The 72,089-nt window shown below is 40.2% G+C and overlaps 1 protein-coding gene across 1 annotated transcript; it reads left to right on the top strand.

Moving 5' to 3' along the window:
- The first annotated feature begins 15,949 nt into the window (after window positions 1–15,949).
- On the top strand, window positions 15,950–57,655 carry ELOVL5 (ELOVL fatty acid elongase 5). The gene is made up of 8 exons (XM_067294181.1): window positions 15,950–16,061; window positions 39,667–39,732; window positions 41,750–41,937; window positions 49,893–49,970; window positions 50,644–50,815; window positions 52,325–52,449; window positions 54,301–54,435; window positions 55,742–57,655. The coding sequence occupies exons 2-8, from the start codon at window positions 39,675–39,677 to the stop codon at window positions 55,871–55,873; spliced, it is 888 nt and encodes a 295-aa protein (XP_067150282.1). The 5' UTR covers window positions 15,950–16,061; window positions 39,667–39,674; the 3' UTR covers window positions 55,874–57,655.
- The last annotated feature ends 14,434 nt before the right edge of the window (window positions 57,656–72,089 follow it).

The following is a 72,089-nucleotide window of genomic DNA, read 5'->3' on the forward strand; positions in this document are numbered from 1 at the left end:
TTGGGGAAAAAATACAAAATGACAAAATTAGAAAAAGTGCCTATTTTTGAGAGACTGCAAGAAATTAATGCAGGAAAAGAAGTCAATATTTGTGAAAGTCGGCTTGAAATGAGAGGTGAAATAGGTCTAATCTTGGTACTTTCTAGAAAAGGAGAACAGCAGGGACAAATTGCAGTAAGCATCCCTAGCTTTCTCCTGCTGCCAGCTCTCACTCCTGTCCTCTTTCTTGCACCCACACAGATGTTCACACAACTGTACTGACCATGCCTGTACAGTTAATTCAGCAATGCCAGGAAATGTTGCTGGGCACTGGAACTTGGGCATCTATGCTTAAATAATTTGGACAATGCCTGTGTCACTTTTGGCCATCTCCCAGAACAGTTCCTGGGCATGATTTGGAGGTTAGCACAACAAGGCACCGCTCTCAACAGAGAGCTTGTGTGCAGACACACTGTTTTGGGTGGTCAGAGAACAGCTTGGGATGAGTTCAATTCTTTAATCTAGATGTGGTCTTTCTGCAAATCTTTCTTTTTTCGGATGGGTTAGATTCCAGTCAATGCTCACCCTGTGAATGGCAATAAGACACCTGGAATAGGTGGCTGCAGAAAATGACAGGTGATGTGCAGGAGGTGCCATTGACAGCACTGTGGACATAGGCTGGACTAAGCTGACTGTGGCACCATAGCTTGAAAAGAGATGTAACAGGCATTGCTCTTGGGGGATGAGTGTCATCTACAAGCATCTCTGAAGAAGAGTCCATCTTCATGGGGAAAAAGGCCCTAATGGGAAGTGAAACAGAAGAGTGGAGGGAACAGATAGGCCAAGACACTGCAGGGAGTCACACCACAGCTATAAACCTACCATCACTTATTATAGCCCTTCCACAGTGTTTCGTTATCAGGATGTCTATTTAAGTTGATGGTAGTTTTCAAGGGAAGGGATCGTACTTATCCATGGCCTGCATGATGTATTCTGGGATTTAAAAGGGATGAAAATTACACACATACAGTACAACAAGCAAAAATTGACTTTAAAGAGCTAAACTTCATTTACCTAGAAGCCTTTACCCCCTGTTTAATCCCAAATGGGATCTGGACAACAGATGAATGTCTTCTTTACTGTGGGCTACATGGCATGTTGTTGTATGTGCATTATTAAGTATAAGATGTTGTGCTTCAACATTTAACTAAGGAAGCATATTTTACAAAGTTACATTATGCATGTAATTCATTTTGGGAGCATATACTTAACCTACAAATTTATGATAAAATCCACACTACATTTTACCAAGTATTATGGTGTAGTAAGAAACACTGATTAATGTACACACCAAACACAGGAACAAGCCTGCAGTGCTAATATACACACAGCAGAGTTCAAAGGCTTTCAGCATCTGTGTGGCCCATCCTGTCATCTCTAGGGACAGATATCCTTTAAAGCTCCAGTCCTGGGAACGTTAAGCCTCCTTGCCAGAGCGATCAGTGCAGACAGAATCAAATGGCTGCAGCTTTTGACTCAGGCTGAGAGAGATTAGGGTTGAGGAAAGGGCAGAGGAAAGGCATACACTCTATCTTGAAATAAATGCACTATCTATGTCTAACAAAGCTGTCTGCCCGAAGCAGCAGGGGTGGTGGCTAACGATCCTGCTTGCAGGTCACGGCCCGCAGGAGCTCCCTAGAGATGAAGCAGGACCTCAGTGCACCAAGCTCAGTACAAACACGATGGAGGAAGAAATGTGTAAAATCAGCCCTTCCTTACTATTCAAGCACACTTAGTGCCAACACACAATACTGACCATGCTTAAATGTCAGAAACTGGCCATACTATTATTCACTAAAACCCCCTTTCCTAATTTCCTTTAAGGAAGACAACCCTCCATTATCAAATGTGCGAGTTATGCTCAGTTAGTCTGTAATTCTGATCTCCTTAATGGACTTCATGCTGTTGCTATTATTAGACAAGTCTTTATTATGTGGGTGGAAGCAGAAAACCTGCCAAGAGTTAAAAAACAAGTAAGAAACTATTTGAAGAGTGGGGATTTCTGATGAGAGCCTTTGATGATGCATTCACAGCTACTACACTCATGAGAACTGGGCCAGAAGCCTAAACTCTGAGCTTTTCTTTAAGGTCAGTGCTCTCGCTACAGAGTTGGAGCAAAAATGTGATGTTTATAAAAAGAGACACAATCAATGATCCATACAAGCGATGTAACAAGGCAACTACCTTGTCAAAATGATAAGAGGAGGAGGGAGCAGTTATAGCAAAAAGCAAATAGGTCTTGGTGATGCTTTTCTTCTTATAAAAGTAGGTTGAAGAAACCAAGATGTATCAAAGTTGACAGTTTATTGAATTTGGCAGCAGTTCAAAGCTAGAATCTCTTGTTCATGCTGTGCTGAACTCGCACCTGCTATGTGTAAAAGGTAAAGGATCAGGAGCCCGGACTCCTCGCACAGAACAAAGGGATGAGCCCATTATTCTTCCCCAGCTTCAGAGAATGCTCTACACAGCCTCCAACATAGAAAATAAACATATTCAGTAACTGTGTGTGGGAAACTGCATTAATGAGCTGGCTACAGGAAGCACACGAAACAGAGAATTCCATTCAAACTAAATGGGTAAAATCCTGTCACTTAAAGCTGGCAGGTCTTAAGGAATTATTAAATTAAAAGAATTAAAGGAATTATTTAAAAGATACACTCCATTGAAGCTCTAATGCTTCTCCTGGTGTATAATAAAAAGACAACAAATAATGTTTACAAAGATCATCTATGCATGTTAAGTCTATACAAAAAGCTCCATTCAAGTGAAAGGTGAGAAGGGTGTGAGGATACTGCCTGTGCCGGAGCCAAAGCTTCAAAGGTTTTTTGCTGAGCAACAACTGTATCTGGAATTTAGAACATTTCAGCAATAAGTAGGAGCTCAGATAATTTTTAACTTGTCTAATTATAGCCTGGTGGTAGTGATACTATAATTATGAGTACAGAGGCAGTCTCATATACATGCCTAGAAGAGTTTCTGGTGCCAAGGAGAGCTGTTAGCAAATACAAATGCTGCCCATATAGACAGAGCTGATTTAGTTCTCATCAAAATATATGTAAGGGCTCAGACACCTACGTGAGTCACTGCAGCCAAACAAGCTCAAGTGCATGAGCAGTAACTGCAAGCTCTTAGTCCACAGCAAAAGCAAAGTGTCCTAGCTTACATCTCAGTAAAGGAGACTTACACTAATATACTTATTTCTCATTTCCAACAGGAAGTAAGAGCATAAACAATTTATTTCTGTGGCTGAAGTAATCCCTGGTAACTCGTTAAACTGCAATAACTTGGCATTTCTGAGTTCCAGCTGTCTCCTCCTGCCATGGAGAAGCCCTCCTGGAGATGAAAAGGTCTAGGGGACATCCGAGAGCAGTGGTTCCTGCACTGAGACTGGAGGCCGCAGTGAACAAGCCACAGCAACTACTCAGAAATTTTTGCCCTTACCATGTTTTAATGAAATGTGTGATGACAAGGGTGCCTTACGGCATGACCTTTACAAGGCCATGAGGATTGGCACTTCAAAAAGTCTGGGATCACTGACCAAGAATGAAGCAAACCTAAAGATACTTAATATCTTCCTTCTTTCAATAAAGATCCTTAAACATTAGAGCAATAAATTCCTGTGAATCTTCATTTTTGTCACATTACAGGAGTTAATTTCACTAAATACAAGTCATTTGCCTTGTATTACTGCAAAATTAAAAAAAATTGGCAATTTCAATATATTTTTGGTTCTTCAATCAACTTTTCAAAGCACAGAAAATCACTTTTGGTTTCTGTTTCAAACAGAAGAGTAATCTGAGGTGGGATATATGCTGCTATAGCTTTAAATTTTAAGAAAAATTCAATGCATACTGTTACTCAAATAATAAAATAAGCACAGCTACCAGCCCAATCATATTAAATCTCTTTCTCTTGAATTAGAAAAAGACAATTACAAGAAACTCATAGAAAACAATATTTCTCTAAAAAGAAATAGATAAAATCTTGATATCTAAACTTAGCAATTAATAAGAATACAGCTATCAGGCATTGATATAGGCAAATCAGAAAAAGAGACCAAATTCAGTGTAAACGTTAAAATCAGAACCTGTTATCACAGAAATCACTGAAAAGATTAAACTTAAGTGCAAGAGACAAAACTATAACAGGACACAAAAAGAGGAACTTGAGTCACTTAAAATGGAGTTATACAAGAGAAATAAGGACAGACAAAAAACAAGGACTGTGTTTTATAATTCTGATATTCTTATAAAAGTGGCTACTCAAACATGTAGATCTACTAACCTTCCACTCTGGGAAGTAGTTAGCACAGGCTACATCACATAACTGGCACACTGTAATTAGGTAGGACAGATATTGATGTGATAAGCTAGTCTGCAGTTTCTCATAATAGTGTAATCAGGTCACTCACCTAGCTCCCGCAAACTTAAAAAACTGTAAACACAAGAAACCTTATTGACAGTGAGACTGTTTAAGTAGTAAAATTTATATTTGTGTCAAAGGAATGGAAACCAAGATTGTAGTGCCCTCTTTTAAGGGGGCTATAGCAGCAAAATGGACAGGTTCTAACAGGCTAGTGCTTGGAAATTTTATAAATGTAACAAAATACATGAGCAGGAAGTTGAAATTAAGATTATAGGTCAAATTCTGTACCAGCAGCACAGGAGAAATGTTAGTTGTCATCAAAATAGAAGTGTAAGGCTTAATGAAAAAAACAAGAGAACTGAGAGACTGGACTGTAAACTCAGATGTATTTGTTTATAAAAAGACTAGAGAGTGTTCAGAGAAACATCACTTGGGCAGTATGAAATAAAGTATTTTTGAAAGCAACAATAAATATATTAAAATACTGCTTTCATGGTGAAGTAGTAAGCAGCAAGTTGTTATTATTGTTTGTTGCTATTATTGGTATTTTTTTGGTTAAAAGACAGCCAGAAGTGGCAATGGATCCAGGAAGAAATTAGTGAGACTGACTGGGGTATTGGTTTTAGTATAATTTATTTGTACAAGTGTACAGCAGACCTGTTTCTTTGAACAACAGCAAGATGGTTCCCCCAGTGAAAATAGCCTTTATTCTAAGAGATAGCTTTCCTTCTTTCCAAGGATCCCACTATGAACTCCTTCTGTGACTTTAACACAAGGTCTTGGTTGGTAGTCTCAGTCTCAGCTTGTAAACTTGGGACATGGCAAATCACACTGCTGGAGATGTTCACTTTGGTTGCTAACCTTGCCCAGCAGGAATAGTTTAGTATCTTCAGCTATATTCAGGAAAAACTCACTGTGCCTAAAGGTGAGGGAACAGATTTGGTGAACCCTCAAAGACCTTTGCAGACCTACAGTCTTGTGATGAGTCCATGAGGCCTCTCTATATCCAGTCTTCCCTTAGAGTTCCTTGCATCATTATCAAAATAGCTTCAGTGGGCCCAACATTTCTGTACGTTTCTCTTAACATTGGTGTTATGTTTATTATGTTCGTTTTCATAAGCTTCACTAAAGATTAGGGGTGCACTCTACACACACAATAGAAAACAGCCCCTGCCCAGAGGACTTTACAGTCTAAATGGTCAAAACAAGCAAAGAGTGAGAGAGAAGAGATACATATCCACAGTTATTTATTTAGATGTCTACATACATCCTTTTTTTTTCATACTTGAAAAAGACACAGTACTGATTCCTAGGTGAATAAAAAGCAAATCACCCTTCCTTCTCAAGGAAAACCAAACTACTTTTCACATAATGAATATATACTGAATATACTGAAATCATAATATGAATAAAAGTTACACTTTGCAAAACATAGCAGTTGCAATATACAGTTCAATCACAATATCAGTGTGATCCCCATTACCAGTGTCTATAATATGCTCACCATCAGGACACTGGATGTCCCTAGTCACTGGGAAGGAATACATGGGTCGAAGCCAGCTCAAGCCTGTTGCTCTCTTTGAAATTCTTCTTAATTGTTCCATTTTTATACTCGATGTTGGGCTGAGCCATGAATACACTCCCCCGTGCTGGTCTGGCTACCTCAGGGAGACATTCACACCCTTTTGATGAACTCAGGGAGAAACATTTACACCACCAGTTGATCCACTCAACTGACATAGCTGTTTGTCTGAAACAAAGGCCACCCTTGGGTCCCCTTTGCGGTGAGATGAAGTCAGCTTTCTGTGCAACAGCTGTGCTCAGCCACACCCTACCAGTCCCTGAGCTTCATGGGCACGTGGCCCTTGTCCACCTCCTCAGAGCCTTCTTCCATTGTAGGGGCTTACTGGTCAGTCACTTGAACCCACCTAGGGTCTCATCACAGTCCTACTGATGCCAGCAGTGGAGCTGGAAAAACCATCATCAGCCAATACTTTGGGTGGTTCAGTTTTCGGTTGCACATCTTCAGAGAGTCCCCTGAAGCCCAAGATGATCAGTAAGCAGGTGAAGAACCCTGAACTACTGGTTATTTGGTACAATCTTAAACATGGCACTTTTTTGTAATAACCTTCCTTCTTCTCAGGTCCTGTGAGTGGAAGTCCTGACAAGGCATGCAGAGACCACAGGGTAGAGGCAGGTTCTGTCTTCTTGTGTGAAGAGCTGAAATGATGCTTGGAAGTGGGAATGGATATCTGAACAACTTATGCTGGTAAAAAGGTTACTGTCACCTCAGTAAGTAGACTGAGCAAGCAAGGGAGACAGCACTTTGGATTTGGAGGGAGCTGATCTCCTGAGAAGATAATACGTAGGGGAGGACTCAGTTTTGTGGACTGAGGCTTTACTGTATCACAGCCAGGAAGGGAGGCTTTGGGATGGTCTGCACAGTGATCCCAGGATAAAACAGAATATAAAAATTGCATGCAATAGTTTTAATCCAGGACAAATGTTCAGGTATAATGGTTTTCTCACAGGCAGAAAAGATCTTCTGTAAACAGGTAAGACTGAGGAAAGAACTGAGCTATAGCTGTACCTGAGTGCTCTGCAGGCAAATAGCCCCCTCAAAAATATGACTGCAATAATGACTTTAAAACTATATTGACTATTCAGATAAAAAGTGGTACCAAAAGTTTAGCAACAAAGCAATTGGAATGGATTTAATACTTGAAAAATTTCAACAAGGAAGGGCAAACATTCAGCTTTATGTACATGTTTTTAGATAAATCAGAGTATTTACAAAAGTACTTTCCCCTGTCTCTTCTGCATTAAGTTGGCATGATTTACTGTTTTGCTCTAAGCAGTGAGACAATGTTTCTCTCAACAATAGGATTATCTCAAACAGTTTATGCTGGCTGTGATTAAAGAGAAGTGGGCAGGGATCATGGCTTATGAAGAGGGATCTCTCCCTTTCTCAGAGGTGTAGCCTCTAGCATTTTTCAGTTGAGGTTAAATGGGAGCACAGTGCTCTGAGAACGGGCACCACAGCTGACTGCCAATAGTCACAGTAAAATAAATGTCCAAACTGCAAAATATCTTGATTAAATATCCAGGAGCTAAATACTGAATGTTTGGAAAGCTTTAGCATATTGTCTTATCCAAATCAGGGAAAACAGCATTCCTCAGGGCTTGGGGTCAAATAGGTGAGTTGTACAGTAAGTGTACTAAAAACTGTACCAAACTTCATTTCAATAGTGCGGACACCCTGATTCTCCTTTTTCTTTTTATGTAACATCTGTCCCTCACTCTTGCATTCCTTCTTATAAAGGGCTACATTAGCCTACAGCCATCTATAAGGAAACCTAACAAAAATAAATTACATACATATTTTTTTTCCAAAATGAATGCTGCCATTAACTGCTCCTCCAAACCAGAATATCTAATACTCTTAATAGAAATATAGCTTGTATTCCTACCAACTCCATTATACTGCGTAACAAAACAGATCTGAATCCCAGTCTCACTAGCTTTGAGTTGACACAGCAATAAAAAAAGATAAAGCAGAAAACTGGTGACAGGCTGCAGTGCACAATGACAGGTCTAAGATGTCATTTGGAAGAATGAACATTATTTTGAAGGATCAGATGTTGTAATCCATATATTAAGGCACAAAAAGGCACCACAAAAAATGCAGTCAATAAGTAGGCATCCAATTACTAATGCAAAATAATGCAGTTTATACTTTGATTTCAATTCTAATTCACTCTATTGTGATTATCATTAGCTCTTATCACTCTGCTGCAGTAAAAGCTGCTTCCTAGTTCACGTGACAGTACATATTCTCCCTTGAGGAGCCTCAAATCTTAGTTTCGGATGTGCACCAGTCACGAAGAGAGTACACAGAAGGAGGCAGGGAAGGACACAGCAGGACCAGGCTCCCAGGACTTTCTGCAGTCGTAGCACAGGCAGCGAGAGAGGAGTCTCAGGGAGAGATCCAGCCCGGGCCCTCTGCCTCTGGACTGAGATGCACTTTGAATCCTGCTCCCTCCCTTGCACAGTGCAACAATCAAACAAAAAACTCATTATGGGCTAAGGTGCATCATGCCTTACAAGAGGCCGGATTTGCCCCAGAGAGAGAGGTACAGTTTGAGCACAGGCTTGTAGGTTGGATGCTTCTGATTGTCACTTTTCCTTTAGATACTGACAAGGAAGAGAGACCAAACACAGAATCACAGGATAGTTGGGGTTGAAAGGGACCACTGGAGACCCTCTGGTCCAATCTCCTGCTCAAGCAGGATCACCTACAACAGGTTACCCAGGACCATGTCCAGTCAGACTTTGAATTTCTCCAAGGATGGAGACTCCACAACATCTCTGGGCAACCTGCTGCAGTGCTCAGTCACCTTCACAGTGAAGTGTCTTCTTGTGTTTAAGTGGAATTTCCTATATTTCAGTTTATGCCTGTTGCCTCTCATCCTGTCACTGGGCACCACTGAGAAGAGCCTGGCCCTGTCCTCTTGACACCCCCCCACCAGGTATTTATACACATTGATCAGATACCCCTGGAGCCTTCTCTCCTCCAAGCTGAACAGTCCCAGATCTCTCAGCCTCTACTCACATGACAGATGCTCCAGTCCCTTCATCACCTCTTTGGCCCTTTGCTGGACTCACTCCAGTAAATCCATGTCTTGTACTGGGGAGCCAATTGCACAGGGACACATGGAAACTACCTATTCCTCTCACAGAGATGTCGCGTGGGTTAGCTTAGCAGGTGTACCTTTTGGTTAAGTGACTACTTTCTGTTTGTCTGTTATCTTCATGCCTATTTTGAAACTACCCGCTCCTTTGTTACTTGTCCATAAAAATACCTTTTAATTCACCCTTTGCCTCTGTTAACAGCCCCAGCAGCTGCCAATGACAGCGCTCTAGCAGTGCTACAGGAGCAAATTGGTGAGTGTATGGTGGCACAATTTACAGACCTTGTTATTTTCTCAGCTCAGGGCAATCAAAGCTTAGCAGCTAATTGACCAAATAAAAATGCAATATCCCAAGTAACTAGGATAAGCGGCATTGACAAGGGTGGATTTTAATCAAATTTTCTCTCTGAGATGGCAAGCAGCATCGTGAGAGAGAAAAGCATACTAGCAACAATGGCAGCAATAACTTTCTAATTATTTGACCTGTATTCTATTTGGCTAGAAAAAAATATTTTGCTATCACAGGACACCATCTGTTCTGTCTCTGGGGTAAACATGGCTCTTAAAATACATGCAAGTTTGGTGTGTTGATGTGGGCCCCAAGCCTTAGGAAGCAATCATTTGCCTACAGTACTGCATGCTGCAGGGAAATGCAAGAAGAGGAAAAGGAAATGCAGGAAATAACTGTGTCGTTAATGTGAAATACATGAAATTTGGGTTGAAATGTAGTCAGGAACAAAAAACCTTCCTTCACTCTAGCTGGTGAGAATTTTGTCCCTGATTTCAAGAGCAGTACTGGACTTCAAATAAATTTACATCCCAATAGCAGATAGCAAAAGCATTCTCAAAAGTTAACAACTTAGTTTGTAACATGATCATCCCTCAAAATAGAATTAGTCTGTTCACACCAGTTTTGTGTTGTAATCTTAAAATAGCCACTTCACTCAGCGACTTGTTTATGATACCTGCCAAGCAAGAAATTGTCAAGAAAACCTTGATCAGAAGCTTTTTCCACAAGGATTGAGTAAAAGGATGCCAAACAAAGCTGTACAAACAGCCCGCAGCATTTATGGTTTGCACAAGAGAAGAAAATGCCATATTCAGAAGAGAAAGATACTGAAATTTCAAGCCTCATACGTTAGTCCAGTGTTTCATTTAAAGAGAACAGTAATCACATTTCATTTATCTTGCTGATAAAGACCATGGAGAACTGCCACAGTCTGGCAGGAGAGAAGCCAAGGCAAACCAAGACAGAACGGAAGATTTGTGTTAAGATGATGTAAGTGGCAAGCAATGGTAATTTATTCTAATCAATTTATTCAATTATTTCTAGATAAATTAGATTAATTTGTTTCTAATCAAAACAAAGATCTATTTTTTAGAGTGTTCATGATGAACTGCTACTAACAGGCAAATCTAAGATTCCTAATTGATTTAAAATAAAGAAGACAGAAAAGATGTGGTAGCGCATCTCTCCATAAGGAAGACATTTCAGGCTTGTTTCCCTGGAACACACGCTTCCATTACTTTACCCAGGCTAATTTCAAATAACGTGGACCTTCAGTGTCTTTAATCTGTCCAATGTTAGAGCCTCCACTGACTCTTAACTCTACTTTCAGTTGTTCCATTTGTTCCCTTGCTATCTGTATTCTCAAACACTAACAGTTATTTAGCCTGTTCCCTTTGCTTATCACACAGTATATGCTTAAGGGGCAAGTTGATTTAGTAAGGACAATCATATCAGCTGAGGTGTCCTGTCATCTCTGCTGCTGTTACCTAGGTTAGGTCACTTCTGAGTTGGCTTTGCATCATGCTTAGCATTCTGCCTCTTCTCTCTCTCGGAAAGCAGGATTAAAATAGCCACGACCCACATGTTGCAAAAACTCATCCATCCAGTAGTCTGAGATCTCTGGATGCAAAATATTACCTAAATACAAAGTATAACTTATTTTAAAGTTGTCTTAGCAATCTCTCTGTCTAAATCCCTAATAATGTTTAATTGGCCCTTTTCTGAATTCCAGGCTCATCAATCCTGCTCTGATAATGAGGCCTCTGAAGCCTGTCCAGAGCACACATTCCTGCAGCAATTTCATTAGCACTCAGTGGAGAGGCTAAGAACAATGTCTTCTCTCCTGACAAACTTGTGCATGCTTGAACCCAAGAGTTAAAACACCAGTACTCAGCACATCCACAGCCCAGAATGACATTGGCCTGCCTGTACCCATCATTAAATGCCAAACACTTAGTGCCAAAACTATTCAGCAAGTTTTTAACTCTTTAAATATTTATGAACAAACAACCTATTTGTTTACTTAGTTCTCCTGACCAGGTAATTCTGAAATGAGATTTCACGGGCTGTGACCTTGCTGTCATTCTCTGATTGATAAAAGCATGAGCACTTTAGAGATGTCAGGTGAGGAAAGAAATGACTCATATGGACTGTCGTGCTAGAACCATGCTGGCAAAGCCAAAGTGCCCAGCTTCACCCTTTCCTCCAGCAGTAACTGTCCCTCCCTTCCTCAAGTGCCAACTTCTTGACTGAAAGAAAATACCCAGTCTCTGTAAGCATAGAGAGCCTCATTAAAAACCCACTGAAATCCATGGAAGAAGTCCAAGCGACGACAGCAAGCTCTGAGTCAGAGTGAACAGAAGCTGGTGTGTGCCAGCTCCTCGCCAGCTCATGGCATGTTACCCCTGCGACTGAGCACTTCACAGGCAGATGCAGGTCATGTCTCGGGTATTAGGGAAGCAGCCCATGGCACGTTCTTCTCCCACATGGGGTAAAACTTGCTTCCCTGCTACTAGTGGCCTTCCCGTCTACATTTCCTACCCTCTGCTTCTTCTCTTTTTGTACCTAAATTTGTGGAGGCTCTCATTTTCTATTTTTAAACTACCAGATTGAGTCTTAATTATTTAAGCATCTTCCAGATTTAGAAAGCTGTTTTGGCTGTGAAAATAACACTCTGTGCAATCATACTCATCAATAAACCATAGAAACAAATCTGTTAGCCTGTTGGGAAGCAACTTTATTTAAAGCACATTTTAAAGTCAAGTTCAGATTTACGGATGTGAAAAGACCTAATGCTAGTCACGTTTCAATAAGCACATGACATTTTAGCTCAAGTGAGAAGAAAAAAATCAGATTTGATCCTTATTCCATTGATGTTGCTAGTAGCAAGATTGTTTTATCTTCCCTCAAACCAGAAGAAATACCTCTGAAACATCCGAAATAGCTGAAATTTGAGCTTGGGCAAAGGGCCTACATTTTCAGAAGGGTGTACTCACTTAGGAGTTGTACTGGCTTTGATTTTTTTTTGAGGTGTAAAACACACAGGGAAGGAGAATTGTGAATGCTCATGCCTTACTGAGAACAGTGACAAAGCCTCAAATCATACATCCAAAGATCACCGAAGGGTTTTGCTCCTTCAAAGAGAAAGGGAAATGCGAATCTTCAGCTTTAAAATGAAAAACGGTACATTCCTATTAACGTGTTATTATGATAAGGCTCTTGGCATGAGAATTTGAGATGAGGTAATATATGTACAAAATAAAGTGAAAGGTGCACATTCTTGCACACGCTAATCCCCTTCTGTATACTCCTGCAATCCAATCCTTTAGTTAAGGAGGTAGGAAAACACTACCTCCAAATTTCTTGTTACTTCAACCACATATCATTACAGGAATATTACAGTTCAAACCGCACACCACCAATCAGCACATAAACTAAGAATCCTCCAAAAATACAAATTATACCAACTTGACAGATGTGACTGAAAAAAATCTTGCTCTGAGGAGTATTTTCTGACTATAGCATTAATTGAAATTACTAGCATACCTCAAATATGTAAGTGGGTTAACAAACTGTTAAAATCAGTAACTACTTTTTAAAAAAGACTCACTTTGGATACTTTTAAAAATGCAAGAGTTCAGATTTTGCAAAGCTTATTATCTAACAATAAGAACAGGCATTTGTCATCTGTTCTGCAATCCATAAAAATACTTTTTATTTCATTAAGAATTTGTCCATGGTCAGTTTGGAGATTACAGTTTGTGTTTGGAATGATACAGTATGAAAAAGCTGAGAGATTCTATTTGCTGGCTACATGGTTGCAGAACAAAACTGTATCTGAACAAACAAGATTAAACAAAACAACATGTTGAAGCCTAGATGTTTACTTTGGATAAATACTTTTTTTCTTGTTCCCGTAAAAGTTTAAAGAAGATTGTTTCTGATCACACTAGGCAAACAAACTACTATAATGTTGCATGTTTCCAACACAGCATCACCTTTGGGAACTGTTTGCACACTGAACTTACATCAGGTTAGGCTAGGTTGCAACACCATTCTTCAGCTAAATGGCCACGAACATAGGACCAGTGTATTACAGTGTAAAAGCAACTGAACATTGGCTTAACATGGTTAATCTTGATAGTTCTAACTGTACAGTCTTATAATACTATAGAGGAAACTCCAGTAATTTTTTTCCTCCAACTTCCTAAAATTGCAAACTCCACAGTTCACTGTTTTCCATTGAGCACAGATATTTGATCTTGAATAAAGTCATGCAAACCGCTGCTCTACTCCTCTCCTTTGTAAAGCAAAGCTGCTATTTATATAACATTTTCATTCAATTAGCAAAGGGATGGAACAAACTTAAAAAAAAAAAAAGGCCATCTTCCATCATGACAGAGTATGTGAGAGAGAGACATTACAAGGAAAGACAGAAACAAATTAGTTTGTTCTGGCCATATTAACTCTCAGGCTCCCTTGCTATTGCCCCTTACCTTGCTGTTAAAATCTATCAGAGGTAATGAACTATCTGGAGCAGGTACAGGGGATTTTTATTTCTCTGCTAAACGTCCTGCCTGTTGGAGAGAAGCCAAAGAGGATACTTTAAGATTCCTTTCCCTGTCATTTGACACTATGGGGACAAGCTGAGTATATACATCTAGATCACACAACAAAAAGGAGGTTTTATTATATGATCAAGCTAAAATCCGGTTCATTTATTATACACAGAGCTTACATTCAAAGCCATTATTATGTTGCAAAGACCATTACTCAAAACATAGGAAACAGAATAACCAAATTTACCTGTGACCATTAATTTAGGCCTGTGGTTCATCTCATTATGATGATAGTCTTTAATTACATGATCATGTATTTTTTCCACAGGGGCCTCCTGTTTCATCGCCTCGGATGGAAAATACTCACTTAATGAACAGCTATTCAATATTTTGTTTAATCTTCATTATTCAATGTGGAGGCTTTATTCATTGGATGCTGCTCAAAGCCTCCTCTGCAGGCAGACTGACTAATTTCCTCGCGGGCTTTCCTACAGCGCTCATCACCACAGCACACTTATCTTAACACTTCACGAACATGTTATCAAAAATCCCCTGTGAAGCAAGCGTAATTGTTCCATTTCATAAACACGAAACTGAGACAGAATAAGGTCACCCAGATCCACCAATTTCAGGCACCCAATCGGAGATGTGTAGGAGCTGCTTTGTATTAAAGCACACACAGCATTTCATGGCAACTGGGCCACGCGCAGTCAAAGCACGAAATCCCCACCATTTCTGCAAACCAAGAGCCGCAGTATCACGCTGGATATCTTCAAAGAAAGCAGATGGTAATACCCAGCAAAGCCAGGCCCGAGCGCCCAGTGCAGCCCCGCGGCCACAGGGCTGCCTGGCCAGGCAGGCGCCTCCGGACATGATAGCACAGGTCTGGCTCTCTGGTGTCACACGTGCCTCCGCAAACAGTCACAGGCACAGACAAGGAACCAGGATTATTACACCCCATTTTTCCCTCTGAAAGCATGCTGATGTAATTATGCTCTGGAAGTTTATATGAAGGACGGGAACGTAGGGGGAGCAGAGCGCTTTGCCACTGGGCTCCACACACACCTGCGTTTCACTGGTGCCAGCACCCACCACCCCCGGCCCGACATGGCCTCGCGTCCCCCCTCAGGGCTGGCCCCATCACCCCCGGCCCAACATGGCGTCGCATCCAGCCCCCACCACCCCTGGCCCAACATGGTGTCGCATCCCCCCTCAGGACCAGCCCCACCACCCCCAGCCCGACATGGCGTCGTGTCCTCCCTCAGGGGCAGCCCTCCCAGGGTCGCCCAGCCTCTGCGCCCGTGCCCCTTGGAGCCCCCCACTGTCCCTTCGCCCTGCCCGGCAGCCTGGCAGTGCTCCCACAGCGCGCCGCAAGCTTGAGGGGACCGGCAGCTCGTTTCAACCCACTCGGCCGTCGGCCTTGAACATTGCGCCACAGGTTCCCCCCTCCAGCCTTGTTCCTGAGGCCTGGCCAGCCAACCCAGCGCGCGACTCCGCTCTCCAAGCGAGAAAACGCACGCTAACACAAACACCAGCCCGGGGTGCGCAGGCGCTCCCTATAAAACCCGTCAGTGCGAACCGCTGAAACTTTGGCAGCAAGGCAAAGAAAAAAAAGGGGAAAAAAGCTTTTATAACAGCAAGCACTGGGCAAACTTATGAAGCAGCGGCGCTCCCGCCCCCGCGGCGGTGAGAGGCACTTCCCGGGTGCTGGGCACACCGCGAGCGCGGCCAGGCGGCCCCGCGCGGATAACGGTCTCGCCGGGGTGGGACGGCGCCCACCGGCACCGCCACCGGCACCGACCCCTCAGCGCCCCCCCCGCGCCCGCGCCCACCGCGGCCCCGCTCCCGAACCTTCCACGGGCGCCGGATTGGCCCTGGCGGCCATGACGTCATAGCACCCCCCTGCCCAGCCCGCTTCCCATTTGCCCCCAGCACCATTGTTACGTCACAATCAGCCCACGGCCGGCTCGGGCCGCGCGCCCCTCCCCGCCCAGCTGGCGGCCCGCCCCTGCCGCCGCCGCCGCTGCTCCACCGCAGCGTGACAGAGCCGGCCGGCTGCCCGCGCCGCCGCCCTGCCCAGCGCCGCCGCGCCGGCACCGGCACCAGCACCAGCACCAGGTATGGGCCGCGCGGCCCCACGGCGCGGCGCGGCGCGGGCGGGCGGGCGGGCAGCCTCGGCCCCCGCGGCGGCGGCGGGGCGCGGTGCGGTGCGGCGCGGCCGGCCCGCGTGGGGAGTGGGCGGCTGCCGGCCCGCGCGGGGCGCCGCGGGCCGCGGGCGCGCAACAAGTGTGGCGGCGGGCGCGCAGGGGCGCGGGGCGGCGGTGGCGCGGGGCGGGCGGGAGGGCGGGCAGCGCCGCGCCGCGCACGGGGTTTCGCTGAAATGGTCCGTCCCCAGTGCAGTTACTCAAGAGCATGATGCAATCCCGCATTGCCATGGCTACTACATCCTCCAACTTAGCCGCCGCCGATTTTTCTCTTTACTGGACGCAAAGTCGGGAGGAAAAATCCGTGCGGGAAGGGGGGCCCTGAGCCCCCTGCTCCCCCCGGGGCTGGTAGCGGTGAGGCGCCGTCGTCTCTGGGGCGCTGCTCCCAGGGAAGAGCCAAATAAGCTGCCCTTAAGGGAGGGCTGCGTCCTGTTACGGTCCGAAAAAAATTCCTGCTCAGCTTTTCCTCGTGCGCTGCTGCGGAGCGCGCATCGTGGAGAGAAAGCGGTTCCCGGGTGCGGGAGCCGCCGCGCGCGGCCCGAGCCCGGCTTGCTGGGAGCTGCGCTAGCAGCAGAGGGGTCCCGATAGAAGCAGTTTCCAAGGCAGTGATTAGGCTAGCCTTCTTTTAGCTTAACGTGCCGGTTTGTTGGGAGGGCTTCCTGGACTTGGAGGAACCACTTTCTGGGTTTTTTTCTTCCATGAACCAGAAAGCTTGTTCTTTAAGCATCCCTAATCAAGATACTGTTTTAAAAATAAAACAGTCGAGACAGTAATCTCCACTTTTGAGCAGGGGACAAGGCAGATACCACATTAAATTCTGTGCAGCGCTGTGGAGATGTACAGTGCTTTTAAAAGATGAAGTACCTACCCTGAAGCATTTTACAGTCTAAATGTTTAAAGAGTATAAGCATTAACAAATAGGTAGAAAAGCAGCATCTAATAGGTAGAACATGCCCGTATGCCATGTGTGTGTGTCAGATGTACTTCTGGAGGGTGTGGGACTCTCTTAAAAACTTTATGACTTTATCTCTTCCGTTTCCTGGAAATCTTTGGGCATCAGCAGCATTACAAGTCTGCAACTCTTAGGGTTATGTGGAATATTGCCTTGGGGGATTTAAATGTTTTTCTAGTTCCCTGCTTCTGCTGACTCCTTTTCTGCCCAGCTGCCTCCCCCACCTCCCCGGGCTGTAGCCAGATGCCGATCCGACTCCAGAGATCTTTCCAGCATATATCTGCATTGTGAATCCGGAGAGCAAAGGCCTGTTTTGCAGACTTGATCTTTCTCTGCTGGGCAGGAATAGTAACACCTTTGCTTATTCAGCAAGGATGGCTCCTGTCAGATGACACGAGACTTTTTTTTTTTTTTTTTTCCTCCTGGAAACTGAGCATATTGCCTGCTTGGGGAGCAAGAGACTATGTCCCAGCCGTGTTTGAACGGGAGTGCACCGCACAGCTAATTGGTATTCTCTGTGCTTTAAGTGATCTCTGACTCTGTGGGAAGCTTTCAGTTACTGTGCCAGGGTACTAAGGACCACTGTGAAAAATGCAAGGAAAGAGCTTGGCTGGGTATTAGTGATGGAGAAAGGAGAGAGGAGGGAAAAAAATGGCATGAGTACTGTTGTAGTTAGGATGCTTCAGAACAGGAAGTCTCCGAAACCACTCTGTATAAATGGAAACACGCCCTGCAGCTGAAACCAGAAGAGGGTAAATGTGCAGACTGCTCTAGTGACGGCACAGCCTTTTGCCAAGGTTTTGGGCTAGGTTGCTTCCAGTGTCAGATTATCGCTGTAAGAACAGCTCTTAGTCAGGACTTTGGCAGCTGTCAGGGTTCAGCCGTAGCTGTGCAAGGCTGCTTTAAGCAGTCAGTTTAAGCTATCACTAGTAGCCCTAGGTGGATGGAGGGTTTTGCATCTGTGAAGTTTTTGTAGATGCCAGCTATTGGAGTTGCTGCGTTAAGCTGCGAGGGTGGAGAGGGGAAACATACCTATTTTTAATATGCACTCATGACTAACACTTCAGATTTTTATGATATAGCTTAGATGTTTCACTCTAGCCCTCCTCATTCCTTTGGCTCAATTGCAACCCGAGACTTTTGTCTCATTGGAAAACTTCATAGCTATAAATTAATACTGGCACATCCTCACTGGCGATATCAAGTAGACACTGCATCAGGGAGAGCAAACCTGTGGTGTGCATAGTCATCTAATGCTATTTAGCAATGAGAGATGGAATATCTTATATAAATATTCATGTATTTGGGGTGGATTGGATATAGTCTGTTTTCAGAACAGCAAGTAACCAAGGCAAGTGTTGAAACCAGAAGAGGTTTAGTAGGAGAGAATCAGGATTTCCACTGAAAACTTGTGGTGCTCATAGATGGCTGGGGTCAGCTTGGTGGAAATTCCAGCTTTATGCGAACAGAGGAACATATAAGAGACCACTGTGCTGAGTCTGCTGAGGTTAAGAGTGGTTTTGCCCTTGCAAGCACTGTTGCCAAGTAATAAGACTCACGGGTCAAGGACAATAAAAGCATGCCAGGATTTTGTGTATTGGACTGAATTGCTTAAAGGTACATATTACATAACTAATGCATGGTGGAAGCACTCAGGGATGTCTTCGTAAGTGTTTTTTATCCCTAATATTTGTAGTGAACTAACTTAACAGAAATCTCCTGTGTTTTAGCAGGATTGCATTCAAATGCAATCAGAGAGAACAGTCGTGAAATTATATGCAGTATAGCTTTTTCTTGGAAGTTTGGGAAGAGTTTGGCAAGCTGACTAGTTTATTATGATGTATATGCTTTTTAAAAAAGCAACTGCACTTTGTGTAGTTTAGTGTATTTTATGCACCAGCAGTTGCTTATATGAAATATCTCTGACCAAAACTTCTGTACTTTTGGAACACAAACTGAATAGCATTAGGAATGCTACATTTATGTGCTGTCTGACTGAACTATAGGTATACTTATTGCAGTATTTTTAGTTAGTTGATGTCTTTATGTTTCTCAACAATAGTTTTTCTTGTTGCGTGCCTTGCTTTTAGTACTGTGAGATTTGAAATAAAATATTTTGAATTCTCTGGTCTAATCTCTTCTTTCCCTTTTGACCTTTTCATTTTATATTGCTTGCAAGTGGAATTAAATTAGAGAAGATATGTTTAACTGAACCAAAAAATGTAAGTCTATCAACTGGAAATATTATAAGTTTGATAGACATCCTGGACGGTATCTTATATTGGTCATTCTTTTGCAACTCTCTAGGTGTAGATTTTTGGAAGTGGGTTTGAAGATTCAGATTTTTCAAACTTAGAACTCCCCATTTTAGGATTCCAAACTGATCTGACATTCAAGTTCAGGTAGTCACAGGTGGGAAGTCCAGTGTTGCTGAGCATGATTCAGAACTGTCTGTTTGAGAAAATAGACTTTGTAAATGACATTCAGTTGATAATTGGTTAAATACTTTCAAGAGTGAACAGACCTCATTTCTTTATCTTCCTCATTTTTGGGCCACAAACATTGCAACATCAAACACTTCTGTGGAGCTCAAAAAAAAAAGGTAGAATAAAGTGATATTGCTCAAATATGGAAGCTACTTGCATGGTTAAAATACACATTTTCTTTACCATCTCCGCTTATCTTCTAATGGTCTGTTATTTCAGCAGTCCTTGCTCTGTGCTTGATGAAGCGAGTGTCCAACTAACACCGTCTCTGTACCACCAAAGACAATTGTTTGAGAGAGAAACAGTTGTTATATATAGTCCAATGTTAAAATAATATTGTGTCTCTACATCCCGTTGTCTCCTCCATCCCACTTGGAACTAATGCTAAAAACCTTTCAGACTTCATAAATAAGTATTCATCCATGGGTCTAGCTGCCTCTGCCCCAGCAGCGTGCTAATGTTTCCTTCCAGACTGGCCGTGCAGAGGCTGTAGGGCAGTGTGTGGCAGTAGTCAGGCGGAGGGTAGTTTTGGTAGCACTTTGGGTGTAACCTTGCCATTAGCGTGAGAGAAAACTGGGGCAGCACTTGGCTTGCTGCTGCGCAGCTCAGCTTGCTGCCTCGCCAGGGGACTGTGCAGCAGTTTCTGCCACTGAGGCAAGAATCCAAATCTCTCACGTTTTACAAAGATTTGTCTACTGGAGTGGGTGCTGTTGGAGAGGCCCCTTCATATCTGAAGAGCCTTTGGGAGTAAATGGGATCTTGGTGGTTTTTGTTCCGTGCAATGAAGGCTTCTTCTCTGACTTCTAACAGAGGCAATGATGCTGTTTCACCACCAAGGTAGAGAGGAACAAATGCTTTTCACATAGTTTCTTGCCTTTTTCTCCTACCAGTGGCATGATGTCTTGAGATGGTTCACAAGCTAACTCTACTGTCTATCTGGAGGTATTGAAGTTCCACTTAGATTTGCCAGCTCTTTGTAGAGGTCATGAAGGCATTTATTTATTCTGGTGCTTTCTGCCATAACCTCCACCGAGGAACCAAGTAACTTGCTCGTTTTGTCCTCTCAATCTCAGTCCTCCTTTCTTACCTTCTTTCATTGTCATATCTGAAGCTAGTCTATAGGGGTGAGATCTCTAAAGCTACTTAAGTGTGTGAATGCTTTTGATGCTCTTGGCCTAAGCTCTTTGTGATAATGCTCTTGTTTTCCTATTTTTAAAATGCACAAAAATATATTTTTCCAAGATGCAATATATGCTTTTGAAAGCTGTTTGACTATGTAGTAGACTTAAGAAATTGATGCTTACTGCCTGTCATATGGAGACTTCAAAGCACTTTACAAAAGTGACAGTAATCCTTGTAATCTGTAACTGTTCTATCATATACAGTATAGTTTCTAATTTCTTTTGTAGTTCTTAGATGTGTTGTTAACAATCACAAGGTTCATGCAACCCAAATAGTTCATGCATGCTAACACTGAAGAAAGTTTCTCCCCTCGGATGAAAGATCAGGTATATAGACAAATCAAAAAATAATCAATGAATTGCATATTAAGAAGCTACTCTTTAAATTAAAAACTTATTTCAAATTCAAATTACTTTGTTATGGCCTTCCTAAGACTGTTTAACTTCAGTGTTAGACTATTGCAGCAATGCAGTTGAGAGGGCATTGCTTAGACTGACTCCTCTGGAATTTGTAAGTGCTGATCAGTAAAAATGATATTTATATATGGGATTTTGAATGCACCTAAGACTATTCCTGGTGTTTGGTAGAACAACATTTATAATTCTGTTCGATAAAGGCAATCAGTGACCTGAACTGATTTTTTGATTCTGCAAAACAAACAAATGCTGCCTTGAGTCTTAATATCAAGATAACTTCTATAGTTGCTGTGGATTGTTTACATGGTGACTCTCTCTCAAATCTATTTAATGAAACTTATTTCCTAAAATTTACTGCATTGGTTTGTCTATTTGTGATTTGTCGTTTAAGATGTACTACCTTATATAGTAAATGAGAGCAGAAGAACGAACTTGTCCAAAGTATGTGATCTGTAAATGCCCTTCTGGTGCTTTCTATGTTTTGAAGAATTATTTTAATTTCCTCGATGAAATGGTTGACTCACATTGAACACAAAACTTCAAGTGTTTGGAAAGCATAGTGGCAGCCTAATAAATTCCCTTTGTAGGTGTACAGATTTTACAGATGCCTGCTGCTCAATACAGTTGTCACTTCTCCAAGAACAAATGAATCATTCTGTTTCTGCTGAACTCAGTACTGTAAATCAAGAGTTGGTCTCCACATCCCACTGCATCTGGATATTATGCATGCCCTTACTATGGCATTATTGGCTATAGAGGTTATGCTTCACTAGTAATAACTTTGTTAATGACCAATGGCATATTGAGCAGGTAGAAATATAAAAACCTTCCATGAACTTCTATTTATGCTAAAATTATGCTCTGGATTTAATTGACCTTTGTGTTGAAACTTTATACCAAACATTTGTCATTATCCACATTTTTCTGAGTAATGACTAAGTATGTTGAGTTGCACTATTTTCAGTAGACAAAACCTGCTCATGGAAAACTGTAGCAAAAGTGCATTAAACTTTTCTTTCCTGCAGCTTTAAATTCTGTTCTGTGATTCCTACATTATCATAGCCTTTGAGATACTTGGTCAGTGATTTAAACAAGGTGACTATTCCTATTCTGTTATCACTTCAAAGCGCTTCTATCTCTCTTTTTCTCATGACCTTGAAAAAACTGTTCAGCTTTTTCTGTGATTGGAGAATATTTGCATTCTTTTACAACAGGTTCAGGTAACCTGTTGTAAAATGAAAGGACATAGACTGGAGTTCAAATAATACTGTAGTTTTTAAGGAATTTGTGTTTCGATGAATGTTTCTGTTAGTGTCACAATTCTTATGGATGTTATCAGTGTTATAAGTGGAAAAAAGAAAGCTAACAGGTATTAACTTGCAGAATAATGCGTTTTAACTTCTTAAACCAAATACATCTTACAGTATCTTATGTTTTTAGTCCATATATTTAGATAGTTAATTCATAAAGGTGCAAATTGCCTTGGTGCTTGTTTTGCTTCTTTTGTTTTACATTTTGTTACTGTTACAGACTTCCCGGGAAGCCTTTAAGATATCTTTCTGCTATGCCCATGTTGGCTAAGGAGCCTCTAGCTAGTGCTAGTTGTGAGAAAATGCCTTCTTCGCCTAGATGCCCTACATTATCAGTTTTGAAACAAGTATATGCAGCTTAGTGGAGAAAACCCTTTACCTATACGTAGTTCTCAACACCTTGACAATTGTGCTGGTCTGTTGGAAATTTGAGGGAATTCCATAGCAGAGCATTTGATGTAATTTTTGAAATTAATTATTGAAATAGTAACTGTCACCAGATAATAAATGAAAGACATCTTACCTGTATTTAGATAGAGGTAAATCAGATTTTGAAGCTCTTAGAAATGAGTAATACAGTAACAGAAGAATCTACTTGTGTATTTGCCACTACTTTCTCCACCAGCTATCAGTGGGCTCATCCAAACATAGGGGTCTAGTTCCTGTGTTGATCCTGTGTCCTCAGGTTTGGTTTAACTTAAGAGGATCAAGATTTGGGAAACTCTAAACCTTTTTTACATTTATCTTTGCAGTCTTCCCCTCAGACATGCTATTTCTATGCATATAACTTCATCGGGAAGCTTATCTTAACCTTTTCCTGAACAATTAACTCCTGTTCTGACCTGGCTTTTAGAAAAGATGATATTTTGTGGGCTTGGCCAGGGAAATCATCTTCAAGCCAAACAGTAGGGAAAACCTTTGACTGTCTTGCAGCTTAAATAACAATAATCAAATCCATAACCGGTTAGGAGGATGATGTTCTCCAATGCTTAACATTGGCCAGCCCTTTAGAAAAAAATTTATATGATACTTTTTTTACATGATAAGTTTAAATTGCATGTCAGTTTTGATGCATGACACTTGTAATTGTCTAAAAGCATGTTCATTCAGATAATTTACATGGCTAATTACATGATTTTGACCGAGACCTCACATGGAGAACCTTATGCTATGACAATGGGTAGAAGCCCTTGATTGGACCTTTGCTTTAAAGGACACCATAACAGTTATGTTTTCATTTTAATGTGTATATTATACTGTGGGAATGCAGAGTAGCAAATGTTTACAGTGAATGCGTAATTCCTGTTTGTTCGTTCATTTCTCTTTTGCAATACAGGCATGTAGAATTCACTCTTAATTGGCCATAAATACTGTGAACTGGTACAAACGCTCAGTTGTTTGCCCTAAACTAGGGTCATGTATTTATCCCTCGGGTCATGCATTTGTCCCTCAGTTCAACATTGTGTGATGGCCTTTTGGTACGTTGTTAAGCTTTACATTAGTCTTGTGATGAGCATGACTTACTGCATTCATGAAGTCTTATTAATAGGCAAAATATTCTACTTGTAACACAGTTCAGAATTTTTTTTTTAATTAAAATGTGTATAATATAGTGATGTTAGTACAGCAAACTTGGTTACTCACAAATTTTTTTCCATCTCTTTTAGTAGGCAGAAGTTGAAAAGCCTAAACAAATTTCACATAACTCATGCAGAAGGTTTGAGCAGGTCTTTCCATATCTTATTTAATTCTGACTTCTGTGACCCCCTAGAACATAAAACTTAAGTGACGTTCACTTTTGCGATCCTCTGATTTGCACCAGTTGCCACAGATGAGGCATGCTGGGCCCATGTGGCTATGCTGTGCCACTGCATTTGCCTGTCCCCTGTGGCTGTGCTACCTGCCATGCTCTGTACTGTGGGCTAAGGAAATTTGGGGCAACCATCTCCTTTGTCTTCAACATGAGGTTAAAACATAACATAAGGAGTCCAGCACAGGTTGGGGGCCGAGCTGCTGGAAAGCAACTCTGCAGAGAAGGACTTGGGGGTCCTGGTGGATACCAAGTTGACTATGAGGCAGCAATGTGCCCTTGTGGCCAAGAAGGCCAATGGTATCCTGGGGTGCATCAGGAAGAGTGTTGCCAGCAGGTGGAGGGAGGTGATTCTCCCCCTCTACTCAGCCCTGGTGAGGCCACATCTGGAGTATTGCGTCCAGTTCTGGGCTGCCCAGTACAAGAGGGATGTGGCACTACTGGAGCAAGTCCAGCGAAGGGCTACAAAGATGATTAGGGGACTGGAGCATCTCTCTTATGAGGAAAGGCTGAGAGAGCTGGGCCTGTTTAGCCTGGAGAAGAGAAGGCTGAGAGGGGATCTTATCAATGTGTACAAGTATCTGAAGGGAGGGTGTCGAGAGGATGGGACCAGACTCTTTTCAGTGGTGCTGAGCGACAGGACGCGAGGCAACGGGCACAAACTGAAACACAGGCAGTTCCATCTGAACATGAGAAAAAACTTCTTTACTGTGAGGGTGACTGAGCACCAGAACAGGTTGCCCAGAGAGGCTGTGGAGTCTCCTTCTCTGGAGATATTCAAAAGCTGTCTGGACACAGCCCTGTGCAGTGTGCTCTAGGTGACCCTGCTTGAGCAGGGGGTCGGACTAGATGATCTCCTGAGGTCCCTTCCAACCCCAACCGATTCTGTGAGTATAGGAGACATATGCGTAAGGTAGCACTAGGAATATTTGGGATGGGAGAACATCACATAGTGGTGAAGAGAGGAGATGCTGAGCAAATCAGTAAGTAGTACTACATTTAAGAGGCCTTGTCTGTTCTCCTGAAAACAGAATACAGGTAGTTACAGAATGGCCAGCATGTTTCAACAGAGGTCATTGCCCTGGTAATGCATTAGCTGCTTCCCCTGTATGCTTCTAGGTAAAAGAAACTTTGCATTTGCAGAAACCACTTTTAGAGCTAATAGCATCGTCAACTGGATATACCACATGTCATGGGAGTTTAAAAGATTTTAGCGCTCTCCCCTTGTTTTGCAACCTTTATCAGGTTCTTGTGTAATTCTGAAAGCTCTGGTGGTCCTCATGTTTGAGGCTATACTTGATTCTTTGCTTTTACTTCACAGGTTGCTGAAACCTCCAACTTCGTTATCCTTTTTTCTGCCCTTTCAAAAACTGTAATCATCTGCCTTTGAAGTAAACAAAAGCAAGCTGTGAGTCTGACAATGCCTTACAGAACAAAAAAAGCATGCTTTGATACTTTTTTATCTTATATATTGATTTCTAGTTCTATCACCACTGCTAAGTGGTTGCATTAAGATACAGGAAGAGACCGCTAATGTTGTTTTCAAAGGTTTTTGTATTTTTTTTTTTTAAATCCACTACCTAATTGGCTTGTTCCCTCTACATAAGATATTCAAATGTAAACTCAAGTTGAGCAATAAAAAACTATCATAAGTTTTCAGCTGTGTAGACTAAATACTTTTTGGTTTTATAAAATGCATGTCAGGCTTTAATGTACAAATACAGGTGTCAGTTGCATAAAACAGTTCAGTTTTCTAAACCTTTTGTGTCTTAAAATATGTTTAAGAGGTGGTTACAATATAGATTTGAGTCCCCAAGGACGCCTTTTCTAAGAACACAGGGATTTCAACAGTTTTTAACCACTGTTTAGTAAATATGAAGAATGATGATCTCTGAATAGCATATATTGTTTAGTACGGTATTGTCTTTGAAAGAGAGATGGTAGAAAAGTGGAGAAGGGATGTAATATCACTCTGCTCTTTTAGCGTTCACCACATCTGAACCTAAAATAAGGACATATCAGCATGGTGGACTTCTGTTCCATATATTCCATAGTGTGATAAAAGTGTTGTAGGAAAAAAACATCTTACCACTGGAATTGTCTTTTCAATATTTAAAAAAGAAAAAGGTTAATGAAAGAGGTATTTTGGACAAAAGCATGTTTTGCTTTTAGCACAGATTAAAAATAGAGATGTGATGATGGTGGGATACGAGAGGGGGTAACTTTTACAGAGCTGCAAGCATTAATAAGAAATTTTGCTGTCTGAAACATCATTCAGTAATCTGCATAGTCTGTAGTATGTACAAAAAAGGTGCACTTCAGAACTTAAAGATTTGGTTTTGCCTACTGAACAAATTTTAATATATTACCATTCATATAACAGATCTGCACAGAGTTTTACTACAGAGGCTAAGGATCTTTTCTTTTCCCCAGAGTTTGAAGAGTTGTTTTACAAGTGTGACTAATAAAACACAATTTAATTCTTTCCCATCTTTCACTCTTTGGCAAAATATTACCACTCATAAAATACCCTGTAAGTTAGTTTTTCACTTTGCTGCAAGTAGCATAGTAAAGAAGACTATTTTATTTTAGATGTATAAAACACTTTCTAATTATGTAGCAATGTGTTTTTCTTATATAAGAAGCTTAATTATGAGCTCTGGGTAACAAGTTAAAATGCTTGGTGTTATCAGAAAATCAAGTTTCTTATTGAAATTTTGTCTTAGACATGCTGCTACGCTCAAGATTTGTCTCGAATAGCTACAGTCTTGCAGTGTAGTACACTTTAAGACTGAGAACTGACATACTTATAAAATCATCTCTGTCTTCCAAGTTCCTCAGCTGCAGACTAATCAGTATGTAGCAGAAGTTTTCAGTCGTGTTTGAACTCCTGTTTAGCTTTTCATTTTGTCTTTTTCTATGTATTTATTTTCATTAACTCCATATTTCCTTGGAATATTTTTTGTTGTGGTCAAGTTAAATAAAACATTCAAGTTGCCTTTTTTGAAGAAATCCATCAGTGTATTTTTGTCTCTTGGTAGTTAGGTTTCTCTTCCTTTGCATTAAGTCCTGTGCTTCACAGTTGACATGGATTGAGATCATCCTTAGTCTGCATTTTTCAAGGCAGAAAGAAAGTAAAGCATCCTAAAATATAATCGGTTTCCTCAGTGTTTTGTGCATTTCAGCTAATCTTTTTTGTCTTTTTACAGTGCAATAATCTCTGTCAGATCCTGCTGTTATGATTATATATAAGAACTCTGTGTAAGCTCTGCATGACATTAATATATTCTGTATGACCTCTTGCAGCTTGTATTTAACGCTTTTTCTTTTCTTTGCAGTTCTCACATTCTTCACTAGAACCATTCCTATATGTAAAATGGCATGTGCACAATGCATTTTATTTTGGCCTTATTTTAATTGCATTTTAGAATTCTGCTTTAAAAATAGACACATCTTTCTTTTGTCTGTGTTTGCCTTCCTTTTCGCTACCGTCATAGCATCCTGCCTAGTGCAGTGCCGCGATCAGCTATGGCTGATCGAAACCCACGACATCTGTGTCACCCCGAGCTGCATGTCTGTGCAACTCCCTTGTGCTGGTGCTGCTCCTGCAGTAAATCAAGTTGTGGGACAGACCTGTCTGAAAACTAATTTTCTTGCTTTGTTTGTGGGGGCTACATAAATTTTCCCCTGCTTCCCCTCATATGGGTGGGGGTAGAGGGTAGGGAAGGAAGAGTGAGAGTGCGCCTTGTAGCAGCACCAAGGGCCGAGATTAATTTCCCCTAATTACGAACTGTCCCCTGCCTGATGGTGGATCAGCTGTGGGAATGAATAAGTTGCACTGAAGATATTGTGTGCAAAACATTGCTCAGGGGGTTAGCATCTAGAGCACGCTGCAAATGTCATCTCGCATATTTGCATCAACTTTTCTGAGCAGCCAAGCTGCTTGGAGCTGCTCAAGGAAGTATATCTGGTGCGCCCTACTCAAGAGGATGTCTGTGCTACAGAGGAATGATTAGTTGTAAGGTGGGAGGTGGAAACTATCTCCTGCTTTCGGTATAGATCTTGGTTTGTCCCTTTTTTTGGAACAGATATATTATACCAAATGGCAGTACCAATCCCACCTTCATTCCAATATCCTTTAAAGAGGATGAAGCAAATACAGTGAAACCTTCTGCACCTCAGCTCTAAAGCTGGGTTTTCAATGTAAGTGGGTTTCTCCATTAGAGTAGATTTTAATTGCAATGGGGTTTCTGTTGCACCAGGAATTTATTCCTTCCTATTGAAAGAAAAGGAATTGTTCTGTTGTAGCAAAAGTTTAGAGGAAACAAAATTATTTTGCTGGAATTTCCTGCCTGACTTCTGCAGGTGCCCAAATTTCTGATATTACAACCTTGCAGAAAATGGCTTGACAGTTGCAGGACGTTGAGACAGCACTTTTTCTACAGTGGTCCATTTAAAGATCATACACAGAGTCAGTAGTAAGGTTTCAACAGGCCTTACCACCACAATATTTTCTTTTAATTGATTGGTTTGGTCTTTCTCTCCTTAAAACAGACAATAAAATATAAATGGCAATACTTAGATCCTGGAGCAGGGGCTCTGATGAGGTATTATTTGGGAAGTGCTGTCAACATCAAAGGAAGGAAATCTACAGGTAGAATATCTTCTTTTCCACCTACTCTAAAAGTCAGTTGGTAGTTTCAGTTGCCTTGTTATATTTTTGATTTGGCCTGGTATTCCATATCAAATGAAACTTTATCTAGGTTTTCCTTTCTGTCACTGGTTGGAATCAGTATCTCGTGATGTAGTTAAATCTGAAGAGCCACAGTAACCCTGTTTACAAAATAAAAGCGGATGAAAACCATACTAAAAGAATATCTAATTTCAGACAACAGTTGGTGTGTCATGGCTCTTCAAGTACAAAGTTAGTGTAACATCTTGCATAACGATTGCTCTTGATAAGGGTAATGTGCTCTTCAAAACCCACCAGGTTATTCAGCTCTGAGCTTCTGAAACAGAAATGTCAAACTGGCTGCATGTTGTTTTAAGTATGAAATTTGTAAATTAAGTGTTGCCAAGTGCCCATGGTGTATAAGAAGGCAAAACAGGAGGGAATGATCATCATGGCACATCTGTAAGCACCCTCCTGTTTATTCTTCTTCTGCCCTTTTACTAGAATATTTAATCATCACTTTTGATACTGCTTGTCAGTCCTGGGAGGAAAAAAGATCAAAATCTTGCTTTCCATAGATGAGTTTGAACTTCTCTGTCCTTTGGAAAGGAAATTACATCTGGATGCTTCAAAGATGGTTGCTTTTCTGAATGATGAGTATATTGCTTTGAACTCTTCTTTAGAAGATACAGTGTTTAACAGAGCTTCTGTCTATAAGGTTTTGTTCTGAGTGGTATGATGCCATGACGTAACAGTTGTGCCTTAAGTAATTTTCTTCTTCTATTCTCCTAATTATTTTCCCTACCATTTTAAGAACTTTTTTTGGTACCTTCTACTTGAAGCTAGGTATCATTCATACTTGCATGACTTTTTTTCTATAGTATGATTGTATGTAGTGAACGGTACCTTCTGACATGATGTTTAGCATCTTAAAATGAAGACTACTGAGGAGTGGTGCAGCTCCAACTGCATAGGGTTAACTCATTTTATCTTACAAAGCAGAAAAATACAAGTCTTACAGATTGATTTCTCATAGTAGGGCTGGCTATATGAAGAAATGGCAGCAAGGGTGAGCTGTGGTGTGGGTTTACAGTGTCAATATACATCTCTTTTTTCCTTTTGGTAAAAATGTAGTAGTTTATTTTTGTTGAGGAATGTAACTAATTCAGGGCATTGCATATATTTTTCTGGGTGTTACTGCCCACCAGGGAATTTCACTTGTCCTATAGCGCTCCAGGTACTACCCCATGCACACAGGTAAGTATTTAACAAACTCTAACTTCCCTAACATTGACTTGTTTCTGTAGGTGTTTTTTCAGTGTGATCTGGTTTTCCAAACATAAGTGATCCTCCAAGAGGTATCGTTTACCTATCTCTGAACACATGGGCTGTATCTACATATCTTAGCAGGGCATCTTAATTTTGGTTTTGTGTGGTATTACATCTCTGTACTAGTCAGCATTGTATGGCATAGCATTACCTTTGTGATTGTTGCCCTCAAATTTTATGATCATCCTCTAGTTTCTCACCTTTTTATTGGATTACTGTATCTAGTCATCACGTGAACCCCAGATAACCTCTTCATAGCTAATCCTGTTTAATGGATAGCTAACTGTACACTGTGTTTTCTTGCCAAGTCCTTGTGCAGTAGAATTGCAGGTGCTTTCAGATGGAAAGCTTTCTAACTTCAAGCTAGTAAATGCAAAGAAAAATGCCAAGAGTTATAGACATACCTTATACTTGCAGTCTTATACTCAAGATGTCCCCTGGCTTCAGACCTTGGCAGAGCATTGTTTGGAAGCAACAGCATTTTTGCAGAGCTGAAAGAGTAGTTTGGTATTATATGTTCTGTCTCAGCACCTAGAATAGATTGCACTGCTGTGGGGTGTTGGATGAAATCAAGGTTCATATGGCAGAACCGCTCCATTTGTAACTTTTTTATTCCTACTCCTTGCTTTTATCTTTATTTTAATATGTAATTATGAGATGTAGGTATTAAAGTTGAAGCTTACACGCTTGAAGCTGCACAGTACCCTTGAACTGTGCTGCTGGTAATGGGTACTAGCAAAGATCGTACGAGACTGGGCCTCTCTGTCCTTTGGACTTGTTGCCTCTGACCTCATTGGCTCTGTACCTAGCAAATGCCTTACCTGCATATTGCTGATTTAGCGGGATGCTAGTGCAGCGAAGCGGTGGAGGATCTGTGGGGACATACCCTTTTGACCAAGAATGCTCAGTAAAACAGGTTTCAGGGAATGTACCTTTATTTTCTCTTACGGAAGTAAATGTTGATTGAGTGAGTTGCACAAGCAGAGTAAGAGAAGAGGAGTCCCTTATTGTAAGGGGAGAAGAGGAGGGGTTTTGCAGTCCTTGCAGGTGACTCTGGAGCGACAGAGAGGAGACCTGAAATGAAAGTTGAAGTCCTTATGGCCCTTTGGGTTTACCTTTTGGCCTGTTCTTTGTCTCAATTCTTTCTTTTGCTTCCCAGGCTTCTTGCGGCTGGTTTGCTGTTGTGAGCTACAACTAGCAGCATTTGCTCCATTGCAATACCAGTAAAGCCTTTGGAAAAAGAGAATTTCGCATTAAAACACAAGATTTACCAAATGCTTAAATATTGTTTTGGAAAGAGGGAGTTGGGGCAAAGCTGTATAGGAAATGCTGTGCCTCAGCTTTACTTTCAGAAAAGTAAGCCTGTAACTCTTGTGCCATATATATATAAATTCTACCTGTTTCCTTCTAACCTAGTTCACTACAGGTTTATCCTCTCTTCTCTTTCCCATTTTTAAAAAATAAGTTCTTTAAGACCCAGCAGGCAGTTGTCTCTGTGCAGTGTCCTTATACATTTTCAAGCTGAGTGTTATTACAAACAAAGCGATTGAATAAACCTGCTTGCTGTGCCTTTTCTTTCCCCTCCTTGTTTTATTTCTGTAAATACTTCTGCAATGTGTACTTTCTTACTCAAACTTCACAACATTATAAGCTGGAAACTGCAATGAAGATTCCAATATCACAGTTGTGTGGTTATAAGATACTGTGTGCAGCAGCTGGACAAAGGATATCTCCTCAAACGTTTGATTGTAGGAAAACACACACTCTTGCAAAAAGCATTTTACCAAGCACTGACAGATACTAGAACTTCTGCTGCTAGTGTATGGAGATTTTGCATCATGAGAGAGAAATATTTCTAATCGGATATTGGTTCCATCTTTCTAGGATCAAGAAGTGGTGGTGTATTCGTTTTTCCACCTATTCTCAACATTTCCATGGGTATGTTTTATTGGTTGCTTTCAGTCTGTTCTTTGTACTTGGCCATCATCCTCAGTTTTCTCCTTTAAGTTATTCCATGGTAAAGCACAAAACGCATGTTAACATCCTAATCCTAGGACATTCAAATCCTAGTTTGCTCTAGTTTATATCTGCTGAAAATATGAATAAAACTGCAAGGACCTATGATTTGTTTTATATCACTTATCTGAAGATGCTTAGATTCTGGTTTAATGAGGTATTGGGCATAATTAATTATTCCATATACTATATTCTTTTTTATATTTGCTTCTTGTATTTGCTTCTGTTCCATGAGATACTTTAATTACTACAGTTTCCTTTAAGTAGGAAAATAACTATTAATGAAGGATTTGGCGGGGAAAAAAAGGAAAGGAAAAAGTGATGGCATGAAATTATCCCCCTAGTTAACTAGCCAAAGTACTCCTTTATCCCGTTCCCTTTCAAATTCATTGAAATACCGTTAAGGTTTAACTGTTCAAGGCTAACTCCCCCTCCCTTCCTCCTGCATTTTTCATACTTTCCTGGGTTTCATACAGGTGGCTACATATGCTTTTTTTCCCCAAAAAAAGTGTTTCTTAAACCCTTGTATGCTTGTGCTTCTGGTAAGCAAGAAAGCTCAGCAGTCTGGGTTGTAGCATGGTAAGTCACTAGCAGACTCTAGCATTTGCCACTGGTGCAAGGTGGGCCAAAATTCTGCGTTGCTTTGCTGGAGATGCAGTTACAAAATAAAGTTTAAAAATAGTTTATTGCATTTTAATAAAAATTAAATGTAAAATCTGCAGTAATTGTGCTTCACCTGGTTTCCCATAAAATAAATGCACTTTCAGATCAATACAGGCTATGAATTATTCTCGACTCCTTTTTATTGGTAACATCAAGCTCACCTGAGAGTTAAGAAGGGAGTTCCAAAAGGGAGAAAAGGGGAATCTGGTGCTGCTGGCAAGCTGCAGGAGAAAGGGAGTATATGAAAGGGGCACTTAAGAATTTGGGAGTATGAAGAAGCTGGGCAGCTTTGGTAAATGGGCAGTAAACCGTTGACAGCTTTGCTTATTGGTGCTGTCTTCCAGTTATCAAACGGCTGAGTGTTTGCAATTTCAGCAGATTTACAAAATCAAGCAGCAGCTTGATTGTTGTATTTTGGAGGAGGGATTGTTTATATTTTTGGAGGATGGGAGAGAGGAGTTACCTCTGCAGTGGTAAGGACTTGGAAGTATCACTTTAACTAGAAAACATAATTCAAGGTTTTCAGAACCAAGTGCCTAAAATTAGGCTTCGAAGTCCTGTGTTTAGAATGGAGAAAGTGGCTGATTTCCAAGAATGGTGAACAGCAAGGCCTAGCTATGCATTGCTCTCAGAAGTCAGTACAATTATTTAGATGCCTATTTGGGGATTTTTTTTTTTTTTTGGAATGCAAGTTCAGGCACCTGATTTTGAAAAATGGGGTCTGTTGTCTGGGAGAGAATTCTCAAGAGGCAGAATGAAAGCCAAGGGATCCTGCTTAAATGAGCAGGCTCCTAATGTCTTGAGCATTCAGCCCTGCGTGTTTTGTTGTTTTATTTTGTTTTAGGGATTGGCAGGTGGAAGCAAGCCTTAGGATTTCATGATTAATCTTTGGGACTGGAAACTGAAGTTACTCAAAGAAGAAACTCAAGGAACATTAAAATATAACCAAGAATTCTTATATCACTTTTTTGACATAAACAAACCAAAAATAACACTGTTTTGTGTTGAAAGCCTAGGAGCGAATTTCCTTCGTAAGGAAGAAGCTGGTAAAATATTTCAATATTGAGTAGTTCTTTAATCAGGGAGTGGTGGTGTGCCTTGCAAGAGCATGTTATCACTGCTTGCAGGCTGTATGAAAAACTTTTATAAATCAATAAAATTCCACAAGAAAAACACGTAATCTCTGTGTAGGCTTTAGTCTTTATTTTCTGTTACCAGGCAGATGGAGTGTGAGGAGCCGCTTATGCCTGGACTGAATTGCAGAGTAATGTGCAAGCTTTCTACCTGCCATGTATTGAATATATGAGTGGCAACTGAAGCATAGTGTGTATCTGAGTTTATAGCACTGGAAGTAGACTGAGAATGCAAAATGTTCCATGGACTTGCAAAAAGCCCTACTTAGAAAAGTGCAGAAAATTTTTGAAATCCTAATTTGAAAGGCTAATTTTCTGTGATAGGGCTCTATCTTGTTGGACCACAGCATTCAAAATTAAACTTTAGCCTTAGGTCATTTTGTGTTGCAGAACTGGAAGTCCTGTAATTAAAAGGACCTTGGAGTAGTTTTATGAAAATGAATGATGCCTAGAGATGTTAAGAGTTTTTAAAGTCCAAAGGTAGCTAAAGATATGATCTCACTATGTTTCTTACTTCTTTAGAATAACACTTCATACAACATGAGGACAGAGGCCTCCAAAGAACTGCTTTGTCCTCTACCTTCTGTTCCAATAAGAATTTTTTTTTTCTGTTGAGCTCTGTCATCTAAATAACTTAAATGTGTCTGTGTTACTTACCACATAGGCAGTGTCAATTTACCCTCTTCTGTACAGCAGAGCATCAAACCTGAGGAGGTCATTGTGAAAGCAAACAAAAAATCTCTGAAAAGGCTGTCTTTTCAGTATCTTCCCTCCAAACTTTTCTTCTCAGCGAGCCTCCAGCGCGGTGTGCTCTCCCGGACCTGTCGATGCTTAGCCCCACGCGCCTGAGCTGGCTCTGTCCCTTCGCGCAGGTGACTTTGAGGCAGCTGCGGCCTCAGCCTGTTTTGTCTTGGCTTGTCCGAGTCTTTAAGCATAAGCTCATTTTGAGCAGTTAACGTTCAGCTGGCTCCTGATTGCTTTCAGAAGTGTCCTTCTGCCATTCTCCAATAGGTACGTACAGCCTAACGGTATAGTATCTCTGTATATAGTACGCAAATCATTGACAATAGACTTTGGATATCACCCAAGGAAACTGAGGCAGTTGATGCATGTTAAGCCGGTATAATGATGCATTTTTTCCTGGTAAGAACAAACTAGCAAGGTATATGGGTTTTTCTGGAGGTGGAAACGTGTTATTGTTTTGATGTGGAAGGGCTTTTTTCCTCCATCCTAAAACTATGTAGCAGTTTTCTCCAGGCTGATGAGAACTTCAGCCTTCCATCTTTCACAGCTTTTCTAGTTAGCAGCTCTTTTGGGGGGTGTCTCCTGGATTTTGATGTCCTTACACAAGATGGCATCTCACGGCTTTCTCATGTGCTGGTGGATTCTGTCTGATGCTGTTTGCTTTTGTTCAAGTTTTCACAACTATCTAAAATACAATTTTTGATAGATTGGGTGGTCACCTATCAACGTGAAGGCTTCCTTTCTTACTAGAGGTAAGCAGTGTTGCCAAAAACTGAATTCTGACCAAAGGCACATGAGTATTTTGCATATAGTGCTAATGTATTTGTTAATATTTTTGAAGATTTTCATAACATCTTCAAATTATGTATTCAGTAATATTCTGTAAGTTTGACTTAAAGAACAAAATTCACGTTTTCTGGCTGAACTACAGCACAGCATGTGGTTATGTAAGCCTGAGTTCTCAAGTGTGTCTGGATTCTTAACTTGAGCAGAAATAGATTTGGGCACATCTATGAATTTCATCTTGTTAGTAACCTTAATGACCTTAACATTTGTTTAGTGGTCATTTAATGGTTATTTAATGCTGGGTTTTTTTGTTTTGGTTTTAAGGGTTGTAAAAATTTAAATCTTTGACTTTACCAGTTGTCTTCTTTCAATGGATTTTCAAGTTCTATTCACTTACTGTTCTAAAAAAGAGAGCAGAAAAGAAAGTTGGAGATGGTTTCATGCTACTGGACAGAACTGATAAATTCCAATATTTAGGATGGATCCTTTCTTACCTTCTTTTAATAATAAGAATGTAATCCATTTGAGCTCAGTGAGTTATTTGGCTACACTAATATGATCTTTGGGCATACCAGGAGAGCATGAAAATCATAATGTATTTTTCGAAGTTTATCAGAGGTCTGCTTTTATATCTTTCAAGGCGAGTAACTGGAAATTCTGAGAAGTCTTCCATATGCCCGTATGAAAGAATCTCTAGCGTGTGTTTAAAACAAAAAAAAAAACAACAAAAAACGAGTTTTGATGTATTTTGTTTAAAATGTAAAATATTTGTTTTCCGAGATTAAATATTTGGACCTTAGGGAGTAAAGGCACTTTGTAGTTATAGGCCTGAGCACTTCCAGATACTAATCCTGCTTGCCCTGGTGTTCAGGGGCCTTACTACATTTTTAAAATTGGGTAGGAGAGGGGACAGTTTATTTCCTGTCCATGGTAGAAAGGCAGAGATAGTAACTCTAGATGCTGTATCGTGTACTTTGCTGTGAAATGACTTCTGTTAGATAAAGGAGAGTAGCTAGTTATCTGTTTGTATAAATTATAAGCTCCAGAATTTCTTTATTTTCAGTATTAGGAAACATGCTGGTTACAGTGTTTCAAATACCAACTGGTTTAAATTTTCTGGAAGTTGATGTTCCTCTGAATTGGGAAACTATTCTAATTAGAAAAGAACCCTTGTAGTTGCTGCAGTTGAAGCAGTATTTAATGTTGTGTAGTTATTGGCAGGAGACTTGATGCATTTTCACATGACCCCCTCTGGAACAAAAGCAGATTGTTTCACTCTGTTTTTCTGTTATACAAATGAATTCCTTTTGAAACAACTTCTTTTTCTGCAAGTTCTGGAAATCGACACTGGGAGTAGTTCTTCCTTCACTGAGCCTTTTATCATCTACTATATGATAATACTGGAACAAAAGCTGCTTTGGAGTAGCAACCCTCATAGGTGAGACCTTTGCAGAAAGCTTCTTCTTTTGGAATGAGCTTCACTTCTAGGATCGAACGTCAAATTTCATTTCTTGCCTTCTCATTTAGCCATCTTTGCTTTAGGTAGGCATGGTTTGGTTTTGCTTCCTTAGCTGTTCTCATGTCTGACTTTTTATAGTGTCCAGTGAAGAATATATACAATATATACAGGTCAGTTACATGAAGTGAATTCAGTTCGTATAACTAATCATTATTTTTTGAAACCCATTTTTTCAGTCTGAAGTCTTTTTCTTCAAAGTGCAAAGCTGAAGTAAGATGATGATTATGGTTTAGTGAATGAAGCAGTGTTGCATAACTAAATCAATCATTACTGAATTTATCAGTTGTTACTTTGATCCAATAAGTGGAGATTTCAAACAACAAACTAAATTACCTGCTGGGGAGTACTTGTCCTGGGGTTATTTAATAGCTGACAGATAGAAAATTTTCCACAGCAACCTCCTTTCCTCTCCCCTACTTTTCCTTGGAAATTAGGACTTATTTATAAAAAGTCTTCCTGATGTTCATGCTGCTTATCTGGGTCTTGATATCCTAGCATAGTCTTCTCAGCTAATTTTCATTATTCCTAGGATACCAGACTGTCAATGCTGTGGACATTCACCCGGTCGCTCATAATTTGTGTGTGGCAATCTGTGATGTACTGTAATTGAAAAAATGTGTGTTTTTGTGAAATGTATCCTTATTTTGACTAGGGTCCTTCAGAATTCTTAATGAGAAAACAAAACTGTAGCATCAATCAGGCTATAAGTACTCCAAGACTTTAAATACTCCAAGTTCTTTTAATTAAGCTCTTTTGTTTGATAGTTTCTCGTGACCAAATTCCAGGCAAGTTTCTCTGTCTCTGTGTAGTCCAAAACAGTAACAAGACTTCGTATACAAAGATTAGAAGGTCCTCTTCTGTGTATCCTTAAGTGCTACGGGAAAAGATGGATTTGATGGTGCAGCCAGAAACACCCTGTAAACACTTAAGCCTCATGATTTAAGTTTGGCACGAGGTGGAAGAGATGTGGAGTTATGCAGAAGAACAAGAAGGTATACAAATATATTTGGTTTTCTTCATCTTGTGGGAAGTAGAAGCTGCAGGGAAGTTCGGGTTCTGCCCGCCCTGCAGGCACCTGCTGAAGCTGAGGTGGGTCCCAGTCTTGCCTTGGGGCAGGGGAAGGACAGCCAGTGTGGCACCTGCTATTCTTCTCTGTTTTCCTTTTTCACTGGTGGTGGGGTATAAAACCTTGCTAGTTTCTAAAGAAATGAGATGTCAGTCCCAGGTGACTAAAAGCAGAAGAGCTAATATTCATTTAACTTATGTAAATCAGGAGGCAGTGTTTTAATAGGTGAAAGTGAGATGTTTCTCTAGCTAAAACCCCAAAAAACTCGTGAACTTCTTTGCTGTTAGCAACTACATGTAAACTTGCATAATCATTTCAGTTTTCACTGTGGGTGTATTGACAGCTTGCTTACATGATTTCTTATATTATTCCGTGTAACTAAAAATTGCTGCTAATATTGCTACTTCAGGAGGAAGAAACATTGAGAAATGAAAATTATTATATTAAAATGGGAGAAGTTATTGTAGTGAAAGTCAGTACAGTTGTAACAATCTGAAGAAGCTGGAAGGAATTCTAGATAGAAAAGAAGAATTGGAAGACTTTTTTTTTTTTAATCAAAAAGAAAATTACTACTTCTTCTCATAAGAACTATTTCATGTACAGTTGACCCTTCCCAGTAATGGACAGTATTGCTATTTCTTGCATGCTTTAACCTTATAGGGGTACAGCAGATTTACGTGCTGCAATGTACCAGGTGCTGTCAGGAAATACTGGCTTGTGTGAGGAGATGATAGATGACATTTGAATCCCTTCACTTTACTGATATTTGTTGAGTTTTATTTGGCAATGTTTTGCCATTAAGGAAGTTCTGCAACTGGAGATCTTCATGCCATGAATTGCAATTTTTCCATCCTTGCCTCTGCAACTCTCTATATCATTCTATAACAATTAATTGATCTGTTAGTTTTATGGACTGTTAATCATAGCTGTAATCAGTAACCTATTCACAAAAGTGATAGCATAGCCAGTTTTCACTTTTCCTTCCCTTCATCCTCCATAGTGAAATATAGCAGCTAGTGTTGCCAGCTGTGTGGGATTGTTTGTTAAAATAAGCTTTATAGTGCTTAAGAATTTTAATGTTGTTTTTCTTGAGGTCCAATCCCCCTCCTTGCAGAAGGATCTTATGCAAATACAGGATGACATCTTACTTTTTAAAATACAGAGCAAAAAAGGACTTGAGGTTAATTTGACTTTAAACTTCTAGGCATCTAGATCCGTGATTAAATACTTTAGTGGGAAATACTGCTTTTATATCAGTGGCTTTCTGGGTCTAGAATGAGCTTTCTGTATCTGACACATGCTGGTAAGGTCCAGTATACGTCTGCAATTTTTGTCCTGTCACATTTTCTTTGTTAACCCTAACAGATGGTATTCACATGATTAAAATATTTCTGTGAGCTGAAGAACTAACTTTTTGTTCTTTCCATTTCAATAGGTTATAGAATGGAACTTCTGGATAAAACAATCAATAGCTACCTTGATGTTTGGCTTGGACCCAGAGGTAAGCTTTTTCAAAAAAAAAAAAAAACAAAAAAAACCCAAAACACCTTCTGGAATTGATATTAAAGTGCAAATGCTAGAACATAAAGAAGAGAGGTTCCCTCTGACATCCTGACTTTGACAGGTGACTACTTTCTTTAGTGTCTGCAGAACATCAAGTTGTGTAGCTCTGTTTTTTACACACACACACACACACACACACACATATATATATAAATATATATATAAAAATAGAAATGTGTACTCAATGCTTTTTTTGATCTTCTGACCTGAAGAGCTGCTGATTTTTCAGCTATGACAATTGTAGACGCTTTTCTTTTTACTACCAGTTAAGTCTCAGTGTTGTTAGTTTTACTGAACTACTTACTTTGCTCCGATCTTTGCAGGTTTGTCTTAAAAGTTGATAAGGGTTGATATTAAAAAAAGGTCTTGTTTGAATTTGTATTCGTTGAAATAAAAATACTTTGCACTCATAAGCAGAGCTGCTCAGGAATTTTTCACTGAAGAATATGGAATTTTTGGAAAATACTGATCCTTTGAAACCAGTTTTGATACCTGCTTCACTGGATGAAGGGTCACAGGTTCAGAACAGAAATTCAGGTCATCATGAGGAAGGCAGAGGTAGTTGAACCAGAATAGGTGATGGCCTCATGGTGAAGACTCTCATCTAGGATATAGATGGTGCTGTCCCACTTGCTAGCTCTTCCCGTTCCTGACCAGGAATGTTTAATTATCAGTATCCTGTATGCAGTGTGCATAGCTAACCATTGGGGTATTACGGAGTGGCATGTGTTTTTTTCCTCTGATTGTTTCAGTATTGTCTTTCATACTGCTCTTTACCCCCTTTCTTCATTTGAAACTCCTTTGGTTGACTTCTTCCTTGCAGGAGAAGTCCTGGTCTGCACTGGAACAAACCTGCCATTTTTCAAAGTGTGTTTTCTGTTTGCTTTTTGTTGTTCAATGTCTTTGTTGTCATCATCTTCATACTAAACCTGTTCAAGTTAGTCTGGATGTTCTTATATAATTTTCTGTGCGTGCTGGCGTGATGGTATACTCTATATATTTCATATCTTGCAGATATTGAACCATAAAGGTAACGTATCTAAACAATTCCCAGGCTTTCTTAGTTGTGTCCCAACTTATGTTTTAAGGCCTCATTTCTTGCATTCAGGATCCACATTAGACTCCTTTAAAACTGAGTCAAGGCTGTACATGCCAGCAATGCTTAAACTGAATTATTCATCTGTGGTTTGGTAAACGTGATTTCTATCCTTCTGGCAGGCCTTTAGTGAAAGGAGTGAACTACCATGTTGTCACTGGATATTGACAATAAATTTGTTATTCAACAGTGGCTTTGTAGAAAAGTAGAGCATATTTTTCTCAAGTGTTCATCTGAAATGCTCTTATTCTGAGTAGTTTACATGTTTTTTTTCTGAGGAATTTACATGATGACAGTTGGATTGGTTAGTCACACTGGACTGACTGTTTTGTGTTTCATGGCTAAGACAAGGAGTTCAAAATCAAATTATGCCAAGTAGCACATATGTAAGTCTGATCGGGTTAGTACTGATATGTGGTAGACTGGAAAATAATTGTCAGTATCATCTGCCAATAACTGTATAGGTATCCAGTTCACTCGTAGATTTGGCTGTTTGAAGAAGTATGGGGAAAAAAAAAAGGTGTATAGATGTACTCTTGGGAAAAGTTGATTTGAGAGGATCAGGGAGGGGAAAAAACTTTGAAGCTTTTCTTTAAAATTTAAACTCATCATTGGTATTCATGATGGAGGAAGACTATGAATGGTAGTGAGTATTTCAAAATAATAGCAGTAATAATTTAGGAATATCTTTGCGTTAGGAACAGGATTATTTGTATTTTCTTTAACAATGTATAACTAAAATCTTATTTGTGAAAGTTGTTCATAATTAGCAATTCAGCATTTAATAAAAACATCTGCTGTTGTCCTTCCCCTTACAAAATCTAAGTGTTTGTATTTTTGTGTGTTTGTTTTGTTTCAGACCCCAGAGTAAAAGGATGGCTTCTTCTGGAGAACTATACACCTACCTTTATCTTTTCAGTCTTGTACTTACTAATCGTATGGCTAGGACCAAAGTACATGCGGAATAAACAACCGTTCTCATGCAGGGGTATTCTAGTGTTCTACAACCTTGGACTTACACTGCTTTCTCTATATATGTTTTATGAGGTAGGAGGAAGGGTTTGGTTTGGGGTTAATTTGCAGTATCTGTTTTAATTATATTGGCTTATACTAAAAATGCTCTATGTGTATTGTCCTCCTAAACTTGGGAAAACATCTACAAAATGTTGTAACCATTCTTCAATTTCACTTCTCAGAGGAGAAAACCATAATTATTAAAGTTTTTGCAAGGTTTATTTCATACCATCCTTACATGTCGTAAACATCTATACAGACATTGATAGCAAAGTTTCAAATGCAGTTATCTCACTCAATGCAAGTGAAAGCAGGTGATCTTGATCTTTCAGCCTGAACCGTCGTATTCTTTCAGTAACTCCTCCTTGCCTAGAACACAAGCTTATCGGTATCACTTTGGTGGATTGTATAAAGTACTTGGTAGCAAAACTACATCTTGTTTTGGAGTGCAAAATGTATTTTATTTAAATGTGTTTAATCATGCACACACTCTTAGTATTTGTTTCACCAACCTTGAAATAGCTTCTTTTGTGTCCTCTTAGTTTTGCTGAAACAATTATATCAATGCAGTTGTGATTCATCTGTTTTTGAAAGTTAGAATCTGAGCATTGAAACATGTTTGTAACTTACTCAGTTTTGAACTGGACTTTCTGTTGATTTGTTTTCTTTCTTAACAAAACAAGGATTTAGGCACTATAAACTTTTTCACTTCCTGTAAAGTGACTTAGCTGTTCTTAATCAGAATTGTGTGTTTCTGATTAAAGTGAAAAAGAACAACTATAACAGTGTAAATAAGAATGTGGTCAGAAAATGATCAAGCATGTGGCTTTAATGTTCAGAATATTCTGGCTTGCTTTTAACCAAAAGCATTTGACCTTTTTGTAAGGAGAGGTTTCATTCTCAACATGAGATTACAAATAAGAACTAAAACTACTAATCTCTTTTCTGGCATTTGTTTGCAATTACATGCAAGCTGTAATTCTCCTTTATAAGAATTTAGTTCTGTAGTGTTTTACAAGATGACTGTTTAGCTAGGATGTGGTTAACAGTTAAGTGTCTAGTCAAAAATTACTTTATTGAATTGGATTATAAAGAACATCGGTATTTCATCCTTTAGGGTAAGCAGTTTTGGTTCAGTAAGTACTTAGAACAGTTTATATTCTTGATTTGCTCACATTTCTCATCTTCTGTGAGCATACTCTAAATGTGTATGTGTGAGGAAATGTAACCAGAATTTGTGTATTGATATGTTAAATTTGTCACAGAGTAGTGTTGCTGTAAACTTCATGGGCAACATCTGCATTCTGGAAGTTTACAAGTGTAAAACTTTTTTTCAGTTGTGCTAAGTGTGGCTAAAACTCTCAGTGTAGCCAATCTATTTTTCTTTAATACATTGAATAATATTCAGAGTTTCCAAATGAAAATTATTGTAACATTTTGCCCTGTTACAAAACCTGCTGATAAATTTAAACAGTAGAAAAGATATGAGTTGTTGATCTTAGAAAGGTCTTTGTATATACAGACTTTTCTTGCTAATGTTGAATAGGTTCCTAAGAAAGGACTATTTACTGCATGTTGAAAAACTCCTCCTACTTGGAACCAGCTGTATAGCCTTTACATTGTGAAAGAGTAAGTCAAGTAAAATACAGTGACTGCTAAGGCTACTGCTTTCTATATAGTGAAACACTACACCAAAATGCATGTTGCATTTAACATTATCTGTGTGGAAGTGTTTTCTGGCATTATTGTAAATACACCTTCTCTTTATAAATGGGAATACACAAATATACAGCATTATGAAGACTATTAAACCCATGATAGTTACAACAAAATGTTCCTGACAGCCTCCTGTAAGCTAGTTTTCTCTTCTGTAGCCTAAGTTATGTTAGAAGACCACGGATATGCTCTATTATAAACATGATATACTGCATCCCTACTTACATAGCAATAACGTGCTAGACTTGAGGTCAAACGATGCTCTGTAACAAGGTACCGATCCCATGAAAATACAGACACGCAGAGATCCTTACCAACATAACACTAAGCTGGTGGATGTTTGCAGGGTGGGAGCCGAAGGGTCGAGTGCGAAGGTAAAGCTCAGCTTCCCGAGCCTCCAGGTGTGTTTGCTAGCTGCGGTGCCTCTGTATTACCTGTGGCTGCCCAAAGCAGGTGGTACTCTCACTTGTATCACATCCGTCACTGAAATTTAGTTTTGGAGGATTAACTAACTACATCAGTAGTATTTTACACTGTAAGTTCTCTCTTTCAAACAAAAATGCTGTAGAATAGCATTTAAGAAGAGAGATAGGAGAGGGGGAATGCATTTTAATGCTTGTGTAACTCCCTGTTCCCTTCCCTGTTGTCACTTCGTATTTTAGCTAGATTAAGCATTTCAGTTCTAGTTTGTGGAAGTCATAAAGCATCTCCACATATGAACTTGTTCAGTATCCTTTCTGAAAATAAGCTGTTTTAATAGCTTGCATATGATATACCTGAAATCCTTCTTTGGAGTTTTTCCTGAGTTACAGCTGTGGCGGTGGTTCAGGCCACGATTCATAGCATCACAGCTTTAGTTTAAATATCGTGTGACCAAAACAAGATATTAAAAGGAGGCAGCCTCCCAGCTAGGATGAGAAAGCTGACCCATCTGGTTTTTGGCCTTTACATCTGAATGTTCATGTGAAATAACCTGGAAAAAAAATTTTTTTTTAATCATAAGATATACATAGTTTCAGCTACTGCATAGCCACACCATTTGGTCTCCTTGTGTAATGAAACTTTGTACTAAATGTTTACTGGGAGAGAGCAGTGCACACACAAAGCTTTTTTGGCACTTGCATCATAGATAAAAGAACTCAGTAGCGATATAACCTTATTTTAAAATGAGTAAAAAATCTTGTACCTCTCATTTGGGGATTTTTAGATAGTGGCTTTTTTACATGCTTATTGTAAATTATTCCGGACAAGTCAAGAGTGGTGTGCCTTATGGTGCTGGCAACACAAATTTAGGAATAGTGGGCTGTGCCTATCTCAGATGATTTAAAGGGCAAGAAAGACTCAAGAGTACAGAAGACATTAGTGTAGACTGAACAGTGTTGCAGTGGCAAGCGTCGTTATGCCAGTACTTTAGAAAGAGGGGATGCTTATTTGGGGGAAATAGCAGTATTTCATGCTATGTAAATTTACAATTCAGTCAGCCTAGTCATTCAGAGAGGCCTTGTGGACTCTGTTAGTCCTAACTATCTAAAGAACTGATACAATATCAGTCTTAGAGCATGAAATGATCATTAAAAGATATGTTGTTTAAAAAAAAACAACTGGAGAACAGATCAGCTCTCAGGTAAGTGTTCCCTGGGAAGTGGTGGGGAAAGGAGGAGCCTGGAGCATGTGCATGGAGGAACACAGAAGCTGCAGTCAAACCTGCCTCCAGGTAAGGGTACTTGTGCGCTGTGCTTATTTGTCCACTAATTTGCAGTGCACGCATAACTAGCATAATGCTGAGCTAGGGTTTGATTTGGACTTTGAGGGAAATGACATTCCTTTCTTGGGCAAGAGCGTCAAGGATTGGTTTCATTTGTGGTGGTGAAGGTGAATAGCAGGGTGCGCACTGTTGTGCGGCTGGCAGAAAGATTATAGCCGTGTCCATCAGTCATGCGTTGGCTGGCATAGCTGGGTTTGAAGAAGCTGTTGGAGTAGTTAGGGAAGTAGAGGCAATACTGTCTTTACCCGTGTCACTTTTTTGCTCTGGGATAACAAAGTTATTTTGCAACATTATGAGTACAGACTGTGCCTCTCTAGGGGCGTTTTGGCTATGTACTTTGGCAAAACGGTTAGTGTCCTAGGCTAGATTGCTGGATATCTAGTTATAAGGTGCACTGACCCTATTTTATCTTGTGGTGTTCATTACCAAAACTAGTCAAGTGATCTGGACCACCCAGACATATTGGAGAAAACCAGTCTGTGGTAAAGGCTCACTTTTAAAAAAGTGACCTTTTTATTTCTCTGCTCTGTATGAAGCACACAAAAATTAATTCCATCATCCCCTACTGCATTAGCTTGAGAAAAGTCCCAGATTTTACTGAAAAGAGTGTTGTTGCATATGCAGTGGGAAGAGTAGCCTCCAAAGAGGACCCTTCCGTCTTAGGGAGGACAGGACTGTCTGTGAGGAGGTGCTGTGGCCTATCAGATCTGTGCAGGCAACGAAAGCGTGGCAACGTCTCTGTCAATCTGCTCTTTCCTCTCCTGTTTCTTTCTCTGCAGGTTCCAAAGACCTTGTCTCTCTTGCGAGGTGATTATATTAATAAAAAGATAAAATTATCTATCTTTGGGAGCGTTTACTTTCTTTGATCAGGCCTGTGAACTTCTTTTCACCCTAACCAAGTTTGAAGCTCATAAACTTGTCATGCCTTTACAGCGTGCTGCAGCGCTGGGTCCCTTACTGGTCCGTTTCCAGGGAGTCTCAGATTTGGTTTACATTGTGAAAACACAAAATCCTTCCCTGTAATGCCTCTCCTACAGCTAGTGCAGACTGGTGTTAGTATACTGGCTTAATTTTGGTAGCAGGTCTGATAGAAAGCACATGCCACATCATTTTAAATAATTCAGTAACAGAATTACAAAATAAAAGTATTATAAAAATGAAAATTTCAATGGGAGGGAAGGAAGTAAGAGCACAAAAGCAACTTCCAGCTGTAGGGTTTCCTCTGGAGCCAGATGATCTTTTAACATTGACTTTGAGTGCCATTTTAATTGGATTATGGGGTAGCTGTGATTTTTTTTGTGTGTGTGTGTGTGTGTGTCATTTAAAAATCACATACTCTGCTGAAAACAATTGCAGTCAGCCTTTTCTAGACAGGTTAATTTCTCAAGAGAAGATACATCTCTGGTTGTGCGTCAGCAATGCCATCAGCGAGCCTGGGCTCCTGCCAGGGGGCAGGTGAAGGATTTCCCCAGGCACAGCTGGATGGCAAAGGTGTCCTCAAGCCTGGAGGGGCTAAAGGTCCAGCCAGGTTGTCATGGGGGAACAGGGACACCTGGGCAAGTCGAGACCTACTTAACCACAGCCGTAAGGAGGGTTAGAAACTCTCAGCATCCTACAGGCAGGCCACAGTCAGCATGAGAATTGACCTTCAGTGTACCAGTGACAATTTAAGTGTGCATGTATGTTTGTTGTCTTCTACACGGCATGTAAATGGCTCGTTGGGGCTGTACCGTCAGCTCTGTAAATAATGAGTCCGTTTGGGAACCATTGGTCAAGTCTCAGTGTGGCCAATTGTTTGTTTTCTGAAGCCTTCCAGCACATGCTGAAAGTATTGTGGATGTAATAAATAAAGGTGTAGGGCAAAGAGGCAGTTGGATAACTTAGCAAAAGTATTACCTACGTGAGCTGTATGTTGCGCAAGGCAAGGTTTGTGGGCTGTGGTAGCAGCTTTAGACCATGTAGGTCCTTCAAGAAGGGTCTGAGCTTTGTTTTGTTTTGTTCTTAATTATTTTTGTAACTGTATCTATCTATTGTATGACAACAGATGTTACCATTCCCTACAAATGTTGTTTTGCTTATATTGTTAAACCACCATGGCAGTAAGAGTATTGCCACTCCTAGCATATTACAATATGCATTTCTGGAAACATGAGCGCTCGGGTTTAGCTGAAGCTATCTATGTCCATACTGATGCCTTTGCCCTTCGAAGAGGTAGGATCAATCTAAATGCCTTCAATTTTGTTATGCTTTAGGTAGTGAACCTGGATCACTTACAGTGAAGGCTATTTTGGTTTCACTGTAGCCTTTTCTCTGGAGAAATTTATGGAATGCAAGGTTATTGACTGAAGCTGAGCCTCACTATCTGGAATAATTGCAATATAAACATTGTGATTATTCTTTCATTTTTAGCATTTCCTTGAACTATGACAACTGTATGAAAACATCTGTAAGCTCTTAATGACATTGTTACAGCACAATGTGGTGGTCTGTCTGATGGACCGGCGGGCACCCTAGAAGCTGCACAGGCTTTCCTTCAATGGCGTAAGAACGGCTTCATGCAGCACTTGCTCAGATGTGGCTGGTACTTTGGAGTGGTATTGGTTTTGAACTGGTGCATTTTCAACAGCACCACTTTCATTATGGAAGCAGTGAGGTCCTCTTCTGGCTGCAGACTGCTGCTTGAGTAGAGCAATTGCTTGGGTCTGTTACCTGAGTGCAAGGCTGCCCTACTTGCTGTGGCCTGGTAATATTGATTTCTCTCTATTACATGAGATATTTCCAGGTCTGTGTGTTCTGGAATAACTAAATATATTTTTTCTAAATATTGGCAGTAATTCTATCTCAGAAGGTCAAAAATAATGGCCGAGGCTAACTGGATATTTTAAAAACTAATTTAGGGGAAAAATGAGCCATCAAAGAAATAACATTAAGAAAAGGTAGATCATTTAAGTGATAACCTTTATTGTACCATTTAGAATTAGTTTCCCATTCACAATTCTGAGCAACATTTAATAGCACCAGTTATTCTAGTCTTTAATGAACTGATCATTTTAGAAGAGTTATGGTACAAAAAGTTTTTCACTGTGGCTTTGCAACGTTCTTGTTCGTTCTGTATGAATGTAGCTAAGGCCAAAAATGGACAAGCCTTTTGTCCTGGATAACTGTCTCTGCTTAAAAACTTTTTTTTTTTTTTGATACCTAAAGAATAATCTAAATTTCTTACTTTTCTTCCAATGCTATTTCAAAGGGGAAAAATCTTTACAAACAACAACAAATAATTTCTATCATGATATTAATTTCATAGAAGCAGCAATGGCAGAGGAAGAAGGTTTCTGGAAAACTAAAAGCCAGAATCACCAAGGCATGAGCCTTGGTTTTCATTTGGGGGAAAAAAAAAAAGGCAGAAAGGAAAAGTTAAAATTCCATTCAAGGAAGTTTCCAGTATGGGAATAGCATTTTAAGAATTCCCTGGAGACTGTGGCCTGCTGCCCCCTGCCCTATGCTCTGGCTCGGATGGCCTGCGAGGGCCCCGGTGCAGCTACAGCATGTGCTCAGCATAAGCCAAAGCACTTGTTCCTTCCCATTTGCTCGAGGGAACGCAGCGAGTGCAGCGACGAGGAGCCGTCCCGAGGTTGAGAGCAGCCACTGGGGTGGGGGGTCTTCACCATGCTCTTTGGTGGGCAGTGCTTCCTGGCTGATGCCTCCAGCCGGCCCGTAAGCATTTGAGCACCAAGGAGCTCTTGTTTTGGGAGTGTCCCTCTCCTCCTGCTTTTTTTTTTTTTCCCCTTTCTTTTTTTTTCTTTTAAATAAACTGGAATAAGCGCCCCAGCACGTTGCAGCATCTCCTGGCATTTGGCATGCCAGGAAGTCAGGCAGGCAAAGGCACGTACTGCGGAGGAAATCAGTTCTTCTGTGAAGGGTGTAATACACTCGGCATTAGTGAATTATTTAAAAAAAAAAAAAAAAAAAAACTGAAGAATTAAAATACAGTAAAACATCAGTTGTTAGTAGTTGTGGATAGCAAAGTTGAAGATTTGTTCTGTCATTAAAATGAAAGAATCATTGTCAGATCTGTACATATAAAACTTCCTTTAAATAATAACTTTTTCTCCCCCCCAAAAAATTAGAGGAAAAATATATTTATTTTTCTTTGGTTGCTCACTTTCTTCAGAAATGAGACCATCAGCTAAAAGGGAAAGATATTTCTTAAGAATTTGTCTAGAATATGCCTATGTAAAACACATGCACACGCAACGTTGTCCATTGGGATAAGGTGTTACCTCCTGTTTTTCTGGCACCTGTAGTTGGAAGAACTTCTGTTAATTCACCCTCCATTTGCTGTTAGAATTCAGTTACTACTTGGATCTTAAATTCAACCTAGTGTCACATTCAGATGTCTGTGAATCCCTCAATACCAGGTGCCTCAGCAAAGCCTCTGTTGTGGTTTGAATGTACTGTGAGGTGCAGAATTTTCATCAGATGACATGTTACTCTTTGATCTTGTCAGCTGGTGACGGGAGTATGGGAAGGAGGATACAATTTCTTCTGTCAAGATACGCACAGTGGAGGCGAAGCTGATATGAAGGTAATGTAATCATGAGTTGTAGTTAACATTTCAAATTATCTCCTTGTATCTAAGTGGAGAGCAGAACAGTATTGATTATATGGTTTGTGCTCAAACTATACTTTTTTTCCTTTTACAATACAATGGAAAATGTATAGTGAAACATAATAGTTAATCCATAATATATTCATGCTTGATATTTACAATTTCTGTGGATAAATATCTGTAAATTTTCAAGTGTTTCCTAGCTGAAAAGCAGTGAGTTCAGTCTTGGTAGTCAGTCTGTAACCAACCACTCTTTGCTGTGACTCCCCTTCTCTTTCTGAGAGATATTTGGTGATGATTTCTGGTCGCTGTTTAGATGTCTCCTTAATAGACAGCACTACAGTAACAGCTGTGGTTAAATATTCTCTCCTGTTTCTCCCAGGACACCCCAGATGCACAGTAATAACCTCATAAAGCATTCTTTGTCATCCTTCTGTTTTCATTTGTAGCTATAACTTTGTACCCAAGTCTCCTATGGAGAAACCTGAGACAAATAATGGTCTGAAGTGTTAGAGAACATCTCAGCGGAGAGTCTTCAATCTCAGAGTAGTGCAAGACAGGAAGTTTGGATTTTAATTACTTAGATAGCAAAGGAGTTAAGAGCCCCCACAATGTACAATGCTTTTAAAACTTGTTTCTTCTTCTCTAGATCATACGTGTGCTCTGGTGGTACTATTTCTCCAAATTGATTGAATTCATGGATACCTTCTTTTTTATTTTGCGGAAAAATAATCATCAGATCACTGTTCTGCATGTCTATCACCACGCGACAATGCTGAACATCTGGTGGTTTGTTATGAACTGGGTGCCTTGCGGTCACTGTAAGTACTGGGGTGTGGTGGGAAGTGCCTGCAACAAAGGCCTTGTTTGGTTTTTGTTTAGTCAAATCAAACATCTCTGGTACCTTCAGCTGCAGGATTTGTTCTGTCTGATACTAAGCTGCTTTGTAGAGTTGCAGCCAATGCTTACAGATATTAAGCTACCTTGTGGAGTGTCTTTGAAAAGACATGCTAGATATAGTTTGAAGATTTTGCTGGATGGCAGCTGATACTTATCAGCTGCAGTAGTCCACCTGTCAACTTTGTTTTCTCATTTTTTGTGGTGGTTGCAAGCCCTAAAATAAAACAATATTCCTTTCCAAGTCAGAGCCAGAAGCTTCTTTCAGCTACAAGATGGCTAATAGCGACTCTTGTCTGTGAATCTGTCAAGCTCACTTGAGGTGTTAGCTTTCTGAAATTAATCTCATTATCCCAGTAACAAATGAGTTCAATTAAAATCTTGTCCCCGAGCACTGCTGAATGCTTCTTAAATGGAAGATTTTGCTGTCTGTCTTGTCTAGATACTGCTAACCTCTGGTGATCTCTGATTCTTTAACTTCACTTGCTTTCAGTTGGCATCTTGTTTCCTAACTGCATTAGTGTAGCTTAGTTGTGGTTCAGATGTGCAGCTTACAGATACTGGCTTTGTTGAAAACTCTTGTAAGAGAAGCTTGTTGCAAATTCAGTGGATGGGAAGTAGCAGCAGTGCAGACCGAAAAGCTGGATTGCTCAGGGCTCTGCTTTCTGAGCCAAACAAAATAGAAACTTGCATTTGTTTTGTGTTGTCAGCACAACAGTGAGTAATGTTTAACTTACAGAAAGGGTGCATCTGGAAGCACATTCTCCTCTAGAGAAGCCAGTCCCTGTTTATAGAACAGTCAAAAGTACAAGTGCTTGGACTATTTTATGTTTGAGTGGTCTCGAAAAGACTTTTGTTCTTATTCCTGGTGATACATTTTTCCTCTTCTTTTCCAGGCTTTGTTTTCTGCCTCGTCATATCAGTACTATGCAGTTTTGCGATGAGCTGAAATTTAAATTTCTTTAATGACTAGAGATGCTGTAAACAAGGACAAATGAAATGGTTAACTTGCAGTTTCAGAAGATACCTGTTGGTTTTGGTTATAAATGACAAAGTAGTCCCCTGGCTGGTAGGAAGTGAAATAAGCCTAAAATTTGATTGGTGAAGCGACTGATTGGTGGGCATGTTTACATGCCTCCTTGGATTTAGCTTCCTCAATTCCCCTGAGAAGCTGGGAGGTAGAAATGAAAAAGAATAAACAGAAAAAAATAAAAATAAAAGGATAATATAAAGTACACAGTTACAAAGCTTCTCAGCCACTTGGCTGGGTTAACAGAAAAATTTGAGGGGAGTAGACTTTTTTTTTTAGTCTTTATTCTAAGAGAAATCATATTTTAAATAGTTGCATTTAGAAATTGTTTGTTTTGATAGGTTCCATATAACAGCATGTGCCTAGTAATAAAACATACTTTCTTTCTGCTTTGCCATTTTAGCTTACTTTGGTGCCACACTGAATAGCTTTATCCATGTCCTCATGTACTCCTACTACGGATTGTCGGCTGTTCCAGCCATGCGTCCATATCTGTGGTGGAAGAAGTACATTACTCAGGGACAGCTGGTGAGTGATTAGCTCTTCAAGTGCTTGTATTAGCGTTGGGATCTCTTTGTCTTTATCGAGTTAGAAAATTTTGGCAGGGAGAAGGGGAAGACAAAAGGGAGGAGGGAACAAGAACAAGTACCCTCCTACATCTGTAAGTGTCTAAATCACCTTAGAAAGCTAGCCTTTGCACCTGCATTGAGTACTGTTTTCAGGATGGTAGGGACTTAGGGACTGAAAGTGGATATAAATTAGTGCTGAACAGCTTAGTGGGATCTTTCTCTAACTTCTTATGTTCTGTGGCTAGACTTATTCAGGAGTTGCAGCACTGGGTTTTCTGGGACTCTCTAGCCAGAGGGAGGGAGAAACTTTTCTTCCAAGTCGGTTTTAGACAGTGAACTCTTAGCATTTGTTGCTCATGCTTATGTTGAGATGACAGAAACTGAATGCGCCCCAGTCCATGGCTAACAAGGCCCTTCATTCTAGTCCTAGAGAACAATGACTTTTCTGTCTCACTTTTGCATGCAGTTGTAAATGGTTTATTAAAAACTGTTCAATATTTCTGTTCTCCTTCTGCACTTTAAATAGGCAGATTTTTTTTCACTTGTAATTCTGTATTGGACTCCTCACATCCATTTGTATTGTTTCCTGTGTGTACAGTGATGAAGCCTGAAAGCTGTGCACTGGAGGTGAAAAGAGTAATGAAATTAAGCAATATGACACATGCTGTAGTAATACTGCATGAGAATCATGTTTCAATGTGTATAGTGTCTCAAAACGCCACAAAAAAGGTACACAGGTAATTTTTCTTCCCCATTTTATAGATGGGGAAACTGAAGCCTTAGTGATAGGACCTTCTTCTTCTGAACTAGACCCATCAGGGCTGTGAATAGGTTCAGTTTAGTAAAATTTTCTTGAGATAGCCAGCAATTCAGAGTTTGATTCTCAATATCTTTTTTTTCCTTAGCACTGTTTCTTCCTGAAGGATGGTTAAATATTGTAGCAGTGGGGAGTTTCTTGTTTGTTTGTTTGTTTGTTTTTCTTTCCAGGTTTAGGCACTGTTCCTCCTCCTTGCTGTTTGGTTGCGGCAGAGTGCAAGTGTCTCAGTGCTTAGGTTGCTCCTCTGGCTATTGTCATAGCCACTTTCACTTCCCTGCCTGGCCTGTGTGCATAACTGTTAGGGCAGCATAATAGCAGGACAGAACTGTTTTTCACTTTTTAAATAAGCATTCCCTAATCTGGTAATTCCTGTCAGGATGAAATTTGCCCAAGGCTTTGTGCAGCACTTAAGCCCAAACTGTGTTTGTTCCACAGAGGTAACTGAAGATAGCTAAGCAGAAGGTCTTAAAACTGCCCTCCTTCCCAACCCCCACTTCATATATGCAGCCTTTACCCCCCTCAAAATCTTCCACTGGAGCCATATGTAGGCCAGTTCTGGTATCTGGGAGAGGATCACAGGATCTGCATGCAGACCCAGTGCCCCCAAGTCTTTGGCCACTGGAGCAGTGAGATGCAAATCTAGTCTGTCACGTTGATAGAGCCAAACCTTGACAGAGCTCTCACTAGGGAGGAGGTGGTCTTTGTTCCTTAGGATACTTATAAATCGGGCCTACATAGAGTGCACTAATGCTCTAAGATGGAATAATATTAATCAAATAAAAACACTTAAACAACATAGTATCATGACCTGAATGTCTACTCAGTCACATCTACATTGTTAGTAAGACTTTCAGAGAAGATAAACTTGTCCAAACACACATTAGTACATATTTTGACTAGTTTGGGAAATAACTAATTAGGTTTTGGACAGTATTAGTCTTTTGCTTCCTTGCATTAGTGTGCTCCATTTTCTCTTTTTTTCTCTCTCCCCAGACTCAATTTGTTCTGACAATCTTCCAGACCAGCTGTGGTGTTGTTTGGCCATGTGCATTTCCTCAGGGGTGGCTGTATTTCCAGATCTCTTACATGATTTCTTTGATTATCCTCTTCACAAATTTCTATATCCAGGTAAAAGTAATATTCATTGATTCTTTGTAGCATTCTGCTGATCACATCTCATCTGAAAGCTGCTTTATGGAAAGATGTGCTTGAAATATCCCTTTTTTTTCTTCCAGTAACATGCATATGTTTTTTAGTGTTGTATTTGTATATATTTATATTTGAGGAAATGTTTGTTATTTATCCAGGGAAACCTCCCAAACTCTCAACATACAGAAATCTGGTTTTGGTTCACCATTACAGGGATTTGTTTGTATTTCCATATGGAAAATTAGCAGTTTGAATTGTGTTTCTAAGAAATTTGTTCCATGTCTGAACAGGTTCAGGCTGAATGTGTGTTGTTCTGAGTAGGTCATAATCGGGCTCTGTGCAAAGATGTACTTCAGTCATCTTTTAAAAAAATCAAACCAAAACAACATACAGTCACCCAAACAAACAAACCAATTCTGTTAAATATTTGAAAAGTCTTTTGAAAGATCCAAGCATTCCAGGGCTGGTAAAAGTGACTTTGGGGGAAAATAGTAGACTTTCCTTTCTAATCTTCTGGTACTTCTTAAAATCAGTCCCTTGGTTTATGTCACTTACTGCATGTGAACATGCTAATTAAACATGGTCATATATTCCAAATACTATTTTAACATTCTTCATCAGTTTTACTCATATTTTAGCTTTTAACTACTTCCCTCTGCATGCAAATACTTTGGGAAACATGTTCTTGTCTGGCTACTGAGCACCTTTGACAAAGATTAATTCATGTGTGCTTCTCACTGTCTGTAATTTTTTTTTTTTTTTTGGTGTTCTGAACTTCCCTGATTCTGTTAGTTCTTACTTCTTTCTTGGTTTATGTCTCAGCTGGTGCAAATTTAGTTCACATTTCTGCCTCTGAAACTTCCCTCATCATTCTTGTTTACCCAGTTCTAGTTTTGGTGTTTTCATAGATACTGTGACCTGTAGTACATCAAAGCTCCTTCCACACTTGTCATTTCAAGTATATTCTTACGGTGTATTCTGCTCATAAAATTTCTTGCTTCTTCCTAATTTACTGTTAACAGAATACTGCCAATGCTACATCATTACCACCAATCCTTTTTCTTTTCCTGTGAACTAATTCCCTTATTATGAAGAATGAAGCACATAGCCTCATATACAAAAAATGATTAAGCTTGTCAGACTTTGCCATCAGCACAAGGTCTTTAAAAATGATGGATGCAAGGTTGCTTCTGTGTTTCTTGAATTACCGTGAGGAAGTGGTTATTTAGCAAAATAACACTGCACAGTATTTAAGCAAAACCATGTGCCTTTCTGTATATTCTAGACTTACAACAAGAAGGCATCCTCGAGGAGGAAAGAGTATCAGAATGGCTCTACAGCCACTGTGAATGGGTACACAAACAGCTTTTCTTCCCTTGAGAACAATGTGAAACAAAGAAAACAAAGGAAGGATTGAAGACCAAACTGAAAAAACATTTTGATAACCCCAACAACAAAATCATCTGATTGTAAGCACAATAAGAGTTGTGCACTAATACTCTAATGGCTACTGTAACTATTCCTGCCTAGAATAGTGTGATTTATGTAGGACTTAACCAGTGCAAACACCCTAGAAACTGTATACAGAATATAAAAGTAGGTTAAAGTTTAATAATAATTCTGGGCTGTCACTGACCCTGCTATAGACTGTGGAAGGGAGTATTGTAGTATATGACACTGCTGTTGCCTTACTAGTCAATATGATAGGTGCTGAATTATGATTCACAATTTGAAAACACTGTAATCTAAACTCCATTTTTTTACTGTAGATTATGCATGTGATTGTAGAGGTAATTTGTACAATGCTGGTTTCGGTAGATAAACACACATGCCTTAAAAAAATTAAAAAAGCAGGGCCCAAAGCTTATTACTGGTTTAAAAATTAGGGTATGTTTCAACTTTTGGTTGATTGACTTTTTATTAAAAAGTCATTTAGGAGAATCCATTGATCATTTTACTGTTCTGTATGTGATACATGATGTTAGGTATCTCCTACGTGATACAGTGAAATTGGAAATGGCACATTTTGTTTTGTATATTTGGCTTTAACTGACTAAACAGTTACAAACCAGATGGAAAACTTATTTTACCTTTTTAATAGATCTTATTTTTTTATTTGAACTGTGTCACTAATGTAAAATTAATTGGCGCTTACACAGTCCAGTAAGACTTAAGTATTGTCTCTAAGGTTTAGAGTATATACAGGGTGGACCCATCTTTTCTTTTCTCTTTCTTATTTCTGAGAATTGTTACATGCTAATTGAAGAGTGGTTTTTAATACGGGAACTGGCAGAGTTTCAAGTGTTGTTACCATAGCCATATCCACATTTTAGGAGCAACTGTTTAAGTCTGTGACATATCCAAAAATGAATTTAAAAATGGAGACAGAAAGATACTTTTCCAATGGAATTGTTTGTATTTAAGTTGGTGTCTGTACTGTTCTTTGTAGCTTATGTTCATTTTTAAAATGTGTCTCACAAAAACATTTTTTCCCAAAAAAGCAAAATTAAACAGTCTTAAGTCATACATAATGTTTTTTAAATGTTACCGAAATGTGCTGGAGATGAGTGTGTGTTTCCGTAATGTGAGTGGTGTGTATCACCCGTAATGTTTTGGCTTGTTATCTGAAGATTTGTTTAGAGTGCTTGTTAAAATTACTCCTTCCTGTAAAATCTTGCCTTGCACATATGAGGAGTCACTTGCAAAGCCAATATCTATTGCTGGTATGTTATTATGGTATCTGCCATGGTGGAGTTTGGCTTATGAATATCTTATTAAGCTCTGAAAAATTAAATTGTGCAAGACATTCTGTTGATCATCACTCAAGCTTAACTGTTTGTTTTTGATATTTATATAAAAGCCAGTTTTAACACGTTTATTTTTTTAATCTTTTTTTTTTTTTTTTTTTTTTTTTGCACATCTCTTAAGGAATTAATAAGTTCTACTAGCCTTGTGGGTTTTCATTGCTTGTTTTGAAGGAGACAGTGTCTGTTATGTTTACATTATCAAAGCTTGTGTGTGTGTGTCTTCATTTCTAGGTCCTGGTTTGCAGAGTCTTTACATAGCTCAGTACAGCAGCTACAGTGTTCAAAATAGGCTGTCTAAATGTGCTAGAAATAAACCCTTTGCTCATCTGAATAAACCTATGTTGTTAATGTTTGACATGGTTTAATCATTAAAACACTTTTGGTGATCTCTGCCTGAATTCTATAGTGAGTTTGTACATATTCTGTGTAAGGCCAAGTAGGAATTGTCTTGATGGAGGGACAGCTGCAGATATTTAGAGAAATTTAGCAAACCAGAGGTTTAGTATCAAATTCCTTACAGAAAACTTTGATTGTTACTAAACAGTTCTGTTGCCTGGCCATAGAAATAATTATCCATGTGATGGACTAAACCTCTCAATGGTTTACTAACTCCTTGACTGCAGAACAGCCTGAATGACTTCTAGACTGAGTGCTGGAAACAAAACTTGTGTGGTCTGAGAGGGACTTTCTGCCTCAGATTTCTCCCGTCTGCGAAATGGCAATAATGCCTCTTTTCAGAATGTGAGCATTAAATAACATTTGTACAACTTTTCTGTAGCTCCAGCTGCCCTTTAGTGATCATTTCTGTGCCCTCTCTGATTTGAGTGTTTAATTAATGTGTTGTGACCAGCTCAGATAGCGCAATGATGATGGACTTAGCAAAACTAGAACTACTTACATAGTTGTCCTTCTTCTAGTTTGTAGACTCTTAATACAAGAAACCTAGTCCAAGGAAATGGGCTTTGCATTTTGCTCAAAAGGCTCAGAGGTTTTATGTTACTCTGGTCTCTTCTGGGAGGGAGCTGCAGGTTCCTGAGACGGTTGCTAGGAAAGCTTTTTCTCCTGCACATACAAATTCAACTGTGAAAGTGAGTGTTTTTCTGAGCAGGGCAGATCTGTTTTGAAAGGTTACCGAGGGCAATACAGGTACAGTACAGATGATCAGCCAAAGCCACAGAGGGTACCTAGGAGGTAGAAGCCGTAATACCAACCTGGAGCTTGCTGGGAGCCAGTGGAGACAGGGCTGCTGTGCTCTGAACCTAGCCTTCAAGGTCAGTGGTACTCTGTGATGAAACATGATTGTTTATGATCATTTTGATTTATGATCATTTGCCACTGTATAAAACCTTGACTCCATCCAAAACTGCCAGGAAATGTGGTCTCATGAAGATGTATAGTTGGGTTTGGGCTGTATTTTGGGGGCTTGGGTGGTGCTCTGGGCCTGCAGACAGCTGCTGTAGCATCCATACCAGCAGATCGGAAGACAGTGGCTGCCAGATGCTCCTTCACTGTCCCAGCAGCAAATGAAAAGTGATCAAGAGCTGCAGAGGTTAGATCAGAGGTCCCTTTTCCAGTCTGTTTGCTGGTTTTGGTAAAATGATGGACTGAGTTGGGAAACTGGGTCTGTGTACCTGGCTCTGCTTCCAGCTCATTACATGATTGGGCGCAAGTCACAGCCTCTCTTTGCCTCCATTTCCTGGTTAACTGAAATTTTACTAATAGATATCACTGTGATTAGTGTCCGGGATTGTAAGAGTCCTCTGAAAGGACTTTCTTACTTCACATTATAGAGATTGGAGAGGTAAAAGAGGACCAACTGTTGCAAACTGGATTTACTTTTTCACGTAAAGCAGGTTAAGGACACCAAGATACTCCAGTATCCAGTATTTACAGAGTGAAAGGTCAAGCTTCCAACCTTTATGTTAAGATCTCCTGTAGCTGCTGAGTTGACCAAACCACTTTGAGTACTCAGACCTTATAGCTTTTCATGACAGGGAGGTGAATGCTTTTGGTAAACTGGAAATGGGATAGGAACCCTGGCTCAGATGCCTAGGACATGGCTTTTCTTAAAGTAGTCCTGATGCAAATACCCTGAGTGCTGAGTCACTGAAGTATAAGCAGCCTCTAGGGCTGGGTTCACTTAGGTGCTGCAATTGCTGGAGTTTGTGGAGGGTAGAGGAAAAGCAGAGAACAATTCTGGAAATCAAAGAAATCTCTTTATTTTACCTACTTAAAACAAGACAGTTATTCAGTAAGTGCTGGAGCTTCTACCACCAAAACTGGGGCAAAGAAACCCCAAAACCCCAAACATGATGCAGAAATGTTCTAGGGATTGGCCTCTACCTTTGATATTCAGTGGGTGTCTTGAGGCACAAGTTGATAGAAATGTATGTGTGCTGTATGTGACTGGAATATATGTTGTTAAAGGTACATATGTTATTAAAGGTACACATTATTCAAAAAGATACAAGTAAAAATAAGTGATACATTAGATGTGGAAGAAAAGTGTAAATAAAATCTACAGTGCAGGCTCCACTGGGAATGTGTTATAAACAGTGCAGGGGATGATTAAAATATGGATAGAGATCTCTCTTATTAGAGAAATGCTGCTGAGAATTGTTGTAGTGCGGAAGATTAACTTTACATTGTCATTGACATCGCTTACTAAGACTTACTGAACCAACAAAGATAATTAGTTGTAATCATCAGGATATTGAAAGAACTGGTTGGAAAAACAAAAGAACAATTTTGAACATTCAGTTTGTTCAAACTAGATCTGGACATTTTTTGATTTCAATAGAGCAAATCTGGGTAAGCAAAAGAAGCTTTGAGTCCCCAGGGGATCCAAGGATGTGTCAGTAGAGGTGGCATCTTATTTAAAGTCAAAGGTACTAAAATCATCCCAAACGGGAAAAAGTGAGTGGCAAAGGTCCAGTTTTAAAAAGTGTTTTGTTTAAATTGGTCAAGCTGTGATGGGGAGAAGGAGAAAAAGGAATTATATGTCTTGTTTTTCAAGAATGTATAATGTAGATAGTGTGTTTTCTACAGGAAGAATTTATAAAATGACCATGTTGGCTGATAGGCCTGATAGTCTGATCTCAGTATTGTGCAAAGCTTCAGAATAAACGTGGATGGAAAGAATGAAGAAGTGCATGGAAATAAACACAAAATGGAAGAAAATGTAACAGGTTTTCTGGAAGTGATTGCACCTGATTTACCAATATTGTTGTTTAATAAAAACATTGTCAAGACAAAGGAAATATGTATTGCATCCATCTGGAATCAGTAAAATTTTTAATCATAGAAATGTTTATTTAAACTAGAGAGGGTGGTGACTAGCTGCAAGACTTAGGATAAGTAAAGGTCAAACTGGTTGGGAGATGGTATGGCTCAACACTCAGCTTGAAGGGAGCCCATTAGTAATGTTTTTAGTAATGACTGTGGTATGAAAAGTAGGAATATTTGCAGTCATATTTGCAGATGACAAAGTTGGGAAGCAGTATCAGTGCAGAAGAGGACAAGATATCCTACAGCAACAACCAGATGGCCTTGATGACTGGAGTAAGAGAGATTAGTGTAAGTGTAAAGTCATGCCCTTAGGGAGCAGTAACAGTTTCTGCTATTTCCATGAGAGTTTTATTTGGAAATTACTGAAGAAGATAGAAAGAAAAATCATTGATAATCATCTGATCAAGAGCTTTAAACAACCCCTATGAAAAGAGGGGGAAAAAAACCTCATAATAGGCTAATCAATCTGTTTTTAGTAGAAACAGGAATGTATTACAGCTGGAGGCAGAGGCTCTGGTAAGACTTCCCTTTGAAGAATACCTTCCTTCCCTCCCCTCCTTCCCTGTGTGGTCACTCATTTTCAAGAAAACTGAGTTTAAAAAACCTGCTAGACAGAAGAGATGATCAGGGGAATGGAGAAAGCTTGCAGAATGAGACTGAAGGAGTTGGGCTTGTTTTGCGTAGCAAAACAAAGGTTGAGAGGGAATGTGATTGCTTTCTATAAATACATCATGAGAGTAGACAGCACGAAGGAAGAAGAACTATTTTAACTGTGTTGACACAAAACAAATGGGTATAAGCTAGCCAAGAATAAACTTAAGCTAGAAACTGGAAGAGTGTCTTTGTCAGTGGAGCAGGACTCGGAGCAGTTTTGCAGTGAGAGCTGTGTGGTGGCTTAGGGTAGCTTGTGCACGGAGTGCTGGCCCAGTTTAAGGGAGACGTCTGTCGGGGTTTGAGCGGTGTTGACAGATCTTGGTTTGCAGGAGCAGAGGATCAGGCTCTGTGGTGTCCGTTTGCAGAAGCGTGGTGACAGTGACTGATCTGTCCTGCAGCCACGGGCTCCTCACAGAGCCCCGCAAGCAGCCTGGGAGCTGGTAACGGAGCACACGCTCCCTCTCGCCTCTGCCGGGGTGGTACAGCAGTTGTTTGTGCGCTTTTTATTCTTATGCACTCAACAGTGCGGGAAGAAAGTGACTTTCTGGCGTGAGAGGAAGGTGTGCCTGTGGCCATAGGGTGCCATGGCACAGGTAAACATAGCCTGAAGGGAATTGGCCATCCTGGCACACCTTGGGCTCTTGTATTCCAGAAAAACAGTCTCTCTGGAGCGAAGCAATTGCATTTTTTTTTCTTTACCGTGTTCCTTCAGAGTCTAATCCATGGTAAGGCAGAGCACCTTTCCCAGGGATCTGGCCTGTAATGCTTAGAGTTTTTAAATGTAATGAGCTCACCTCCCACTTGCTGAGGGAAGATCACAAGGTACCGCGGTGGGAGCATGTCTGGAGTAAGCCTGTGGCCACCAGCAGGGTAAAAAGTGTCCCTGTGAGAGCAGTTGCCCCTTCAGAGGGTGGCTAGAATTCAGTTTTCTCAAACAGGGAAAGGGAGAGTAGTGGATCAGCAGGAAGTGCAGAATGGGTCTTCTTGAGCTTGGTTTGAGAACAGGTAAAACCTCAAGGGAAATGAATCCATTCATGTAAAAATATAATCCCATATAAGGATTCTCTCCACCTGTGCTTGTTTCTTCTGAGTATGCGTAATGGGGAACACATGACCTTTTATGACAGAATTTGACTCTTTCCACCTTAGACTTATTTTGGTTTATGTCAGGAGGAGCAGATATTCGTAGTATTCTCTCTAGTATTAGCCATCACCAGAGAGAATTAGGAGAATTTTGAAAAGAAAAACAATCTATAAAGTTACTTAAGTACCTTGCTCACATTAAAATCAGTGGGATCTTGGTGCTTCAGGGCCTTTGTAGGTCTAGGTTTCTGACATTTTTCTGTACCTTTAGAAAGCATTCCCTCTTTGAAAGATCTTCTGTTAATTTGTCAATATACTTTGCTTCCCACAACACAAGCAGGGAGAAGGAGAGAGAGAGAAACAGTTCTTGGACTTCAGGCATCTTTGATGCAAATAAACTTTTGCTCAGTAGAATAGTGATGAGTTTTCAGAAAAGACTAGGAAATACCTGCCATGCATACAGATGGCATAACTATTATCAGCTGATTATTATCAATTGTGTTTCTTCTTAAAATCTTAATTTTTTTTTTTTTTTGCAAGTCATCATGAAAAAGACCTCTCTATCTTCAGAAGTTTTAATAAAGCAGCTAAGAAGTCTGTACGTTTGAGTTTGGTTTCCATGCTAAGTACAGCTTGGCAGGAAATGTTATGAAGAGTTGTTGCCCATTCCCACTGTTATAAAGCTGTACACAAAGATTTTGAGGTGAGCAGGCAGTCCTGAACTCAGACCAGGCAATTTGGTGATGAATGCTCTGCAGGGTATGTTAACACTTTTTTTCATTGCAGTATTTAAGTAAAGCTCCTTTGCAAACAAGAAAATCAGAATAATTAATGACCAACTCTCACTTTGGTCAGAAAGGAAGTGAGGAGGCAAGGTTTTCAGAAATCTCCTAAGTGTCAGCCAACTACCTAGCTCCAGCTGACCAGAGCACTTAGCAAAAATGATGGTCAACATGAGATTTTACTTTATGAAGTAGAAGTTTAAAAAAAAGAAAGAGAAAAACCACAAGAAAACAACCAACCACTCCCAAATCCCAATCAAAAAAACCCAAATGTGACTTCCTTATGAAGGCATCACCATATTCCCTTCCATCCTCAAAAGCAGAGAGGTCAGACCTAAGCTGTAGAGGGGTTTTGTCTCCTGCACAGCTGATTTTAAGGAGGTTTAGGAATGACATAAGCAAACACTTGGATTTTAAACCAAGTCCTCCAAAGATCAGGTCTGATTAAACCCAGGACTGATTTTAGCCTATTTTTCCTGCTTCCTACCTGAAAAGGAGAAGCATGACAGGTTATTGTGAAATCCGGTAAATAGAGTGAATATCACACAAATCCTATATTAAAAAGTGATGTTAACTTGGCCTCTCTGAGCAGATTTACTATAACATGATGCCCTCTCCTGGTAGCACATGTGGCATGACAGATGGGGACAGGCTAGCTTCTGTCTACACAGTAAGATCAGAAGGCTTTAATAAATAACTGTAGCTGACGCAAGTAACAAATATGCTGGAATTTAATACAAGCAAGAATAGCATATAAATATTTATATTGTGATACAGATTTCACAGTCTACAATCACTTCACTCTTTTTCTGTGTAATTACACTGTAGTTTGTTTTTCAAAGATCATGTTTAGCCCCCTTTTAAGAGGAGTACCAAATAGAAAGGTAAGATTTAGGTAAACAGAGCCCCCATCGTATATCTGAAACACCTTCAAAATGGTTCCAAGAAGTACTGATGATCAGAGTATCATTTTGCATAACAGAGACAAGAATAAAATAACATCTTGCCCCTTATTTCACCACTGAAAAGATTTTGCAGTCAAGAGTTATTGCTTTCTCTAATGTGAAAGTAGGAAAAAGAGATTAAAAGCAAGCATATCCTACATAATGGTTTTTATCATGCATCTGACCTTGATTATACCAATAACCTTGGGAGCAGTGTTTTCAGGCAAAAAAACAGAAGCTGTTTTGATAAAAGTGATTAGAATGCACATCTGTGTATTCTGATACCCAGGACTATTGCAGAACGTATTATGTTTAGAGGTAAATGAATATGTTTAGGCAAGGAAGGGAAAAAAGGAAAGAATTCATAAAACTCAGCCTAAATCTCAAATCAAGTGTATCTGAAGGTTAACCCATAATGGTTATGAACTTAATATATCATCAACTGTCCATCACATAGAAGAGGCTGGTAATTATTTAATAGTATTCAGTATTTATTGTGCTTTATATTAGATAAAATCAGGTAATCAAAATGCCTGGCCTTTAAAAAGCACAAGGAAAGGTGGTCATAGAAGGAGAACAGCGGCGCTGTAATAGAGTGAATGTCCTCAATGTGCCAGCAAGCACATCAGACTCGGACTCACCTGGGGGGGGGAAGCAAAAAGGTGAGCTTTCAAAACAAAATGCTGGGGGATGGAGGAACTGGGATGTGTTAGTTAGTTAGAATTAATAGTAATTAAGAATCTGCAGTGCTCCAGAGATCACAACTGGAGCAGTGGGGAAAGACCACTGTTGGCCCCTTCCATTGGGCAAAGCAGGAGGCTGTTTAGAAGAAAATGTACACACAGTTCAATGGAAAACTTTCAGAGGAAGCAGAAAACACTTAAACTGTCAGCAGAAAAAGATGAGGAGGAGCTAAAGAGAGAGAGAAAACCTAGTGGGCAAGAAAGAAGGTTGCCCTGGTGACTGTTTTGAGGAGAAGAGGGACAGGAAGAAAAACTGGAGAATATAAACCAAATTGTTCTCATTTTCAGCAAGTCAAAGGGGATTCTGCATAGATGCTAACACGGCACTAGATCAGTATTCTGATCAGCTATATTTAATGTCTGCCTCAGCAACTGGCACTTAACGAATACCCCAGAACGCTCCTTCCCTCTTCAGATCAGTTGCAGCTTGGGCTCGATGCAAGTATAGGATTCCTTGCGGCAGCACCGAGAAGCGCGTTCTCTGCCCTTAGTCCTTCTGCCTTATTTCATAGCAGCCATGTTCATCCTCTAGGCACAGGTTTGCTTCTCGAAGGGTTAGTCTGAGTCAAATGATCAGTGTGGATCAGCTGGCGATCCTACTGCCTCTCTCCCTTTTGGCTGTGTGGAAACTCAGCGGCGGGTTGCTCTGCATACTGGTGTCACTGTGTGCTAGTAGGACCATCTGGAGTAGGCTAACTAGAAACATTTTTTGCCTTAAAAGCTGTTCTGCATCCTGTAACTCTTGTCTCAGGTTTTGACGGTTCTTGCTGAGTAGGATCATTAAAAATAATATAGATGGAGAAATAAATCAGCATGCAGAGCAGCAGGAACAATACCCCAGTACTGACCATGAAACGAGCACCTCTGCTCTAGGTGGTCATCATGGTCATGAAGCATTTCCGACAGAGCGGTCTGGGGTCTGGAGGTGGTGCAGGAGTCTCTCTGCTGACACCGGGCCTTGGCTTACAGCATAGGAGTTCAGCAGGCAGCAGCTGAAATACAGAGGAGTGCTGGGGACATGGGGCGAGGAAAGGAAGTGGGTGCCAGCCTCCCTCCTCTCGCAGGTCCCCTGGCCCTCCCGTGGCCAAGCTCTGCACAGGCTGCTCCCCAGGGCAGCGCTGCAGAAGGGGGCCGGCACCCCACAGTGAAAGGCAGCGCAAGCATCACAGGCACACACCGCGGTGTGCATGAACCAACCTGAGAGCATCGCATGTGGGTAGGATCGCGGTGTAGCCCGCTGTCAGTATATCACTCATCACTGTCACAAAATGCAGCAAAGAGACACACAAGTCTGTACGTGACATTAATCCAGTATGTCCTGGCATACAGTCAGCACCATTTATTCCACTACAGATAGTTATGCAAGAAGATCATCCCGTTGACTGGAGCCTGTTCTTTCCTCACACTTCTGTCTTTTTTCTAATGCTGCTTACGGGTTTCACTTCAAAGTTTTCAGAGTAATTTTTGCATGGCTGTTAGTGGGTTCCCACTCTCAAATGAAGAACAGAGTTGTAGCTACCACTTTCCAGGGTTTGTGTTCAAGCTACCTCTTTTCACTGGGTTGAATTTATATTTATTCTTTTGGCCAGACTTAGCTAACTTTGGATTCTTTTTATTCCAGTTTGCTGTTCAGAAATGAAAAATAGGGCCTTCAGCTAAGCAATCCTTGGAAGGAAAAAGGAAAAAGTCAGGGATTTTTTTTTAGATGATTTAAGTTTTCATCAGAAATCCAACATCCCAAATCTGAGTTTCTGATCAGAGTTGTAGGATTATTTCCTTAGCCCAGTTCAGGCACCCCAGGTTTTCATTCTCTCACCTCTGTGGGTGTCCCCGCATCAAAATGCAGACACACTCACTGCAGCAGCCTGGCAAGAGCCCTCAAACCCTCTCCATGAGGATACCCTGTCCCTTGGGCTCCTGAACACCAGGTGCCACTGAGATCCAAAGACAACATTTCCTTACCGCCTATTTTAGCTGAAAATTTTCAGTTCTGTCTTTTGCTGAAAATGTCAAATTTTCCCCATGGAAAAAAAGCAAGTTTCCATTTCTGTCAAAATTATCTATGAAGAAAAACAGATCTCTGAAAAGCAAAATATCTCTCCTATTAGCAGTACTAAAATATAAATTAAGAGACCTGCAAATTTAATGACTGAATTTCTCTTCTAACCGACTCTCGGCCATGTATTTCAATTACTTCTTTTAAACATAACTTTATAAATTGCTGAAAACCCAGTGTGTCAAATATGTGTGGGCACAGAGTGCTAGGTGTTGGGAAGGCTGCTCAATGTTTGCCATCCTAGAGCAACCACCTGTAAAGCAAGTCTTGTCCTGTAGGCTGGTGAAAGATCAAATCACTTCAGTGCAGCAACTTTCTATCAAAATAATGATGACAACTGTATTTAATGACTGGGTCAGAAGTGCACTTGAGTTGCAGAACTGTAATAACTTTGCTGGCTGTTGAGATGCAGGTTACTCCTGAGGGAAAGGTTATACATTAATCATTTGTGGTATAATGCGAAGAAACCAGGTCACAGGGAGACTGAACACATCCTAAAAATAATGTAATCTGGTTAGAAAATGAAGAGGTCTGCAAGATGCAAAGTTAGAGGACACTCCAGCTTGACTCTTTCATCCTTTGAAACTAAAGATCCCAGATCAAATCCTGTCTTGGTCTTCTACGGCATAAAAACTGAACAAGTAAAGGCAGCATCCCACATTGAACTTCTGATGGAGTGAGGGTTGGATACCCAGCCTGCTAATGATGGGAGGGGGGGCTGTTCCCACTGACTCCACTGGACTTTCTAGGAAACTTGAGATGTTTTAAAGAAGTGCCTTGTCTGTACTTGATCAGTCTTTCAATCGTCCTCCCTCTTCTAGAGTGGCTAATGGCAAAGCATCTGTGTTTCCAAGTCCTTGGTCTACCAGAGAGGAACACCAAGATTGCTATGGGGCTGCAATGTAAAGGTAGAGGGGACCTAATCGCTGTCTTCAACTACCTGACAGGTGATTACAAAGGAGGAAGAGCCTGACTCTTCTTGGAAGCTCGCAGCAAAAAGCAGGGGGCATAATGAAAGGACAAAGGCACAAGTGGCAGCCAGGGACATTCAGATTAAATATAAGAAGGGAAATTCAGATTAAATATAAGGAAAATATTCTTCACCATGTTTGACATGTTTCTGAGCGTAGTCCCTGCTACATGACAATTTCCAAGCAATCTGAAGCTTAGTTTGATTTTTGCTAGACTAGTTGGGTGTTCCCCATGCAGGATCTTCCCCACTGGACACAGCATAGCTTTTTTCTCTGCTCTGGAGCTGAGGAAAGATACTATCAAAAAAATGTGAGAGTCATAGATCATGCTACTTTGGGTCCACCTTTCTCAAGCCTCTGCAAATTTCTCCTGGCTTTTGTTTATGTCTTCTAGGTGGTCCCTGGCTCCACCAGTCAGACTTCCACATTTCTTGTGCAGTCATTACAAAATTAACATCTCCTCATGGTTTTCTTTTGTCTTATTAATAAATAAATTGATACTCTGATACTTGGACAAGCAGCCCCATATTGATTTTAGGGTGTTTTATGTCCCATATCTGTTAACACTGATTGTCAGAAAAATTCACCCTCACTTCCTCAGTCTTTTGGAGTATGTCCCATCCCTATTTAGCTACCTTAATATTTTACCAAAAAGTCAAGTGTGCTTGGTCTGTTTGCTTCTCTGATGAGCTATTTTCTTCTTTCCTACATTCTGCTTGCTACAAGTGAGGAAAGACTTCAACATTATAAGCTACTTTGCCTTCCAAGAAGCTCATCAAAGCTCATCTGTGCTTTAATGGATGTAAGAAAAAAAAGTTAATAGCCTGGTTTGTAATCAGTGCCACTGAATTACTATTAGCAATAAAGTGCTGTTTACTTGTATCTGTGTCCTACAGGGATTGAGTCAAAGAGTGAGCTGAGTCTTAAAGAAAGGGAGGTAATTAAGGTAAAACAAACAAACAAAAAAAAACCTGGAAGAGAAATTGCTTGTAGAGATGGAAGTAAGAAGAGAAAATGTTATTGACAGCTTTCAGGTATGTATTTGCTTCACAAAGGGAACTGCCTGCTATCTCCTATCAAAGGAAATAAATAAGGGCATTTATCAAAGATATGTTGGTCTGCTTCATCCATGATGATTTGCTGGAGTGCAGCTCACTCGTTTGCTGGATGCTGCTTCACTCTGTGATAGAGCTCTGGCTTTTGGGACCTGCTCTTCCTTCTGTTTCCTACTACATGGTGTGCCAAACCATGTATGTCATTTACTGTCAAACCAGCAAGCCTTTCAACATCCTGATTGTCAAAACTTGCTGTCTCCAAGCTCTACGCTGTGCAGAAGATAGCTTTGTTCCTGCCCTGGACACCTTGTACTTCTGCTTTGCCAAGGACCTGCTGAAACATTGCTAATTAGTTCTTTTAATCACCTGCAAGTGGCAAAGCCAATGAGTCCCAGGAGCAGGGAATCTGCATCATGGTTGTTGGTTTTGGGGGTTGGTTTTTTGGGTTTTTTTTTGGTCTCTATTCTTATTCTGTCCAAAGACTGTAAAATACACAGATCTGTATCACTCTAATGCTCTTAGCAAAGTAAAAGAACATGAAGGATGGCAAGGAAAACAAACCGCCCCACGCAGTGGCAGGTTGGGTGTGGTGCGGTTTTACCCCGAAAGTGGGGATTACAGTGACTCACTGATATATCAGCACCGCGGCACCGAGAGCCCTTCCAACATTTCTAGCTAGCGAGATCATTTGTTGTAGTGAAATGATTCAGTGACCTTAAGAAGCAGCCAGAGGCTCACTCCGGAGACTGCTATCCTGGCAGAGTCAGCTAATAGATGGGAAACTGCACAGAATATATCTTTTCTTGGTCTTGTTACTGATCTCAGCATGCACAACTCATTTCAGCTCTCTGAATAGATTTGAAAACTTCTATTCTCTCAGAGATTTTCAAACAGTTTTAGGGTTGGTACTTAATTACCACTGAAAAATATAAAACATGGCTGTAGTGTTTGCTTTTCAAAGTGTTTTTTGAGATCCTGCATAACCTGTGGGTTCAAGGGAGCCACCTGAATTTCATCATTTCTTATTTATAAAGATTTCCACAGAGCACATAAAGAAAATAGCAGAAACAGACATTCTCCTTTCCCCTAAAAAACACCAACACACCCTAAGGCAAAACTGGAAAAATGTTGGGCATTTGGGTGCAAACTACATTTAGTTTGAGGCAGAAGGAAGCAATTCTACTAAGTGATGGGTTTAGGTGACTCTCAAATTTTGCTATTTCCAATTTCTATGATTCTGGAACATTTTAAACTTTTCATATTCTTGTGCTAAATATGAAGGTACATCACATGAAACAGAGGATCAATTAAAACTCAAAGCAAGAAGATAATGTCCGCCCCTAGGAGCAGCCTGAGGACCTTACAAACTTCCCTTTCAGATCTGTGCTCAGGAACTGCTGCTTCCCATTCTCATCAGATTCAAATGGGAGTTTGCATTTTGCAAAGCTATGGTGAAATAACGATTCCTGAACGTGAAATTATGTCAGTGCATCTGCAGCACTGAGGCTCTGTTGGGCCTTCTCTGTGATCTCTGGGAAACTGGTGATTTCTCAAGATCCTGAAAGTCGGGCCATGTCTCCTCCTGTCTGAGCTCTAGTTCAGATACGAATGAAGAGCTAGTACTGAGGACAAAAGGAAAGCAAGAAAACTGAAAACAGTATCTGACTGCTCCACAGCATTTTAACCTGAGGTACTTACCAGACCTGTTTAGCAGAAGAGGGGCTCAAAGGTGTTTGGAAGTCATTTTGACTTGGGAAGCCACTACATAAGTTGTCGAAGATGGCAAGAGAAATTAGTCCAGAGCAACGTGTAGACGCATATTGTGCATCCTGCACCTGCAGGAAGCCCTTTCTGATTTTGTCCCGTGTTTTTTCTCCAGATTGTCTAAAATTGTAAAATCCAGCCATGTATTTGATTATTTTCCCTAAGGAGATGTTTGTTTCCAACTAGATTACTGAATCAACATTGTATTTTTTTCCTGTGGAAGACTTTGCTGAATGCAAGTGAAAAAAGAAACTTTCCCTGGATGAGTAACCACTTAAACTTTTGAATTCCTGGCAGTTTAATGCTTCTTCTTTGTTTTCATTGTTATGTGACTAACAAATGTTGTAGTGGTTGCTATAGTTATGGCTGGTAAAAGTCCCTCTGCACAAATCCTTTACACAAACTGACTGAGTTTTATGGTTTACAAAAAATCTCCAGCAAGCTCTGTTGTTGTTCAACAACAGTCCTCTCCTGCTCTGTAATGATTATTTGTTAAAGGCCTGATACGCAATCCACAGTTCTCACATGTCCCTGAGAAAAGTTGCAGGACCAGTTCTTAGTGTCAGTATTGCCCCTTTTCTTGCTCTTGCTTTTCTCTGCTTTTCTGTGCAAAATCTTTTAGAGATTCTTTTGGTGATTTGATTGCCTCAAGGGACAGTACATATTAAAAATCTTACGTGCCTCAAATGTGCACACTAGCAGCAAGATTAAAAGACATCACTTTTATGCACAAGAGAATTCATAAGAATCTCTTGCCTGTACTTATTTAAAACTTTTAGATGTTTAAAATATTTTGCCTTTTACCTGAGAAGGATGATCAGCAAAATGGAGTGGTCAAACAACAGCTATGAATGTAAGGCATCACTCGCAAGTCCAGATGACTAAACCATAGCCAGTCCGTATGGAAAAGAGAGGGGCCTTGCCCAGTGAGGAAAAGGCAGTGGGGAATACATGTCAGACCGGAGTGCAAAAGAAGTTTTTGAAGAAAGTAAGAAAACTGCTGCTGGTTAGAGGCACAAGGACACCACTCTATTTTAGCAGGTCTTCAGAAGATTTCACTCCTCATATGGAGATTTCTGGATCAGTTTGCCTCCTTTGTCAAGGTGAACTAGAGTCCTGCACGTACCATGAGAAGAACAGAACAGAACACCCTGACTTTCGGTGTCTTTCTCATTTTGGAAAAACTTCTGGGTTAGAGACTCGGACAGAACCTTTATGTTGCTGGGGGGTGTTTTAAACACAATTTCACACATGTATCAACAACAATAAAAGGGCATTTTTGCCACAACATTAAGACTGTCAAAATTACCAAAACTACCAAAAGAAGCAACTAGCTAAAATGCAGCTAGAAGAAAGGTAGTTCAGAAAACAACAGTAAAGCAATTTTGGTCTCAGTGCTTCGATGTGAGCCATTTGGCATCACAGGTGCATTTTTTCCTTAAGATTAAGATGGCTAAATACAATCACATAGTCAGTAGGACTTCCT

This window comes from Apteryx mantelli, chromosome 3 (genome assembly GCF_036417845.1).
Source record: "Apteryx mantelli isolate bAptMan1 chromosome 3, bAptMan1.hap1, whole genome shotgun sequence".
Lineage (NCBI taxonomy): Eukaryota > Metazoa > Chordata > Aves > Apterygiformes > Apterygidae > Apteryx > Apteryx mantelli.

What these genes read in the sequence shown, in the direction of transcription:
- ELOVL5 (XM_067294181.1), top strand. Translation starts at nt 39,675, where the DNA reads ATGGAACTTCTGGATAAAACAATCAATAGCTACCTTGATGTTTGGCTT. An exon ending in ACATTACTCAGGGACAGCTG is followed by an intron (nt 52,450 to 54,300) that starts GTGAGTGATTAG and finishes CTCTCTCCCCAG; the next exon opens with ACTCAATTTGTTCTGACAAT. An exon ending in TCACAAATTTCTATATCCAG is followed by an intron (nt 54,436 to 55,741) that starts GTAAAAGTAATA and finishes TGTATATTCTAG; the next exon opens with ACTTACAACAAGAAGGCATC.